At 35.9% G+C, this 68,541-nt stretch overlaps 1 protein-coding gene across 1 annotated transcript; it reads right to left on the bottom strand.

Moving 5' to 3' along the window:
- Positions 1-13,139: 13,139 nt before the first annotated feature.
- Pi15 (peptidase inhibitor 15) lies at positions 13,140-40,890 on the bottom strand. Its single transcript, XM_032890679.1, has 6 exons — positions 40,560-40,890; positions 39,703-40,010; positions 18,022-18,140; positions 16,972-17,104; positions 16,743-16,858; positions 13,140-13,304 (listed from the first exon to the last, which is right to left on the bottom strand). Exons 2-6 carry the CDS (start codon positions 39,973-39,975, stop codon positions 13,169-13,171), a joined length of 777 nt encoding a protein of 258 aa, XP_032746570.1. The 5' UTR covers positions 39,976-40,010; positions 40,560-40,890; the 3' UTR covers positions 13,140-13,168.
- Between the last annotated feature and the right edge of the window lie 27,651 nt (positions 40,891-68,541).

Genomic DNA, 68,541 nt, shown 5'->3' with positions numbered 1-68,541 from the left:
TTGACTATTGTGTGATGGGAGGAGTTTCTTTTCTGGTATAATATGTTTGTAGTTCTATAGGCTTCTTCTATGTTCATGGGCATCTTTTTCCTTAGGAAGCTTTCTTCTATTTTGTTGAAGATTTTTACTGGCCCTTTAATTTGGGAATCTTCACTCTCTTCTATAACTATTATACTTAGGTTTAATGTTCTCATTGTGCCCTGTATTTACTAAATGTTTTGGGTTAGGAGTTTTTTGCATTTTATATTTTGTTGTGTCAATGTTTTCTATGGTATCTTCTGCCCCTGAGATTCTCTCTTCCGTCTCTTGAATTCTGTTGGTGATGCTTGCGTCTATGATTCCTGATCTCTTTCTTAGGTTTTCTATCTCCAGAATTGTCTCCCTTTGTGATTTTTTATTGTTTCTATTTCCAGTTTTTGATCCTGGATGGTTTTGTTCACTTTCTTCACCTGTTTGGTTTTGTATTTTCTTATAGTTCTTTAACTGTTTTTGTTTGTTTGTTTGTTTCCTCTTTAAGGATTTCTACTTGTTTACTTGTATTGTCCTGGATTTCTTTAAAGGAATTATTTATATTCTTCTTAAAGTCCTCCATCCTCATCAGGAGGTAGGAATTGAAATCCAAATATTGCTTCTCCAGTGTGTTTAGATATCCAGTGTTTCCTTTGGTGGGAGAACCGGGCTCTGGTGATGCCAAGTAGTCTTGGTTCCTGTTGCTTAACTTCCTGAACTTGACTCTTGTCTTCAGGTTGTCTCTGGTATTATATGCTCTTTCTCTTTCTACCAGAGTCTTGACCCTCCTGTAAGTCTGTGTATCTGCGCTCCTGTAGACCTATTTTCTTCCCGTAAGATCTGGATACAGAAAGCTGTGGGATGGAGTCAGCTTTTGGTGCAGGCAGATAAGGAAGGGTCTATCCCAGACTGCTCCTTGGGTTGTGTGTCCTGAGGGCTCCAGATGGGTCCCTCTGAGCAGAAGTGGTGATCTTACCTCTGCTCTCAGGTGTGTCAGCTCTCTTAGCAATGGTCTTTAATCTCTCGGCACATGCAGAGACTGGAAGGATCCTCTTCCTGACTGCTTCTAGGTTCCTATGTCCAGACAGCTCTAGGCCAGATTCTTTTGGGCCAGGAATGTGAGCAAAAGTAGTGGTCTACCCTGAAGCTCTAAGGATTGTCTACATTTCTGAGAGTCCAGCTCTCTCCTCTATGGAATTTGGGTACAGAGAGCTGTGGGACCAGGTCAACTCCAGGTGCAGGCAGAAACCAAAAGTTTCCTGTATTTTTAAAAGTGAGTTACTTATGTCCTTCTTAAAGTCCTGTATCATTACCATGAGATGTGCTTTAAATCAGGATCTTGCTTTTATGGTGTATTAGTATATCCAGGACTTGCTGTGGTGGGAGAACTGGGTTCTGATGAAGCCAAGTATTGGTTTCTGTTGCTTAGATTCTTGTGCTTATCTCTGGCTATCTGGTTATCTCTGATGTTATTTGGTCCTGCTGCCTCTGACTGGAGGTTGTCCCTCCTATGAGCCTGTGAGCCTGTGATCTTAGGTGTGTCAGCACTCCTGAGAGACCAGTGCTCTCTGGGAAGAATTTGTGTCTAGAGAGCTATGTCCAGAAGGTTAGCTCTGGGACCTGATGGAAACTGGAAGGATCCTGTCCCTGGCTGCTTCATGTTTCCTGTGCCCTGTGAGCTCCTGGTGGGCCCCTCTTTGTCCAGCTATTGGAGCAAAAGTGATGGTTTTACCTGTGATCTAGGGAATGATAGAACTCCTTGAGTCCCGCTCTCTTAAGGGAGGCATTTGGATACACAGACCTGTGGCACAGTCATAGCTCTGGGATGCAAGTGGACACCAGAAGCTCTCTAGTCTTTTTGATGTCTATATTTCACCATAGATGAGGTAAAATGGTCTCACTGAAAAAAACACATGAATAAAATATCCTCGTGTTTATATTATGAAGTCATATTGAATAAATATTTGATCTCCCCCAAAAAAACTGTTTTAGGTAGATTTAAAAACCCTCAACACCATGAAATTTAAACTATATGCATTTTCTTATTCCATCTTTTGTACACATACTCAGCTACTCATTTGTGTGTATGAATGTGTGTATGTACATGTGCTTATTTATATCTCTCTATATGTGTGCATATACATGGGCTTACCTACTCATTTGTATGTATATATATGTGCATATACATGTGCTAATCTACTCATTCATGTGTATTCATGTATTCATGCACATGTGCTCAGCTACACATTTGTGTGCATACATGTGTGCATGTACATGTAGAAATCAGGTGTCAGACTTGTTTATTTCCACATTATTTACCTTGTTTTTGAAATGTGGTTGGTCTTCCATTGACATGGAACTTACTAATGAGGTAGGCTGACTGGCCAGCGTGCCTCATTGCACTCCTGTCTCCGTATTCCATTGCTAGGGTCACAAGTGTGCACCTCTATACCTGAGTTTCTTACCTTCATTCTGAAGATAAAACTGAGGCTTTCATATTTGCACAGCCAGCTTTTTCATACTTTACTAACTGTGCCATCTGCCTAACACTAGAATTTTTCCTCTCTCTTGACTACTTCCTACAATCAAACACTGAGGCTTCCATTGAATTAATGGCCTAGTCTTAATATCCAGAAAAGAAATAGAAAATAAGAAAAGTAATGAAAAATGAAGGGGAGGTAGATAGGGAGACTAGGAGAATGGAAAGAGTTAGGAAAAAAAAAAATGGAAGTAATAGCTAATATAATCAAGCATAAAGACATTTATTTTTAGATTGCTATCAAACTGAATTAGAATCTAGGGCTCAACAAGAAAAAAATCCAATTAAATACCTAAACTTAATTTTCTTTATCTGTTGAATTACACACCTTTTAGGTTGTTTTGAATATTAAGAAAGCATTGAAGGGCCCCACGGTCCAGACACCGCCCAGACCTGAAGGGACTGATCAACAGTTCTCTGCACCCAAATCCCGTGGGAGGGAGAGCTAAACCTTCAGAGTAGCAAACACGCTTGGGAAGCCAGAAGAGACTACACTCTGCCCACATTTCTGACTCCAGAGGAAAACACCTAACACCACCTGGGACCCCAGTGCACGGGGGACCCGGGAAAAAAGCGGCTCAGGGGATTGCAAACTCAATCAATACTTCCTCTAATTCCCCCCAAGGGGGTCCTGTTCTCAGTTCAGTGGTTTGCTGCTAGAATTGACCTCTATATTAGACATGCTCTGAACGTTCTCTCACGAGAGACCTGTTCTTTTCAGAAGGCATTTTAGTTTCATCAATCTTATCTATTTTTGTTGGCTATGTATGTATGTACATATATATATACATATATATATATATATATATATATATATATATATATATATATATATATATATGCCTCATGTGGGGCAGGCTCTGAATGGGCCATTCTTTGAGTTGCTGCTCTAAACTTTGCTTCCATATCCCCTCCTATAGATTCTTTTTTCTCCTTTTAAGGAGTGGGAGCATCCGCATTTCGGTCATCCTTCTTCTGAAGCTTCCTGTGGTCTGTGGATTGCATCTTAGGTAATTCGAACTTTTTGGCTAATATCTACTTATCAATGAGTGCATACCAAGTATGTTTTTCTATGATTGAGTTACTTCACTCAGGATGACATTTTCTAGTTCATTCCATTTACCTATGTATTTCATGAAGTCATTGTTTTTGATAGCTGAGTAGTACTCCATTGTGTAGCTGTACCACATTTTTGGAATCCATTCCTCTGTTGAAGGGCATCTGGGTTCTTTCCAGTTTCTGGCTACTATAAATAAGGCGGCTATGAACATAGTGGAACATGTGTCTTTGTTGTATGTTGGAGCATCTTTGAGTATATTCCCAGGAGAGGTATAGCTGGGTCTTCAGATAGTGGAATGTCCAATTTTCTGATTTACAGAGTGGTTGTACAAGTTTGCAATCCTACCCACAATGGAGGAGTGTTCCTCTTTCTCTACATCCTCGCCAGCATCTGCTGTCACCTGAGTTTTTTTTTTATCTTAGCCATTCTGACTGGTGTGAGGTGGAATCTCAAGGTTGTTTTCATTTGCATTTCCCCCGATGACTAAGGATGTCGAACATTTCTTTAGGTGCTTTTTTGGCCATTCAATTATTCAATAATCCTCAGCTCAGAATGTTTTGTTTAGCTCTTTACCCCCTTTTTAAATAGAGTTATTTGCCTCTCTGGAATATAACTTCTTGAGTTCTTTTTATATTTTGGATATTAGCCCTTTATCAGATGTAGGATTGATAAAGATCTTTGCCCAATAACCACAGATTTCTAATATCTACTACAATATCCATCCTTAAAAGATTTGAAAAGATTATTTCATTCCTCATATTAAGAAGCTAATCCTCTGTAAGGCAAAAAAGAACCACAAAGCATAACACAGTGATCCTTTTAACTCAAGATGTTCAACTACTGAAAAGAGAATTACACCTTTAAGAGTATAACAAAAGGTGGGAAACAGCAATACAACTGACTATTCATTGATTAAATAAACCAAGTATTTTTTTTGTTTCTTATAGCGTGTTCATTCTGCTTTCTTATATCACCCAGAACCATCATCTGAGAATTGGCACCACCCATAGAAGTTGTCCCCCTAATAGTATTATTGGGTTCAATAGAGCTTGGCCGCTAGGGAAGTTGACCGAACTTACACTACAGTCACTGGGACATTACTCTGGGGGTGGGGAAGCACAGTCTGAGGCATGGGATAGCCAGCAAGAGTTGGCTCTGGTGTCCCCAGGCCTGCAAGGAGGCTGGGGCTGTATGATTCTCAGGTACTCAGATACCAGACAGACGCTACTGGATCCTCTGGAAGAGCTGAGAATGGAATACGGGCACCACAGGCTGGATCTAGCTCAGGGTAGAGGGGGAAAAGAGGGGAGCTCCAGCTGGTCAAGGGAAGTGGGGGTGCCGGGAGTCACGCAAAACACCTACCATCCCTTCAGGTTCACGGGAATTTCTAGCCTTACCTCAACCAGGAACCAGGCTGCCTTTCACAGTCCCACACCAAACCAATTACCAAATAAGAATATGCTACCTAAGATTTTCCACAGGCTAATCTGATGGGAGCAGTTTCTCAACTGAAGTTTCTTCTACCAGAATGACTCTAGCTTAAGTCAGGTTCACATAAAACTATGGGTGTAGTGGGGAAGGAGAAGGTAATCGATGGGAAGAAGGAAGAGGTCAAAAGGTAATAAGGGAATGAATGTGACTAAATTGCATAACGCACATGTATGCAAATATAATAAAGCACAATTTTGTACAATTTGTATGCACTCATTAAAAAACAATGGCTAATCATAACAGTTTATCCGCTCATAGCTCATGCACTATTCATGTGTCAGTGAAGGCATTGTTGTTATTACAAGTAGGGTTAAGATTATTATTTTATTTTTTGGGAATGCTATCCATGTGTACAATGCATTTAATTAAATTCAATCCCCAATCCCTCCCCTCCAATTTCTCCCTATTCTATTTTTTCCAAAGCTCACATATCCTTTTTATAAATCCACTTAGTCTACTTAATTCTGTCCACACGTGCATGAGTATCAGTCTACTGCAGCATGGACATCCTGTTAGGACCCACATGTCTAAAGAAAGTAATGACTTTCCCTCTCCCAGAGGCCATCAATTGCCAGTAGCTCCTCAGCCAACTCCATAGATAAAACTCATGCCTGGTATCATTAACTAGGACAAGGACTAAGAACAGGGACACAGGCCTTGTGAAAATTTAGTACTATTATTCAGCTAAATAATATTAATCTTCCCCCAAGCACTTATCTTCATTCCGTAGATTAGAAAATCATGTAAATACTCATCAGCGATGACTTTTAACAGTGAAATAATTTTTTAATTATTCACCCACTTCTTCAGAGTTAATTAGATTATTATTGTTTCAACCTGATAGTGTGTCAGAAAGTTTATTGTCATTGAAAGGAAATATTTGTCTACTAGGTATTTTAATACTAGCTTGTTCCTTTGCTTATAAATTGTTATAAATTGTTTTTCTTAGTTTTAAATCCTATGACGCACTAAGTACTGTTATGTAGGGAATCCTAAAATGGGACAGACGAGTGAAAGCAACTGTCTTGGACCACTTACTGGTCCTCAGAATTTTCACCTCCAATTCGTATGTTGGTCATTCTACTTAAGGAGTAAATGAGACTAATCACTGTCAATCAATGACCCTATACTTTTGTAATTTCATTAAGTGCATTTAGATTATAACCATCCTCTGCTCCCAAGCTTCAACTCAAATCAGACTTCCTGGGAGGCTTCTCTCTTGCCTTCCCCTTCTCTGGAATGGGGGGAAGGATTTGTATAAGGGAGTACTGGGAGGAGAGGAAGGGCTAATATGGAGTTGTAAAGTGAATAAATAAATAAATTTAATAAAAACTAAGCCCCTCTTAACTCCACATATTCTTCTTTATTTTATAATCCATTAAATCTCATCATTACTCCCTATGTTGGTATGTTTATAGAGCATCATGAACTAAAGCATGTGCAACCTATCATGAGCCACACAGCTGAAGAAAAGAACTTTTCCTCTATCAGTGACCATCAGTTGTCTATGCTCCTAAGCCGAAGCTGAGGTCTAATGAGTCTCTTGTCAATCTATGCTCAATTAATGACTGGCTTGATTTTCAGATCTCATGCTGTCAAACATAGCTTCTGTGAGTTCATAAGTGATGACTGTAGCCTATACCAGAAACTGGAAATGCTGGCACTCTGACATGCTAATTCCCATTATTTTAAGAAGATTTCTGTTGTTCATTTACTATCTAGTCTGTATCATTTTGTTATAACTTGAACAAACTCAAACAATACTATATCTTCACATCAATGTTCTATTTTGTCAATTCCTCTGTGATAGAGCTTAAGTTTTGTCTGACATTTTGCTATTGGAAATAGTGATAATTCAAATAGTTCAAACAACTAACTGTTACGTATATCATTTAATTTTTTGCCACTGTATCTCTTGAAATACTATTGAACAAAGAAAATTTTAAAAGAAAGCATTTATTTTGAGGTCTTAAGAGTCCATGACCTTTGTGAATGGCAGCATGTAGATAGGCAGGCATGGTGCTGGAGGAGTAGCTAGGCAGAAAGAGCTGACTATTCCCAGTTAGCATGGGCTTTTGAAACTTCAAAATCTACCTCCAAGACAAAAGGAGCAAGAGGCTACTCATGCTTTAACAAGGCTACACCTCTTAATTGTTCCTAAACAGTCCCACCACCTGGGAACTATGCATTTCAATACATGAATGAATGGGGGCCACTCTTACTCTAACCACCATATTCCTTCAAATGAGTAAGACTGTCCAGAAAGAAGAACTTCAGATCTCACCTTTTCTAAGTAGAAAGAACTGGAATCAAAGAGATTGAAATCAGATGCCCACCACTTATAGAGTTTGCTCAGACTGCACCAGGCACTCATTTGTTCAATCACACTCAGGATGGAATCGGTGTTCCCTGGCACCATGATGCCAGGACTACTATCACAGGAGGAACTAGGTCAGAATAAGGTGGTAGCAGAAATCGACTACATTGCAGAGCCATTTTCTGCTGTATCCATTAAAGCTGATTTGTGCCTTCTGGAGTTGCAATTAGTTTTTATGAGCTCATGTGGCAAATCTCTCACTTGGTAGAAACAATTGAAAGCATTTATCAGACCCTCACAAACACCCCAAATCTTCATCTTCAGAAACTTTCTCCATCTACAAAACTAGAACAGTATGAGATATTGCTGACATCAATTAACCTCGTCAGTAAGGATAGGATTTGTAGGCATAGACAACAGTCAATCAATTAACATATAAATTATGTTTATTAACTAATAAACAAATGAATTAACATACTCCTTTAGCCTTTTTTGGTGGAGAGAACTTCCCAGAGGTACAGGTTGAAGACTGAAGACTTGAAATAAGAATGAGAGATGAGACAAAGGATGCCTAGCAAGAGGAACAGAGTTAAGAATGAGCTGGGGGGAGTTGGGTTGGAGAACTTCTCTGAAATGATTTAGGGAGGCTTTTTCATAAGTTAAAAAATTAAGAATCAATTTAGCGAATTTCTGGATTATTTTATGTTTCAATGGAATTTGCCTATGAGATCTGCCACTTCCTCAGGGGTGTGACACCCTGGGAATCACAAGCTAGTGACTACCCAGAAGGTTCCTGTGGCCAGGGTTGCCTGTAACATGCAGTGGAGCTTCTGTAAGTGTGGGCATAAAGATATAATGAGTATCTGCTATAATTTTGTGCACACAGAAAATCTTGGTACATTGTTCTAAAAGAGTTATTTTCTATGTATGTTTTACTTTTCTGAATCTTAGCGAGAAAAGAAGAGGATTGGTGAGTATGGAGAGAAATGAAAACAAAGAAAACCAGTTAATGTAATTTAGTGATGTGTTAACATTATATTCATTGATGCTTTAGAAATGGGAATAATTTCTTCTCAAAGTTATATCATCAGATTCTCACAGTATTGGAAAAACAATCAGACGTCAAATCAAAATAATGAATAATATTTTATTGGAGGAAAGAATACAGTCAGGTTAAAAAGCTACATTTGCTATGTTCTGTAAGGACAGAGGTTAATACATACATTCAGAACAACGTTTCACTACATAACAAGCACCTGTTTAACATTGCAGCTCTATATAATGAATTACACCCATCATATTTATGCTTAAAATTTCTGAAGTGATACATTAAATTTTAGGACTATATAAATACTTGAAATATGAACATATCTTCAAAAAGCATACTCTTCATATATGCACCCATCTTTAATTCAATATCCAGCTTAAAAATTTAAAAAGCACAAATGCTATAATAAGCAGCCAGAGACAAACTGAGCCCAGTGTTGATTTCCTTTAGAACTAGTAGGTTGCCAGCACATTCAGAGTGAAAGATATATAAAAGAACTCCAGAAATACTTTAGGCTTTCAAATTTTGTTCTTTCATTAACTGATTGTTTCAGAGAAAATCGGGGGAACTGGCTAACTTAGCTGAATGTTGCTTAATGAAATGGTATTCTGTGGCCCAGAGAATAAAGTTTCTGGGCACTAGGTCTAGAAGGGTCCATATTATGTTTCTTGTATTTTGAAACTTTGTGTGTGATTTAGATCCTAAAAGAGGTTCCCTTACTTGAGCAAATTTGAAAATAACCTAGGTTATCTGATACTTTAAGATAGTTTATGAAATCTATCAACACATGAGCATCATAAGTTAAACTTTTATTGGGATAATAAAAAGTTAGTGTTACTTCTATAGTATGACACATCATATCAAATGTTAGATGTGCAATCAACATGGATCACTTTGTTATGTATGTAACCATTTTAGATGATCTTCTATTATGGTATGTCCTGAGCTGTGTAAAACAATAACTCTTAAAAATGAGACACAATGATAAATCATTTCCTAAAAACAAACAAAACCCAAACTAAGTACCTTAGAGTGGACATTTTTTTAAAAAGTGAATGAAGTGCTGAGTTCTTCACCTCTTAGGAAGGCAATGTCAATAGACTCAAGCTTGTCAATAGAGTCAAGCTTGTCAATAGACTCAAGCTTGTCAATAGACTCAAGCTTGTCTTGTGCTTTTAATAGTGGGAGGGAGATCAAGGGTGAAAAGTTCCAGGACAGAGCAAAATAAATTTTCACTAAGCACAAATAGCTTTTTATTAAACGTACAAATTTGTCTTTCGGAACACCAGAGGGCGCCAGGGCCTGCAGCATGGTTAACACAGGGGTACTTTAACCTTTCTGGTCATAGAAACCACACACACACACACACACACACACACCAATATCCACTATATCCACTTAAAGAATGATCATTTCTAACAAATATATTTACATGTAATAACATTGTATTGGTAAAAAAAGAGAAAACAGATTCAACTGTTATGTATTGGTTAAGATTAGAAAGTTTTGCTACTACTTCTGAATCAAGAATTGAGTGACTAAAACGAGTAATTTTAAAACCATTAACACCAACAATTCATTTAGCACCATATGTTTAGCACCAGGATAGATAACTATTGGTCATTTACACCTAATGGTAACAACCGTAAGTTTCAAAGAAAACTCAAAAATTGTAACAATATGGTGATTGTAGTTTTTCAGCACCATTAACCATTGATTTTTTAACTTTCTATTTTAATCAACATTTTACAATTCCAAGTTAAGCTGTGCCACAATTTTTAAAAGACCTTTTCATGGGTTTAAATGTCTTCACCCACACAAAAAATACAAAATGCCTATAAAAACAAAAAACAATATTAACTGTTACTAGAAATATAATTTTATCTTCTAAATACTTCAGTAGGTAAATCTTTCTACCGATATTAGCATTCACATTCCATGATATTGTGAAATCTGAATACTAAGGGGAAAGACAGCCCAGGTTTCAGTATTGCCTTCCTTTAGGAAAACATTCAGGTCATCCATTCATATTTGCATCATTTACCAAGCAAGGAATGAACCTGAAACACTTAAAGTGTATAAATATGCACTGGATTTATAGTATAGACCTTATGAGTTTGTTTAATACAAAAATAAGGGAAATATATTGTTTTGTTTAAAATATTCAGAGTAAACTGTACTAGACTGCATAAAATTAGAAATAAAATTTTCATGAACCTCTCAAGTACAGATAACAGCAGAGCTGGACAAAAGTTCTTCGGCAGCTTTGATGGGTCACAGACATGACGATGTCAAAAGCAAAAATAATAGTACTAATCACCTCGATTCCTGTGTTATCAAAGCAAGCATGTCTATCATTACAAGAATGCTAAGACCACACCTTCACAGTTTACACACGTTTCTAGGAAGTAGTGCATCAATTTCATAGTGAAAATCACGGACTTATTTAGTTGTTTTTCCTACCTGAAGTTTTAAAAAAATATATTGTGGCATCATGTTACTTTTCCACTAAGTAAACAGTATTGGGGGTATATCAATACTGTCAGATATATTATTGTTAATGAAAGTTTTCAAAATAAAATCTTTTACGTTGACTATTTAAAGCTGCCTGTATGATACAGTTTATGGTTGGGCCTGTTCTGTGTCTGAGAATTACAGTGCAAACCTAAAACCTAGCACCCCCATGGATTTGTAAGACACTGTAGTGATATAAGCAAAGTATCATTTGCAATGGCCCAGGAAAGCAAGTATTTCACATAGCCATTTTACATAGCAATGTTAAAAAGTACAGACAGATAACAATTATACCCATTGTGGTTTTGGCTTAGTTGTAAGTTAAAAATAAGCTAATGGTTCTAGTTGTAGCTTTAAAAGAGTTGTTTTGTATGCCTGGAGACTCTGGGTTCAATTCCATGCCATGCATGACTTGTTTGGACATTTATTATATTCAAATATTTATGTTTTAGAGAATTTTTAGTCTTCAAAAGTTATAAAAGGGCAAGCTTCTTTTTAACGTTTATAGTTTTAGACTGTTAAGCTAGTTCTGAAAAATCCCACTGAATTAAACATTTATTACACTATAGTCAGTATGTAACATGCTGTGATAAATGCAATTAATTACAAGAGTTCATGCCAAGGAGCTCTGTGAGTGATTGTTTTAATATTCATAAATTTCTGTTAATATGGTGGATTAACTTTTCTGAGGAAGTCTGGCGACTACATAACAAATATTATATATTTTTGAACTGAGAAACCTACTACACATAAAAGCTAGAAAGTATCCTGGAAATGAGAATTATAAACTATTGTTTATATTTTTTTTCCTTTGATAACCTTAAGGAAGTAAACATTCTTAGGTAAGTCAAGCAGTTGTCGTCAAAATGGAATTCCTTCCTATAGCTAGGTGGTAAATATCTAAGAGCGTCAGGAGTCAGGTCATCCTTGACTAAGTTAGCGTCAAACTGGATTATATGAGACTGTCTCAAGGGAAATAAAAGAAAGAAAGGAAATTAGATCAACTTTATATTGTATAATACTATTTCTCTATTGTATTCCTGAAATACTTATTTAAATAAGGTCCATAAATGTTTCCACAAAAGGAGGGTAACAATAACAAAACATTTGCTTCCAATATTCAGTGTTTAAAAGTAATTAGACAAATGGTCTATTTGTCTTCAAGAAGGCCCAGTATCCAGATTGTGGATACTTCTCCTATTGAATTGAATCAAATTAACTATCATCCTTCAATTCATCCACCTAAGGAACTGCAGCTGGCCCAGAAAAGAGAATATTTCACATAGCCATTTTACATATCAATGTAAAAAGTACTGACAAAGTAACGAATATACCTGTTGTGTTTTTGGGTTAGTTGTAAAGTTATAAATAAGCTGTAGTTTTGAAAGAGTTGTTTTGTATGTCTGGGATTTAAATATGTAGCTTTTTTTCTTGTTTGCCCTCTGAAAGGACATCAGAAGGCAATTCAAAGGCAAGAATTAAATGTAATTATCTTTGCATCATCAGACCATAACCAGCAAAGTAAATTAGTCAAAGTAAACACTAAACATGTTTACTAATTCAAAACCAAAATGAAACCAAACAAAATGTGAGTTATGGAAACTTAACATAAATCGAGCATTCAATTTTAGGCTGAAATAAAATAAAGTATCTCCAGAATGAATTCTACAATTGCTTAATTATTTCCAAATATCACTGAGTTGCAGCCTATACATTCATGGGAAATATAGAAGTGGTTCTGAAAATGTCTTATAATCTCAAATATATTATTAATTTTCCCCTGTTAACTACCATATCATGTTATTACCTATGTGTCACATCATACATCATACATGTGAGCATATCTATACATGTGTATACATATAATATACATATATTATAGCTCGAATATACATTGCATTCTTTGGGGTCATAATAACATAATTCTCTGTATTGTAGGTCCTGGGATTGGATGCAACAACTGTGTCATCACTACAAATACAGTAATTAATTTAAATTGAAGGTCAAAAGTAGAAAATGATGTTTTGCTTGAATCTAAGAATTAACACTCTAGACAAACACTAGTAAATTGATAATTAATATGAAAACAGGATTACACTAAAGCAAATATAACATGTTCAAACTCACTATATATATATACACTATATATATATATACCAATGTATCCCCTCTGAGGGGAAAAAGAAAAGCTTATTTAAACCAGTACAGGTAGTTTGTTGTTAACCCTGGAAAGCACAGATTGTCAGTACAGGCTCCACCATAACTCGGGGGACAAGATGAACATGGCACTCCAACTTTGTACGGTGCTTCTCCAATCCAGTTGCCCCTAGGATGGAAAAGTCAAAGATGATATTAGTGTTGCTTACTCACCCCAAGAACAGATTCCTTTTATATGTACACTTACACACTATTGACACAGGATGGTATTTTTGAGGAACATACTTTTATAAGACACTAAAAATTGCATTCTTTTTTCCCCAAAGCAGTTATTCTACATTTATTGCTATTAAAATTCTCTCTCTCTCTCTCTCTCTCTCTCTCTCTCTCTCTCTCTCTCTCTCTCTCTCTCTCAAGTTAACAGATTCTTAACTGACAGGTAAATAATAAGACCTATCTACAATGTCTGGTAGTATTATAGATTGTGGATACTAGGCTTATTCTATAACATTTGTCATCTGCTCTAGCAGTGTTCTGGAGCACAAGGTCACCTGTACACATAATGCTTCTCTTTTTGTGCTGATTGCTTCTCAGTGCTGCTTTAAAATAGCTAGGATTTTAACTCACTCACACAGGATCTACACAAGTTTGGATCTGCTCACATTCTGCCATAGATGGAGGAGGGGGTCCTGAGGCTCCAAAGCCCCCTCCCCCCTGAGAAGCTAATTGGTTGCTAAAGGAGAAAAAATATTTTCTTCAGTGCTATATCCATGGGTAAAAGTGCCCATGAACCTAAAAGTAACAGTAATTAAACTCATTAGGCCATAGGTCATCATCAACAGAAAAGATGTGAAAACAGAACGAGAAGGCTGGGAAGAAAAATGTGGCCATCAGATTAGGGGAAGGGACGGAGAAGGAATGGGACAGGATGTGATCAGAATCTGTTATATACATCCATAAAATGCTGCACAAGAATAAATTATATATGATAATGTAAGTTAACCAAAAAAAAAACCAGCCAAGTAGTTTATTGCAGGGTAGTTATGAAATGGATAATAAATAGCTATACACAAAGTATTTGGTTTCAAATTGTCCTAAGGTTTATTTTTATAGTGATGAAAATTTTAGCATTTTAATATTTATAAGAATCAAGGGAAACTATTCTTATAGTGATTCTCTCACTGGCTCAAAGTAGCTAAAATGATTTACAAACCTTTTTATACAGAAAGCCAAATTTATTCAGTTTTGCTTTTTCATGGTTATAAGCACAGACAACCACTCCCTATCACTGCACACCATGATTATAATAATGGAGCAAGTTTACTATTTAGACTAGCTAAACAAGGCTATGATGCTTCTGGAGTTTTGCTCTTTAAATTATAATAAAAGATGACAATAAATTTATTTTTAGTATTAGACTATTAATGCAAATAGCAAAGTAAAATAAGTTAAATGAAGAAAGAAGATCAGCTATGAGTCCTAAAGTCAGGGTTGAGCATAGGATAGCACAGACCCTAATATGAATTCAACCTGAACAAGACTCAACGAAGGCCATGGAGCACATATACAGGATATGAAATTATCTAGTCAACAGGTCAGTTAAAACTCAGACCATTTCAACAAAAGAAAGTGTACATATTAGTAATTTACTAATTAACTATTTATATTACAAACTGAAATAGAGTTTTAGGACTTCCTCCTTCCACTTAATGAATTCTGTTTGCCTAGAAGATAAGATTCCTGAGGGTCATTATGGTGGCATCACATGCTAATCTAGAAGCACTCTAAACCTATATCCTATCATGTTACCCATATGTTCTAATCTTCTCTCGACTCCTCCTACCCTGTAATAAAAATATTATCTACTACTACATATTTATTCAATGCTATATGGGAACGATATGTGGAATCAGCCTATATTATATAATTTCACATTTTCTACTTATTTTTAAATTTTTTTAAACCATCAGGCACATGTTTTAGGAAGAAGAACAGAGAACTAAGATGGATGGGAGAGGGTCTATGGGGGAAGGGACTAGGAGGACAGAGAGGAGCTGTAATTGGGATGTAAAGTGGATGAATGGATGAATGTATGAATACATAAATAAATAGGGAAGTTGAAAAAAGTTTATTACATATAATGTTTTCTTGTTACCTACTTTTACAAAAACATCATACTTTGTTGAATAGATAATATAATAGAATACAACAGTAAATCAGTCAATTCACATGTTACCCATTCTTTCATTTTTGTTTCTAATCCAGGTATTTACATATTCTTTCTCTTTTCTTTCTTCATTTACTTTCTCCTTTTTCCACTGAAAGGATTAGCCTACAGAAAACTTAATGCTGAAGTTGGTAGAATTATATTTACCTCCCAGCCTAGATTTTAAGTCTTAGTCATCTATGATCCAAAACATATGTTTCTATTAAGGGTATAATACATTAATGCTAATGCAATGGCTTGTTTGGGAGCCTATAAATTGATTAATACTGTTATTGTTTTATTCTATTATTTGCCCAAAAATCAAATACCCAAATGAATTTTTAAAATCTATCTTTAGTCATTTTGTTACAAACTGGCCAATTTATTACAGGGAGGAAGGGTAAAGTACTTAAGAGGATGATAAAAGGCATGGAAATAAAAAATATCAAACATATGCAGGACTTAGATGAATTTTTGAAAAATTATATTTTTAGACTATTATCATTATGATAGTTCTGAATTTTCTATTTTTTCAGAAGAATTGGTTCAGTCATATCAATGAATTACAACCACTTATGACACATTGTCTACTCCCTCCTTGTGCTAGAAACACTGAGACAATTTTTGTTTCAGCCTCACTTTGGAAGACACCAGGAGTGACATAAATCCTTTGCACATTTGATCCTTATTCCGAATGGGAAGAGAACTCCGTGTAAATATTGGAACACTTTATCATTCTCAGTCACTGTTATCAAGAATGCATTTTATCATGTGTTACAAATGTTTATTGATATTTATAAGGAATATTCAAGCATGACTAGGTTTTATATTCTTTGATCAATTCATAGTATATTTGTGTAGGTTATAGGATGATAAAACTGAGTATATTTTTTTACTGAAAAAAAAATGAGAGAAGGAAGAGAAGATGCTTTCCTAATATGATGCTTTCCTAGTAAAAAAGGTAGGACAGGATTCAAATACTGATAATCCAGGATAATGGGGTGCTGATTATTTCCCTAGAGGATGTCTTCTAATTCCATTGATACAGGTATCAGTGTTTGAGGATACTTTTAATGCCTTTGGTAAAGGTGCTAATGTACAGTGTTTACATGTATCATGACCAAGCAGTTACAGTAAAGAGAACTTAGCTAGTTTAGGTGGCTCAATGTATGTTCCTTACAATTTTAGCCCAGAATCATCGTTCCTGCTACTTTGTCTTTTTCTCCAGCAGTGTGGGGATGTCAATGAGGCTGGAAATGAAGAGCGGGTGAGGAGGCAAAAGTTCATTAGAGTACTTTGACTTTTGAAACTATCAAAAATGCCATCTGACTGCCAATCTGATCTCTCACTTCACATATCATGTCCACTCAGGAACTCAAAGGAACTCAACTTAGTACTTACTTTGGAGCATAGTTGCAGACCAAATACACTGCTCGTTGCCACACAGATCCCCAGACATTCATGTTTTGGCAGGTGTGAATTGCACATCCTATTCGATTAGAAGTGGCCCAAACCATCTGAAAAATAAATCAGTATCTTCTAATATTGCTTAACAATGCCAACAGTAACCAAAACAAGAAGAACATTTTTAAAGACATGAAACAAAAGTGAACAGACAAGTTGAAATAACCTGTGTATAATGAGTGCACATGGGCCCAAAGCAGCGCATAGGACACCGAGGGTTGCAGTCCTGAGGGTAAGGAAAGGCATAATCTTTCACTTCATCATACCATGGTTTGACCAACTGGAGAATAGAGCGATATCTAGATGTCAAGAGAAAGCAAAAACGAACTCAGTACAGGAGGGAGCTATTGAGTGTAATCCCTTTACACCATAAATAATTGTTATAAAATTCTTCATTATAACTCAAGCTCATGTCTTTGCCTGACAATTACAATCACAATCTTAATTTCTCTGGAAAGAGCAATGCAAGAAATGGCCAAAGAGCCTTCATTGTCTGAGTTCATGTCAGGTTACTCCAAAAACAGAAAAACACAAATAATTTGGGAACAATAAAATCCTACTTAATTTACACATAAAATTTACTCTATGGAATTTTATAATTGACCTAATTTGGCACATAGAAGTAGTTAAAACAATATATCTGTATTTAAAGTACCAATAAAAATGGAGTTAAAACAATATTGGACCTGATGTTTTTAGCAGAAAAAAAGAAAGAAAGAAAAAAAACCCTGTCAATGAGAACAGTTTTCTCATAGTTACATGTACATAAATGCTTGTGTGCATACATAAGTGAATGCAGATTTTTCTATCTTACCAACTTGCCTACTTAGTAATTTCACTGTTTATATGTACATGTATACAACAATGGAAATCCTGTACACAAACACACATAGATGGCTTCTTGGCTTCTACAAGAAGATAAGCTTTGGGTATGTGGGGTTGGAAAGCAAGACACAACATGCACATCAATTCTAAGATTCTGTGGAGGTCAATCAAAAGTACAAGTAAAGGTAGCAGGTTTTAAAGGTAAAAGAGAAAGCTGACTTTATGAACTAGGTATATAATTTTTTGAAAAATATTGTTTATGCATAAGTCAAACATCATTTTCAGTCTTGTAGAAATCAGTAGAAAATGTTTGATACTACTTAAAAATCCATACCATACTCTGTAGGGTGAATAATCACTGAGGTCTAAGCATATGGTTACTGCTTCCTACCTTCCAGTTCGTACAGACAAATTCTGACCCAAAAATCTCAGCAAGTAAGAAGGTCCATGGTCCCAAATGCAAGTTGCTGCCCATGCCTCAGCTGATTTTGCAAGATTTTCATCCCAGACCTATAGAAGTAAAACAGTCCTTCATTTTTGCTGAATTTGTTATGCTAAACAAAAAGAAAGGAAAGAAACAGTGTTTCTATTTTCAGGGTTTTTTTTTTCAATTCTGGATCTTTAGATTATTTTACCTAAAACAAAGCAAATTTAGACCAATTCACTTAAAATTAATGCAATATGGATACCAGTTTTGGGTAGCAATAGGTTAAAAGAAAAAAAAATCACATCTAATAGTAACATGGAAACATTACAAAATTACCTATAAAATCTGAATATATTAAAATGAATTGATATAGCAAAGTCCTTTTTACAGAGACAAGGAACTTTGCCAACCACATGTTTTCCCAAGTAATTAGGACCAGTTTTATTCATATTGATTTGCCTTAATCAACAATGCCAATATATTGTAACTTCCAGAGGTCAAATTGTGCTATAGAATATTCAAGTTCATGAAATGGTCACATTTGATAGCATTAGAGTCTTTCTCATCAATGAAATAACATGAAATTTACTATTTTAGTTGTTTGTAATAAACATAATTATAATAAAATTATTTCAAATACTACATAAGGGTGTCATACAAATACATTATGTTTGAATCAAATTAAGAAAAATATAGTTTCCCTTGAGAGAGGAAGTTAGTAGAAAATTGCTTATAAATATATCACACATTATGTTGGTTAAAAAGTATAGAGTAAAAACTCTTTGATTACATAAATGTTAATATTAGTCATCTGAAGGCCTGCATACAGAGTTCAAGCCAAATATTATGGACCCATCAATACCTCTGCAATGATAGTCAACTTTCTATTAAAGTATGAAGACACAAATACAGAGTATGAATCATTCCTATACACAAAAGTTATCTTCTATAAATTCACATAGGACTTTAAAATAGAAATTTGATGTAAAACAATTTTATCTTATTACTTAAGTGAACATTTATAAAATAGTTTGTTTGGATGATAATTTGTCTTATCAAACATTTGTTATATCATCAAAAATTACTAAAATATGAATTTCTGAAGTATTGACTGTAGTTCATTAAAATGCAAAACTGTACAATTAAATCACGAAAGGATGGCATCTTCAACCTACTCAACTCTTGAAATGTTAAATAATCTCAGTAACATAAGAAAAATATATACACATTATATATCATTAGGTACTCCATTTTCAGTTTTAAAAATACTTTATTATAATCAATTAAATATGCTAACACAGCATGGTACAAAGCAGGAATCTGAAACACAGTGATCTTATATATATCCTTAATTTTGCTACTGAGATCACCGATGACTGGGGCCTCTCCTTTATGATCTGCCTACCAGGTAATCTATAAAACAAGAAGATTAGAGGTCATATCATCTGTAGTTTTCCTTGAGATTCAGTGTATCATGATTTAGATATACACAAGTAGCCCCCTAATCAGTGCCACTGTAAACATGTACTTTATACAGAATAAATTGAAATATTTACCATGTATTCCCTTCATCATGTGTGTGTGTGTGTGTGTGTGTGTGTGTATGTGTGTGTGTGTGTGTGTTGTACATATATGTTTGTTTGTATTTAGGGGTTGGGCATACACTTGTGGAGGTCAGCTGTCTTTCTTAGTCATGCTTTACCTATTTATTTACTTACACATAGCATCTCCCTAAACCTGGAGCTGACCCATTAGCAAGAGTGGATGGCTAGCAAGCCCAGGGATCCTCTATTTTCACTTTCAGAGCTCTGAGTTACAAGCTTGTGTCAATGCACCTGGCATTTTTATGGGAGTTCTGGGAGATTTAACTAAGGTCAAAGTCTTGATGCCTGTATGTAACCTCTCTAGATTATTTGCATCCTCTGGATGAGAAAAAGAGAGGAAAAAGAGAGCATATGGCATATATTAAGTATATTAAAGAAAAACTTCAGGAATTTAACAATTTTAATAATATATAATACTATCTTTATGCTCCTAAACATATGTGCATGCTAAATATTGGATATAGAACAACATAAACCAAGCAGTTCATATAATTGAAAAATATTTTATAAGAATATGCTTTATATACTATTATAAGGAATTTTAATAAGAAGAAAATGTATTTAGCATTTCTGAGGACCAAATACTTAGATGTTTAAATGTAAAATTATAATTAATAGTATTATGGAGAAGAAAGTTACAGGTCAAATGAGTATAACTGCTTTCTTTTTCTGTCAATGTTGGATCTTAAGGAATTGATATGACAGATTCTTCTTTTTCCATGTCCCTGAAACAAGAGTCAAGAAAGCCAATTCCCTCACAGAGGGAGGTGATTCCCTCTATGTAGGAGATATTATTGACAGTCCCTCTGATATCTTCTGGAGGGTGGAGCAAAGAGGTTGTATTGTCTCTTTGTATCCAAACCTGACCCTCATCCATCTTCTAAAAGGCAAATGCTAACTTTGTATCGATCGGGAGTTCTAAAATTGAGAGACTATAACACATTGTCATAATGTTGACCTACATACTTGCTATCTCTCTATTGGCTACAATTCCCCCAAAATAGATATATAATTGATGAATTTAATGTCTTCTGATAAATTCATGGATATGATGAGGTTTGTTGAATCTTAAAATTTTATAACATCATTCATAAATTTAATGAGGCACACAGAGCTGGGGCTTTGCCACAGCCCTTGGACACAAAACCTGCCCTCAGAAAGGCAGTATGCCAGGAGCACTTTCCCACATAAGCCCACAGCCAGCAGGTAGGACCCCACTTTATCTGCATTAATTGTCCAAGGAGAGACACTTCAGGAGTCAAATCCTTTGCTGAGAGAGCTGGTCTCCAAGAAGTCTTCTCACTCCTAAGATTATAGACTCACAGGCCAACAGGAGGGACAAGCTTCAGTCAGAGACAGCAAAACCAATGAACATCAGAGATGACCAGATGGAGAGAAGCAAGCACAAGAAGCTAAGCAACAGAAACCAAGGTTATTGGGCATCATCAGAGTACAGTTCTCCTACCAAGCAAATAATGGATATCCCAACACACTGGAAAAGCAAGATTTAGATTTAAAATCACATCTCATGATGATGATACAGGACTTTAAGATGGACATACATAACTCCCTTAAATAAATACAGGACAACGAAGGTAAACAAGTACAAGTCCTTAAAGAAGAAAAACAAAAATTCCTTAAAGAATTATAGGAAAACACAACCAAACAGGTGAAGAAATTAAACAAAACCATTTGGGATCTAAAAATGAAAAGAGAAACAATAAACAAATCACAAAGGGAGACAACCCTGGAGATAGAAAACCTAGGAAAGAGATCAGGAGTCATAGATGCAATCATCACCAACAGAATACAAGAGATAGAAAAGAGAATCACAGGAGCAGAAGATTGAATAGAAAACATTGACACAATAGTCAAAGAAAATGGAAAAGGCAAAAAGTTCCTAATCCAAAACATCCAAGAATCCAGAACACAATTTGAAGACAAAACCCTAAAATTAATAAGTAATCAAGAAAACTACGAATCCCAAATTAAAGTGCCAATAAATATCTTCAACAAAAATCATAGAAGAAAATTTCCAAAACCTAAAGAAAGAGATGCCCATGAACAAACAGGAAGTCTATAGAACTCCAAAAAGATGAGACCAGAAAAGAAATTCATCGCATCACATAGTTGTCAAAACACCAAATGCGCAAAACAAAAAAAGAATATTAAAAGCTGTAAGATAAAAGGGTCAAGTAACATCTAAAGGTAGACCTATCAGAGTTACACTAGACTTCTCAATAGAGATGATAAAAGCTAGAAGATCCTGGACAGATGTCATTACAGATTCTAAGAGAACACAAAAGCCAGCAGAGGCTATTGTATTCAGCAAAAACTTTCAATTACCATAGATAGAGAAATCAAGATATTTCATGACAAAACCAAATTTACATAATATCGTTCCACGTATCCAGTCCTACGAAGGATAATAGATAGAAAACTCTAAGACAAGGAGGGAAACTACAACCTAAAAAAAATACAAGAAAGTAATCTTCTTTTAACTAACCTAAAAGAATATAGCACAAAAACATAACTCCATGCTAACGACAAAAATAACAGGAAACAATCACTATTCCTTAATGTCATGTAACATCAATGAACTCAATTCCAATAAAATGACATAGATATGAAAACAGGACCAGCATTTTGCTGCATAAAGGAAAGATACTTCAGTGCCAAAGACAGAAAAAGTAGTAAAAGGCTGAAAAAATATTTCCAAGAAAATCATCCCAAGAAACAAGAGTAGCCATTCTAATATCAAATAAAATCAACTTTCAAGCAAAAGTTATCAAAAAAGATAGGGAAGGATACTTCATACTCATCAAAGGAAAAATCTACCAAGATGAACTCCCAATTCTTGACATCTATGCTCCAAATTCAAGAGCACCCACATTCATAAAAGAAACTTTACTAAAGCTCAAAGCTTACACTGCACCACACACAATAATAGCAGAAGACTTCAACACACCATGAGTACCAATGTACAGATCATGGAAAAAGAGATGCAGTGAAACTAACAGAAATTATGAACCAAATGGATTTAACAGATACCTATAGAGAATTTCCATCCTAAAATAAAAGAATATATCTTCTTCTCAGCACCTCATGGTAAATTCTCAAATATTGACCATTTAATTGGTCACAAAAAAGGCCTTAATAGATACAAGAAGATTGAAATAATCCCATACATCCTCTCTGGTCACCATGGACTAAGGTTTCTTCTGTTCAATAACAACAAAAAACGCAGAAAGATCACATACATATGGAGGTTGAACAATGCTCTATTCAATGACAACTTGGTCAAGGAAGATATAAAGAAAGAAATTAAAGACTTTTAAGAACTTAATGAAAATGAAGGTACAACATGCTCAAACTTATGGAATACAATGAAGGCAGTGCTAAGAGGAAAACTCATAGCTCTGAGTGCCTGCAAAAAGAAATTAGAGACAGCATCCACTAACAGTTTGACAGCCCACCTGAAAGATCTAGAGCAAAAATGAGCAAATTCACCTAAAAGGAGTAGACAGCAGAAAATACTTAAACTCAGATATGAAATCAACCAAGTAGAAACACAAGCAACTATACAAAAAAAAATCAACAAAACCAGGAGCTGGTTCTTTGAGAAAATGAATAAGGTAAATAAACCCTTAGCCAGATTAACCAGAGGGCAGAGCAACAGTATCCCAATTAACAAAATCAGAAATAAAAAGGGAGTCACAACAACAGAAACTTTGGAAATTAAAAAAAATTATCAGATCCTACTACAAAAGCCTATACTCAACAAAAACTGAAAAATCTGCATGATATGGACAATTTTCTAGACAGATAACAGATACCAAAGTTAAGTCAGGATCAGATAAACCATCTTGACAGTCCCATAACCCCTAAAGAAATAGAGGCAGTCATTAAAAATCTCCCAACCAAAAAAAAAAAAAAGGCCCAGGAGTAGATTGTTTTAGTGCAGAATTCTACTGAACCTTCAATGAAGACCTAAAACCAATACTCTTCAAACTATTCCACAAAAAAGAGACAGAAGGAACACTACCGAATTTGTCCTTTGAAGCCACAATTACACTTATACCTAAACCACACAAAAACCCTCAAAAGAAAGAGAACTTCAAACCAATTTCGCTTATGAATATGATGCAAAACTACTCAATAAAATTCTCAAATATCAAATCCAAGAACACATCATAATGATTATTCACCATGAACAAGTCAGCTTCATCCTAGTGATGCAGGGATGGTTCAACATATGGAAATCCATGAACGCAATCTGCTATATAAACAAATTCAAGGAAAAAAACACAAGATCATCTCATTAAAAGATGAGAAAGTATTTGACTAAATTCAACACCTCTTCATGATAAACCTTTTGGAAAGATTATGAATTTAAGGCCAATGACTAAACACAGTAAAAGCAATATACAGCAAACCAGTAGTGAACATCAAACTAAATAGAAATTTGAAGAAGTCTCAATAAAATCAGGGACAAGGCTGCCCACTCTCTCCCTACTGATTTCAAATAGTATTCGAAGTCCTAGAGAGAGCAATTACACTGCAAAAAGAGGTCAAAGGGATACAATTTGGAAAGGAAATAATTAAAACATCACTATTTGCAGATGATACGATGATATAGTTCAGTGACTGCAAAAATTCTACCAGAGAACTTCTAAACCTGATAAACAACTTCAGCAAAGTGGCTGCTTATAAAATTAACTCAAACAAATTAGTAGCCCTCCTCTACTCAAAGGATAAACAGACTGAGAAAGAAATTAGGAAAATGATACCCTTCATAATAGTCCAAAAATAATATAAAATACCTTGTTGTGACTCTAACCAAGCAAGTGAAAGATATGTATGACAAGAACTTCAGGTCTCTGAAGAAAGAAATCAAAGAAGATCTCAGAAAATGGAAAGATCTCTCATGCTCATAGATTGGCAGAATTAATATAGAAAAAATGTCTGTCTTGCTGAAAGCAATTTACAGATTCAATGCAATCCCCATCAAAATTCCAACTCAGTTCTTCATAGAATTAGAAAGAGTTTGCAATTTGCAAATTCATTTGGAAAAGCAAAAAACTCAGGATAGCAAAAACTATTCTCAATGAGAAAAGAACTTCTGGGGGAATCACCATCCATGACCAAAAGCTGTATTACAGAGCAATCATGATAAAAACGGCATAGTATTGGTACAGAGGCAGGCAGGTAGATCAATGGAATGGAAATGAAGTCCTAGACATGAACCCACATACCTATGGTCACTTGATCTTTGACAAAGCAGCTGAAACTATACAAAGGTAAAAAGATAGCATTTTCAACAAATGGTGCTGGTTCAACTGGAGGTCAGCATGTAGAAGAATGCAAATTGACCCATTCTTATCTCCTTGTACAAAGCTTAAGTCCAAGTGGATCAAAGATCTCCACATAAAACCAGATATACTGAAACTAATAGAAGAGTAAATGGAGAAGAGCCTTGAACACATAGGCACAGGGGAAATTTTCCTTAACAGAACACCAATGGCTTATGCTCTAAGGTCAAGAATCGGCAAATGGGACCTCATAAAATTGCAAAGTTTCCATAAGGCAATGGACACTTTCAATAGGATAAAATGGTAACCAACAGATTGGGAAAAGGTCTTTACCAACCCTACATCTGATAGAAGGCTGATATCTAATATGTACAAAGAACTCAAGCAACTAGACTCCAGAGAATCAAATAATATTATTAAAAAATGGAATGGAATACAGAGCTAAACAAAGAATTCTCAACTGAGGAATACCAAATGGCTAAGATGCAGCTAAAGAAATGTTCAGCATCCTTAGTCATCAGGGAAATGAAAATCAAAACAACCCTGAGATACTACCTCACGCCACTCAGAATGGCTTAGATCAAATAGTCAGGTAACAACAGATTCTGGCAAGGATGTAGAGAAAGAGGAACACTCCTTTATTGTTAGTGGGATTGCAAGCTGGTACAACCATTCTAGAATCAGTCTGGTGCTTCTTCAGAAAATTAGATGTAGGACCTGAGGACCCAGCTATACCATTCCTGGGCATATACCCAAAGATACCCCAACATATAACAAGGACACATGCTCCACTATGTTCATAGCAGCCTTATTTATAATAGCCAGATGCTGGAAAGAACCCAGATGTCCTTCAACAGAGGAATGGATAAATATAATGTGGTACATTAATACAATGACTGAATGAAATTCTTAGGCAAATGGATAGAACTAGAAAATATGCTGAATGATGTAACCCGGTCACAAAAGAATATACATGCTATGCACTCACTGATAAGTAGATATTAGCCCAAACCTTGGAATACCCAAGATGTAATTCACAAACTACATGAAGCTCATGAAGAAGAAAAACCAAAGTGTTGATTATTTATTCCCTCTTAGAAACAAGAAAAATTACTCATGGGAGGAAACACAGGGACTAAGACTGGAGCTGGAAATAGTGATATTTTGACTTCTTCTTTTCTAATCTGTATCCCTTTGATCTCCTTTTGTTGTCTGATTGCTCTGGCTAAGACTTTAAGAACTATATTGAATAAGTAGGGAGAGAGTGGGCAGCCTTGCCTAGCCCCTGATTTTAGTGGGATTGCTTCAAGTTTTTCTATTTAGTTTAATATTAGCTACTGGTTTGCTGTATATGGCTTTTACTATGTTTAGGTATGGGCTTTGAATTCCTATTTTTTCCAGGACTTTTATCATGAAGGGGAGTTGAATTTTGTCAAATGCTTTCTCAGCATCTAATGAAATGATAATGTGGTTTTTATCTTTCAAGTTGTTTATAAAGTGGATTACGTTGATGGTTTTCTGTATATTAAACCATCTCTGCATGCCTGGGATGAAACCTACTTGATCATGCTGGAGGATTGTTTTGATGTGCTTTTGGATTCGGTTTGCAAGAATTTAATTTAGTATTTTTGTGTCGATATTCATAAGGGAAATTGGTCTGAAGTTCTCTTTCTTTGTTGGGTCTTTGTGTGGTTTAGGTATAAGAGTAATTGTGGCTTCATAGAAGGAATTCGGTAGTGCTTCATCTGTTTCAATTTTGTGGAATAGTTTGGATAGTATTGGTATGAAGTCTTCTATTAAGGTCTGATATAATTCTGCACTGAACCCATCTGGACCTGGGCTCTTTTTGGTTGAGTGAGGTAACCCAATCACAGAAAAATACACATGGTATGCACTCATTGATAAGTGGATATTAGCCTAAATGCTCGAATTACCCTAGATGCACAGAACACATGAAACTCAAGAAGGATGACCAAAATGCGAATGCTTCATTCCTTCTTTAAAAGGGGAACAAGAATACCCTTGGGAGGGAATAGGGAAGCAAAGTTTAAAACAGAGGCAGAAGGAACACCCATTCAGAGGCTGCCCCACATGTGGCCCATACATATACAGCCACCAAAATAGATAAGATGGATGAAGCAAAGAAGTGCAGGCTGACAGGAAGCTGATATGGATCTCTCCTGAGAGACACAACCAGAATAGAGCACATACATAGGCGAATGCCATTATTAAACCACTGAACTGAGAACAGGACCCCCGTTGAAGGAATCAGAGTTAGGACTGAAAGAATTTGAAGGGGCTTGAGACACCATATGAACAACAAAGCCAACCAACAAGAGCTTCCAGGGACTAAGCCACTACCCAAAGACTATACATGGACTGACCCTGGACTGCAACTGTATACATAGCAATGAATAGCCTAGTAAGAGCACCAGTGGAAGGGGAAGCCCTTAGTCCTGCCAAGACTGAACCCCCAGAGAACGTGATTGTTGGGGGGGAGGCCGGTAATGTGGTGAGGATTGGAAGGAGAACACCCATAGAGAAGGGGAGGGGGAGGGTTTAGGGGGATGTTGGCCTGGAAACCAGGAAAGGGAATAACAATCAAAATGTAAATAAGAAATACCCAAGTCAATAAAGATGAAAAAAAGAAAAAAAAAAAAAAGAGTGGAGCTGGAACTGAAGAAAATGTCATCCAGAGACTGCCCCACCTGGCGATCCACTCCATATGCAGCCAAACCCAGTCACTATTGCTGCTACCCAGAAGTGCTTGCTGTCAGGAGCCAGATATGGGTGTCCCCTGAGAGGTTATGCCAGAGCCCTAATGAGGATACTTGTAGCTAAACATTGTACCAAGCAAGGGGACCCCAATCGAGGAATTGAATACTGTAGGAGCTGAAGGGGTTTCAGCACATAAGAAAAACAACAGTATCAACCAGCCAGACCCTACAAGAGCTCCCAAAGAGCTCCCCCAATCAATGAGTACATAGGGTGGGGACTCATGACTCCAGCCACATATGTAGCAGTGGATGGCCTTGTCCAGCATCAATAGAAGGAAAAGCTCTTGATCCTGTGAGCGCTCATTTCCCCATTGTAGGCAACTGCCAGTGCATTGAAATAGGAGTGAATGGGTGGGAGTGGGGCATTCTCATATAAGCAGGGGGAGAGCTTATGGGGTATAGGAGAGGGGAGAAAGGAGATAACATTTGAAATGTAAATACATAAAATATCCAAGAAAAGTAAAATTAAAAAAACAAAGAAAATAATGAAATTTTAACAAAATTTTATAGCCTGTAAGGAATGGTCCTATGTGATCTTTCTTCCAATATGGATGCTCTATGTTAGAATGTATGGTGCCAGGTTAACCTCATGAACGAACTTAATAGCTTACAGCAGTTATAAGAAAGGGGTTCCAAATTCCGTAGGCATGTGGTTTAAGATTCTGGATTGGCAATATACCTAGTATTTCTGGTATATATTTTAGAATATAATAACAGAATTATATTATGACCTGCTATATACTATAATATAATATAATAGTACATTAAATTGTAAATATATAATTTAGAATAGGTTTAATTATTCCCCATTGCTATATCAATAGAAGAAACAAATGCAAGCACAGACATGTCCTTGTTTCCATCACATCAGTATCAATATGCCAAATAGCATCTTTTATTAGAAAAACATTTTTTCAAATATCCTGACCATCTGATTAGACACTGTCACAGTTAACCTACTTGTAAACCCTTCAATATTGCTTTATGATTGAGATAAAAATTAAGAGCATTGTGAATGTTTATACAAAAAGTTATAGAAAACTGGAAATAGAAATTATATGATTAATTAGATCATTTATAAACTTAAAATAGCTTACAGTGGTGTAAATCATGTATACATGTGTAGGTCTGCCCTATGGTTACAAGTGTTTATTTTTTTCTAGTCTAGTTAATAGCTATTGAGTTAAACATAAGTAAATAATGAGCTTTGAATTAGAATAATTACCACTGGTTTTCTGTTTATCAATAAATTTAGTGATAGCTTGGGCTAAGCTGTATTGATTATAAATCACATGTAACTGAAATATTGAGCCTAAGACACAAAACAGACCTAGCGTTCAAACTCAGGTCATCTTATCTGGCAGAGTTTTGGCCCTGAGGAAAATGAGAAGAATGCAGGATCTTCACCAAGTTCAGAAATCTTTTGAGCTTGACCCAGAGACACAAATGGACTTAAAAAATGTTGCTTCATGGGAGAAAATTTTCATCTTATATAGCCCAGCAGAAAAATTAGATAGTATTAATACAATACAAATAAGACTCTGTCATACCAAGGGTCCTGTTTTGAGATCTTTAGTATGCTAACAGACATGATCATGGGACAAAATGTCACAAGTGACTGTCTACTTATGTCCCAGCCAGAATTTCTGGCTAATAAGAAACAATGGAATTTGGGAAGGTAACTCTAAACTTGATATTATAGTTAGAGTTGTTTGAAAATATTTTCTTTAAATTTTGAAATAATAAAGTATGTAAATATGTACAAGGACAAAATTTGAAGGATGAATAATTTCAGGTAAAGAACCCGTGCTTACAGCTTTTGCTAATGTTTGCAGTAATTAGAAGACTATGACTTTTCACAATAATATATAGTCTTGTATTTTGGTGTAAGTGTAAAGTATATAGAAAAATCATTACTGCTATTTGTGATTTTAAGTTGAAAATTAAAAAATGTCTGGTAAATTAAAAAGGTATGTAAAATTTGGTTTTGTTTCTATAACATTTTTTCTCTCATTTTTCTAGTATTGTAAAATTTAAGATGATATTAAATCTTTATTTCTTGACTTATATTAGTTTCTTAAATATATAGGAAGGATAATTACCAAGTCAAGTGAAACACAAACAAAAAAATAAATGTATTACGTTTAGAAATAGAACTTAAATATTAACTTTCAAGAAGTAGACATTAAGTAAATATGCTCTTTTTAAATATGCTACATTCATAAAAAGACCTCTCTGTAAAAATAAAGCAATAAATTAAAGTGCAAATTAAGGTAGAAATAAGAATAGTTTAGAACATTATAGTCAACTGTGGAAAAGCTATTATGTACATTGCAATCATCTTAAAAGACAAAGTGCTAGAAATAATAATATCACATTAACATTTTAGAGATAGATTTATGAGCTGGATATTGACATGGGTACCATCATAGCAAGAATATAGAAGACATGCATGGACTATTTTGTTGATCTTTATTTTTTGGATATTAACATGGGCATTTCATACATACTCAAGTTTTTTGACATTTCATACATGAGATGTTTTACTTTTGATTTTAATAATTAAGGTGATCTTTTCTGTTAGATTCGGGAAAGAAGACTGATTTGCAGAAGTCCTAAACAAATTAAGGAATGACAAAAAAAATAATTGCCTGGAGGGCAACCAAAACATCAACACACTTCATGGGCATTAGCAAATGAATTTTTGTCTTAAAATTGTTGGGCTTACTTTTACTAAATAGGAATGGTTATGAAATGGCCATTGAAGGATACTGAAATAAGCAGGTAAGATATATTGCTAAACTATCCAGGAGATCAGCAATGAGCCCTGGTTAAGCTGGGGAGGGGAATAAGTGGGAACAGAGGAAAAAACAGGCCCTCAGAAGGATAATTCAGGTTATTGACTAGATTAATTAAACTATATCCAAGTGATGCTTTCTTGTAAAAATAGAAGGAAGCAGGTAAAGTAAATGGATTACAAGAGCACCCCCAGTCCTAAAAATAAGCCACACTATGCATTGTATATTAAACTATTTAGAGAGACAGGACTGTAAGGATACAGTACATGAAGACAATAGGAATTGGTGGCCATTGACTTATAGAGATTGCTTTATTTCTTGAGGCGGGATCTCACTATGGAACTCAGGATGTACGTTTTAGCCACCAATTCCTGTAAGCTGAATTACAAGTGTGCACCATCACAATGGGATTTGCATTTGGGGGATGGGAACTTGGTCATTCCCAGCACTTATGATTCATAAAATACATGGTTATTATTATTTCCACTATGTTAAACAGATATATTTTTCTTCATATCCATTTCAAAATCTTAAAGATAATAAATTGAAAAAATCATGGCAGTCTGTTTTAATCAAACATTCTTTTAAAACACATAGTTGATCTTCATTCAACTCTGATTATGAAAATGCGCATCAGCAGAATGTGTCTATAAAACCTGCCATTCATACTAAGAACGTTAATATAGCACCCTTATCCTTCATTGGTCAAGGCAGGTCATTGGGAAGCATCTCACTTACAATAGAACACACCCTTTTAGAACCCAATTTTACAAAGGACAAACAGGAAGTGCCATTTTTTTCTACATAGTTTCAAGTTCTCAAGATAGCATAATGACTGTTCTTGTGCACGCTTGTGCCTTGGCAAGGAGTGCACCTTGATTTTGAATTTTCTGAATCACATACTTGGTTTTCCATGTTTCTAAAAAAAAAACAAATATCTTAGTAGAACCTTTTTTCAGAGTCTGTGTTGGCAACCGTAGAAAGGGCAACAAATTTATGCATCCATGTATCATTTAAAGGGCTGATTGTTAAAGAAAAAGCTTGATGTCTGGGATACCAGGGTTAATGTCCTAGTTATGTATTTTATCTTAGCAGATATTCAAAGATGTTTAACAGTATTATAAGGCACTTTGCCTATATTATATTTCAAGCATAGAGAGTAAAAGAATAATTTTATTCACCACTTTTAAATTTGTTTTTTATCTTCTCTGACATTCTAAGATGAAGAGCATTTAGGGAAACTTGCTCTGCAGATGAGCCCAAGAACAGGAGAGATGAACAGAGGAAGGGAAACATGTAACTGAACTATACTGTAATGTGCTGTACTGCACTGATGTTTGAAACATATTTGCTGCCAAATAAGTAATTTTGATCAACATGTTCAAAGACTCAGAGAATTTATGCTCTTCGTGTATTGTGTATATATCTCTAATGTCACAATATGCTAAAATGGATCTCTTGGTTGTAAAGTTATTCTGAGGTAAGAACACAAATCTCACATTGCATTGCCCACTCCTCAGAATTTAGCTGTTTGACTCCCTGATGCCTTCTGAAAAAGATTTCTAAAGGATGTGAAAGGATGTGCACAGGCATAGTTGGTGAAACGTTCATGTTTTAAAAATCAAGTACGATTTTTTAGTGGAAACTATTGTGTCCTTAAGTAAAATCTTTGATGGCATTGATTACTGTGGAATTTAAGAGACTTCATGATAAGCTATTTCTAAAATCAACATATAGGAAATTCTACCACATTTCTGTTAAAATGTTTGTTATCTGATTTGTAATGCTATGAGTAATATAGCATGTTAGTACTCACAACTCAGATCCCAGCTACCAGACATTAGTTCAGGATGCATCTATTCCATTTTTTTTCTTCACTTTTTAAGATCTTAGTTTTTATCTTGCTCACCCCTCCCCCAATACCTCCTTCAAAACTTCTCAGAGACAATCAAGTTCATAAACATTGACTGCCAGAGGCTGTTTCTGATACAGTTTTCACATATATTGCATTCAAGATACCAGATAGGCAGACTAGAGGTTTGTTTATTTTCAGGAGGCCTTTAATTTTTGTCCAGAAAAATGCCTTATCTCAAGTGAGCAGAATAACTTCACCCTATCTAAGTCCTTCAGCAGACTAGGTTTAGGGTGGTATATTCTTGCAAACATTTTCTATAGACAAAATCTTCAATTCAGTCTCATGTCACTGCTCCTCCTGACTTTGGGAGAAAGTTCTCTTTTAACAGACAAAGCATATTCACAAACCAGCTTTTCTTCAGTGAAAGAGTTCACCTTCCCACATACTATTTTCTTTTCAATCTCTATAGCCATATTCACTAGACAATAATCCCCTGCCACTTCTTGGCTTCCTAAATTTTGCTTTTCCTTTTATGTTCTCATACTTGAAGTGACTCACCAGTCCCCGTCAAAGACAGAGACAAAGTTCTGAATGTTCCATTCATTAAGTCCTTCATATGAATCATTTTTCTATACCTTCTTACACATATTTCAAATTTCACTTATCTCTTATTCAGACTGTCATGACAGCCACTGACTGGGCATCCTGTCTCCACCCTTGCTTCTTTCCAGGCCCTCATCCTGTGACCAAAGTAACCTTTCTAAAATTCAAATATGACTGAAAATTTCCCAGCTAACACTTCTAAAACTTCTCCTGATCTTAATACAAAATTCAATCAAATTTCTTCCAATTTCAACCTTGTAATATTTTACTCTAAACATTAAATCTAATCAGAGTTTCTATGTCTTCAACGTGCCACCCTGTGTCTTATGGAAGCCTTCTATACTGACCTGTTTGTCCCCCTGTCCTTATCTCTCATCTGTATAGCATATATGGGCTAATATCTAGTATGATCACTTTTGGAAACTTGCACCATTCTGTACTTCAGGCTATGCCTGGGATAGGTCTTCTCCTGTGATCTCAAAGTGTTCTGTAGTTCCTCTGCTTCAGCATGTAGCAGAGTGCCTTGTCCAGCTAAGAGACTGGCTAATGAATCAGCACTGTGAAGTGAGAAACTGAATATTAAAAGACGTGCCCATCTCCTCATCATAGTCACATACTCTAGGCAAAAACCCACTTATGTCTTAAATATTAACTTTGAGATAAGATGTGACACTAGGTTCTATATCCCTCAACAGAAACCCAAAGTTATTTTTACTTAAAAGTATGGGGCCAAATATAGTTTGCCACCAAGATTGCAGCACTCACTAGCTGACCCATATGTGACCCATACGTATTCTTCCTGTTCCCTAATGATATTATTCTGAATCATGTAACGTAAACATTTTTATCGTGAGTCCTGGCAGTGGTGATGCACTTCTTTAGTCCCAGCACTCAGGAGGCAGAAGCAGGTAGATCTTTTTGTTTGAGGCCAACCTGGCCTACAGAGTGAGTTCCAGGGCAGCTAGGGCTCCACAAAGAAATCCTGTTTCATAAAGCTAGTATGTGTGCATGTGTGCAAGTGTACATGTTTGTGTGTTTCTGTGTACTTGTTATAATCTTTAACTTTATAATCTCTTATGAGAAAATGTTCTTGTCTTGAAATGTGAAAAAGTAGAACAGAAGAAGGACATACAGTTCCAGGGATGAGTACCTTCATCTGTGTACAAGTAACCCACAGCACAGTGTATCTGCAAAGAAAGCACCTACAAAATGTGTCTGGTCTCCACTAGAAGCCAAAGCACTCAAGCACCCATGCAGAAGAGCAGGATTGCCAAGTGCTTTTCTGTCAGTCAGCTTGCTCAGTCCATTATGTCCTAGCAGCAGTTTTCACAGTCATAAAAATGCATATCGAAGAGTTAGATAAGACACAGCAAATTTGCTGTATTTCCAATAAAATCAATTGTTGTCCTTTCCAAACAAGAAATGTGTCTTTGGGCATAAAACCTGACTTCATTAACAAAGAATGGCAATGATAGATCCTATAATGTTTTTGAGAAAGAATGTTTTGTGTATCTCTGGTTGGTCTAAATTCCATGGCAGTGCCCAGGTTATCCTTGAATTCAGCAATTTTTCAGCCTCAGAACTGAAAATAATGTTTAGTCAAGTGCCAAAGAAAGAAAAAAATAGTAATTCAAATTGCCCACATTCTCTTTTACATATAGCCCAGATAAACTAAATTAGCATTTTCTTTATTCTTAAGTCACAAATAATCATTTGAGGCCAAAATTGTGGCCTCACCCTAACTAAGGATGGATTAATTACCTCATTCATTCACTGAGTCATGCTGTTACTTTATTACCTACTACTATTTGTTAATAGGTATCTTTTCTTTTTTAAGAAGAACACAGAAAACCTTGTATGTTGACACAGAGAACATCATACGCGCTGGCACCAAACAAATATAATAATTCATATGATGAATAAAGTGATTGGGATTTCCAGAGATACCATTATTTCTCCAGCTCATTTCTAGAATTGCTATCATGTCGTCCTTTACCTGTTTGTCTGCGTGATTGTCATTCTTTGAAGATGCCTACTGAGTAGGCAGCAATTCAGCTATTTCCTTCCGCTTCTCCCTGGGTACACAGGAGCTGCAAATGTTCTTTACCTTTTCTTTAAAAATCTAGTACTATTCCCCAGCAGTCACTGCATAGTGGCAACCTCCTCATATGTGCTAAAGACACATCCTAAGGTCCCCTTCTGCCCTTGATCTCAAATGTCACAATCTTCCAGATTCCTTTCTTATCAGGTGTTTTCTGAACCTCCTGGCAAGCCTGTCTGGAGGATAGCTGATCACTGCTCATTGTCCAGGACTTCCTTTGCTTTGCATTCTATCACAGCCATTATGTGTCTCTTGCAGAGTATCAGTGTCACATGTTCCTCCTCTACAGAGGTCTTCATCATGTATGAGATTTCCACTTCTATCTCCAACTGTGGCCTGTTTTGCATTTATTACATCAACCACATATGGCAGAGCATTATAATGAGTTATATTACTGGTTTTACCCCCTATTTGTTTTGTTTTTACTGCACTGTTTATACTTTAAAGACAACAATTTCTATCTTTGAATTTCTTCCTCCCATGAAGAGCTTCAATTCTTTTAAAATTAATTTATTCCATTGCTCTGAGTCAAAGAACATCCTACAAACTGAATTTGTTTGAAGTTTTGCAAATTCATTCTTTGAAGGATAATTTTTATTCTAAGACACTAATGTGCTTTGTGGTTTAGAGTCATGGTTTAAACTACCCTTAGGAAGAATGAAAAGCAGCTGGTGTCCAAAGCACCCTGGAAGTTAGTCAAGAATCTAATTAGAGTGGGAGCCAGCAGTGCTTAGGCCTCACCTGCCCATTTTATACTCTATCTGTACTGTTACTTATGTGAAAAGATCCTGTTTTAGGAAACTAAGTATTGCACACAATGTATGTTTTATTTAAGTCACATATATTATATAAAATACTATGTAACCATTTTATTAAAACTTTATAAAAAAAAACCCTGGTGCTCAAATTTCTCATTTCCTTTGATTTAATACTTTCTAGAGTAAGTACTTGAAGAATATAACATTCTAAAGAATGTCTTAAATATTTCAAGTGAGTGGGATGAAATATCATGATGGTATCAAAATTGGTGCTGTATAAAAACATGACAATTCATTAGGGTTTTGTCTAAATGCAATAAGTAATAGGTGCTCACTGTCTAGTCACAAAGACTTTCAAGAAATATAGAGACAAAAATGAATAACAAATATCTTAGCAGCCTGTAGCCCTACAGTTAGAGAGTTAACAATAAGTGCACAGATGACTATTTGTCAAGTTTGGTTGTGATGAGAACAATGCAATAGACATGAAAGGAATGGAGAGCATAGAAGTTCAATGAAGGATGGGTGCACATGACTGCATATGAAAAATGTTTTTAAAGGAACTGCTATTCCAATACAAGAATCTTGAAGGTTAGGATAAATGAATTGGTTAAGGAGAAGATCATGCATGGGGGGTTGGGGTGGGGGTAGGGGTAGGGACTACACAAAAGGCTCAGAGCATTGTAGACTAGTGGAACTACAAGGCAGTCTAGTACAATTAGAGAAAGTCCTTGACCTTAATTCATGTTCTATGAAGCTCTCCAGAGTAGCAGAAAACAGGAGAGGATAATTTAAACATACAGTTCATGACTCAGAGCCTAAGTATGTGTTAAGTAGTGTAATAAGCATGCCCGGAATTTCTGGGGTGCAGGTTAGGAACTGTACAGGTTAAGAAGTGACCTAGCACTCAAACTGATGCCAATTCAAATCAGTGTTGAGTCTGTTACAATAAAGATAACACTGTCCCACTGAGATCCCTAATTTTCATAGAACTTCAAACATAGAGTCACTCAGTGTACCTGCTCTAGCCCATAAGCTGCTTGTTAATGTATGCCTGCCACTGAGGGCCATCACAGGAGGCTCACTCAAAGCATTTCTAATAATGAATTGAACTATAGAATCAAAAAAAGTGAGGATTATTTCTCTCTTAACTTGTTAGTTTTTTCTTTCTCTGGCCCTTTGTCCTTCTCTTTTCTCCAGATCTCCCTCATTTTTAGTAGGAATTCACTTCCATCTGTCCCTGTCCTCAGGCCAAACTCTCCAACAACCCCAGTGTGTGCTGAATCCTCACCCCAAGCATTAGCTTCATGACCTCACCAATTTCTAGCCTGCTCTAATTGATCTATTTATTTGATTCACTGCTTGAGGGGTTGATGTCTGTTGGTTTTGTTCATGATATATCTTAGATGCTCAGAATAGTATCTGGATATAGTAGATGTTAAGTAAATGGTGACTATTTAGATTTTTCAGATTTTCAAATATCCTGGTTTTGCTTTTAAAGTATACTGTCTTGGCTATGAATTTTCATTACTTTTTTTAATTAAAGAAGATTTGTAAATATATACCATATAATTAACACTCTTCATGGTTGTTACAAAAATAAATTAGATAGAGGGATTTGATACCTGAACAGAAAACAATGATAGAATCATAGACAGAATGAGAATAATTTATGATCTCTTCTGGAATTCTTATGGAGGTGATTAATATATATGGATATCCTCAGAAGTTTCCTTCAGAGAACATATGATAAATATAAGAAATAAAGAGATGCCACCCACTGTTAATCTGGACAATACAATTTTGGGGGCACAGTGTTTTAGTTTAATTGTCAATACCCCTAGGTATATGTGATTTCATTTGGAAAATTTTGATCAAAATCTCAACTTCAGATGGAGAATGTCGGCTATCAAATGAGGTCATCAGTGGAAACAATTAGCAAGGCTCTGGCACATAGCGGCAAATAAATAAATGCACATGGAGTGACTTAATCCTTGATAAAGGCTGATGTAATAAGAAAACAAGTGAAAGTTTTCTACTGATTTCTACAGTTTTGTACCTATTTATGCTTGCACTCTTGGTAGCCTCTTTGCCCTCAATATCATTATCATAGTGAATCGCATTATTCCATTCTTTTTTCTTTGATTGATTATTGTGTACATTGTTATTCCCAACATAAGGAAAGGCATAGGCAATTGTGTCTTAGAGCCACCAAGTAACTTGTCTGACTCCATAATGAGTGGCACAGTCATGATCTAAACCAAGATGAACTTACTACCAAAGCTGGCTCAGCAGTTTGGCCTTTGTCTGAAATTTTGTATCAGTGTGGTCATAGTCAGAAAGTCCTCCCTGGCCTTGTATTCTAGGTATTACACTTTCTTCTTTCACAACCACAGTAGATTTTGAAATATATTTGCTCCTCCATGTATAACTGTATCTCTCCTGCATGTAAGCAACTGTCTGTGTTTTTAGATCTTGAGTAAGTTCTTACTGGGTCCATTTCAAGTAAGTTCAATGCTTAGTGAGTGATTATATATTGTGAGTTTTGGACTTATTTCTCTATCCCTTAATTCATATATTTCTTACAACAATCTCTTATAACAGACACTAACTTTATCCTTATCACAGAGAACATAAGAATGGAACACATTAGGTAAAAAGCTCATGCCACTTAAAAGGACAGACTAGAGTTTGAACACATTTGGGTTCCAGTATCTACAATCTTAACGATGGCATTATAACAACCATGACTTAGAGTATGACCCATTTAGATTAATGTAATTAATCTATTTTCCACGTGATGTTAACACCTGCAATTAGTCAAGAACAAAAAGCCTATTTAGAAAAGGTAGATGATTCTAGAAGCTGATATACATTGGTGATCTTCATTGCATCAAACATACTCAACATTGTGATCTCGTTAAGTGCAGAACATTAAACCATAACTTCGTATGATTTCTAAACCAAAAATAGAGTTTAGCAAGACTTGTTCCTTTTAATACCAATTTAATACTTTTGCTTTCTCAGTGAAATGATTTGAATATAGTCTATTTTTAAGAGCAAGCAAAGAACATGTTCATGATAAATTGGAACCATGTGTAAGTGCACTAGCTTCACTCTTTTTTTTTTTAAAGATTTATTTATTTACTATAGATGAGTACACTGTCACTGTCTTCAGACACACCAGGAGAGGGCATCGGATCCCATTACAGATGGTTGTGAGCCACCATGTGGTTGCTGGGGAATTGAACTCAGGACCTCTGGAAGAGCAGTCGGTGCTCTTAACGGCTGAGCCATCTCTCCAGCCCCTAGCTTCACTCTTATCTGAACAACATAGCCTTAAATCACAAGAGTCAGCATGTCCTCTCATGATACAGATAGATTAGTGTGGGTGACAGCTTTATGCAAGAAAGGGGAAAGATACCTAGCCAGGAATAAATCATGCACATGAAACCTTTAATTTAAAAAATTATTCTCAAGAACCATTTTAGTTGATAAATATGACTTTTAGGTTCAGAAAACAAACAAACAAACAAACAAAAAATACCTCATGAATTCTGCTCTGAAAGATGACTTTCCAAATGTGAGCAGTCAGCATTATGGATATGAAACTCACAGAAGAAAATCTATATAGATCCTCCTACCCTGTCTGTTTCACGTACATTAGTCCATGAAAGAACATGATTTAACATTATAAGATACATTAAAAACCTTTCCTAGGTTGTTCAAACACGTACACTGTATCCCTTGGCAAACAGACTCTGTGGTCCATTTAGATCTTTCTAGCATGCAAAGAAAATCTCACTCAGAATTCAAGAAAGGAAGAATTCCTCTTACCATATATTCCATGTTTGCTGCTGGTGGGAACACTTTGCCCCGAACTTGATTATGGTAATCAAGAATGGCGATCATGTCATTCTGAGAAATGTAGCGCTTCCGCCTGGCTTTGGGGATATCCACAGACAGTACTGGTACGCTGAGGGTGGCTTCAATATCAGAGAAGTTATTGGCTGGCAGAGATGAGTCAGTGAAATTTAGTAAGACGATAGTGCGTGCTTCACAGAGAAGGGACAAAAGGATCACAAGGTTGACTGCAGAGATCATTACCATTTTCAGGGATGGAGAAGTCCTCCAGGTTTGCTTTGCTTTAAAGCAGAACAGTATAGAGTTAGTCTTTACAAAAGCAACCAAACAATAAACATATAAACAATCAGAAAAGAGCCATAGGGTATGAATTTACAATGTCAACTCAGGAGAATTGTATGGATGGGCATTCTGCCCAAATCCACAAAATCGTTGCCTGAAAGAGGACCCAATGTAGTTTCTACTCATCTGGGTGTACTATGAGTCACACCTTTTAAAAGGAACTTTCTAGAGTTAAAAGGAAAGAAAGAACATGAACATTCAGCCTGTAATGAATGGGAAACCTTTACCCCAAATGCCCGAACTGTAAGACACATTACTACAATGCCTGTTTCTAGCCAGGAATCTTTAGCAACCCAAACTGACCCTGAGAATGAAGACAAATACAGGTAGCCATGGCAAATATGCTGATAATCTTTCCCAGACCTTCTGTATACCGAGTGACAACACATTGGGTAGTGCAGTAATCCAGTCTCACTGCTAAGGAAAAAAGACATAAAGTGCTTTAAAATAATTCATGCAATAAAATCTAGTTGATCCAAGTAGCTTACCTCTGCACAATGCCAAAATGAATACACTGCTCCTCCAACAAGGTAAGTTTCTTTGTTATGTTGTAGCATGAACTCTTCTAAGAGGAGTATGATTGTTACAAGCTCTGAGAGCGCAAAAGCCTGTAAGATTTGAATGCTGCTGGTTACAGGAGCAACTAACAGCTTTTATATGTCAGTTTGCAAAGTCCAGAAAGGGCAGGCTCTCCTAGGGTCTCTCAGCCAAAGTCCAAGGGGAGGGGTTTGGGACAGAAAGAAATAAACAGTGATTGGGTGGCAACCTTTTTATGTGGCTGTGAGGAAATTGAGTCACACCCACAGCTTACAAAGCACAAACTGTGAGACACCCCAACCCTTTTCTCTGAGCTTCTACCTTCTCTGTGAGTGCTTGATTTTTTCTTTCTTACTGTGCTTTAGCTTCTGGCTACCATTCCAAAAAGGCAAGGGAAAGAAAGAAGCAAAAGACAATTAAAAGACTGTGGATTCTTGAAAACACAGATGCCAGAGTAACAAGCAGTACATTTTTAGATGGCAGCAAATGACATAGGAGCTGAAAAAAGCAGGCTGATACTAAATCAAGAGATCGACTCACACAGTTAATCTGGGTAGCCACAAATATGATTCAGGAGAATGCCAGGCAAGTCAGTAGTAACCAAATGATAGCATATGATGTTAGGATAATATATGTTCTAGTGGCTGTGCTCCCTGTCTTCATGTGTTTCTATTCCTATAATATATATTTTTATTCTCTTCTCATTCCATCTTCACTCACTTTTTCTTTCTCTAAAGCAATATAGTCAGCAAATTACCTGCTTTCTACCTACCTTGTATAAAATTTGAAATGAAACTCACAGGAAATGACAGAAGCCAAGATACCATCTGTTTCAGGTTTAGTAGCATATAGATGAAATTTTAAGCAAGGAACAGCTGAATTTCCCCATCAGAATATTACACAGTACAATGGAGACCGTTAAGGATCATGCAGTAGCAGCAGCAGCCAAAAAAAACTTATTGAGAAGATGCCACTGAAACAAAATGCACATCTGGCATAGGCAGAAAAAGAGTGCAAATACTACTGTAATCTGTAATGAAAAGATCCCCTGAAATGTTATGGGTCATTTTCTCATTAAGAAAATCTGGACCATTTGTAACCAGTCAGAATAAGTATTCTTTGTGTTCTGGAAAACATTAACAGAATATGTTCAGCCTGCTAATGGAACTGTCCTCTGCATGTTTCTGCAGGATGAGCATCGTGTGAATTCACAGCCATCAAACCAATGGGCATGTGGCATACTGGACTGGAAAGTAAATCTCCTAGGTTTTGTTCCCAGTCAGATCACTCTCAATTTGCGTGGCCCAGTGCAAACCTTTAACTCTTTGTGGGTAAATTTTTTTCTCTTTTTTAAATTGATATTCTATTTTTTTACATTTCTTTTTTATTGGGTTTTTATTTACATTTCAAATGTTATCCCCTTTGGGAAAACATATGCACCCTTTGTTGAGGCAGCCTTAAGGAGATTCCTGAGGAGGGAGGTTAATGATCTGAGTCTGAAGTGCATCTAAGTGAACGGTGATGAGGCAGCAAGGGTAAGTATCAGCGTTCAGGTTTTGTTGAAGGTTGAAGTCATAACTAAAGTGAAGTCATTTTAGCAGACTTGAAACTAAAAAGTCAATAATAGCACATCAAGTACAGAAGGTGAGTGGTTGGTAGCAGCAGGAAACAGTAGACCAAGTGGAGAGCATTCATGAGTTTGGTTGCTTCAAGATTTCAGCTGGAGCTATCCAGTAAGGCTATCCCTCTGAAAGTCCTGATGGTACCTGAATGGATCTCAAGTATGTGATAGCAAAGATTCCTGAATCTCTGTTTCTCAACCATTTGAAGAAATTAATGCCAACCAATGTTTCTCTAGGTTTTCTACATAGCAAAGCTAAGCTAAGCTTAGCCCCAGTATGGAGAGCAAAAGGGATTTCAGTGCCTAGACAGCAAACATGAGCCTCTCTTTCGCCAGGACAGCTGGCGTTTTATTCTTAAAGTTTCACAATAACCAACCACCCAATGCACTCGCAATTATCTTACTTGCCATGTATACAAAGAGGTATTGTCTATATCTTGGAGTTTGGCTTGGGAAAGTTCCAGAAAGATGAAAATATGAACTCTGTGAAATGTTTCCAAACCATAAATGGATTTCCTCTCAGATGGAACTAAAGGATGGAGGAGGAGAAAAGAAAGGATTATTTTAACTGAACCTAAATAGTGGAAGATTACTGATTAGAGCCCAGTTGCACAGAGGTAAAGCTGATAATTGCTTCATGCTGAGACCCTGAGGAATGTCGATGATTTCAAATGTCTTTCAACACACATGGATTTTACTATGGAATTTTTGACTATTAAGGAACCCACAAGCCTACAGAATTATAAGAGAAAAGACCTGTGGGAGGAGAGTTGCGAATTCTGCTTCCAAGCAGACATTTTGCCAGAAGTACTTGAAATACTTTGGAAGTGATTTTAATTTTAAAATACTTGCAAAATTAAGAGGCATGCATCCAAGTTGTCAGTAAGAGAACTATTAATGAACAGCTAACATTGAGGTGGTTCGTTACTGAGCTCTTATTAAAAAGGACCAGTGATGTGTTCTGAAGCCTTTAGAAAACTGTTTGCCAACAGAGACAGAAGTGGAATGAACTTACACACTGACAAGAAATACATAGATAATCAGAAGCATGTTGGAACCTGGGAGAAAATAGTTGGAATTCTAAAAATAAAATTGGTGGACCCGATTGGCACAGTTACTTGATAAAAGGTGTATATGAATGTATCTGTGCACCCAGTACACGACTTTATCCACTTTCTTTCTGTTTCCCTATTCAAAATCTGTTTTATAACCTCATGACATTGACCTTCCCCAGGGAGCAAATTAGAAATGCAGGATTTAAGGCATCATCTAAAACCTTCTAAATGTGGACCTTACAATTTCCAGGCTTTTCAGTTGGTTGACATGCACATTAAAATGTGGGAAGTACTAGCTAGACTCCTTTGTTTATAAAACTGTAAAGACTCAGCCATATGCATACTCACTGAGCAAATAATGGAAAGATGCATTTACCTGCTCATAAAGACATTCTCAAAGACAATCTAAGTGTGCACATAAGTTTTTTAAGATAATAAAACAAGTTAACTGCTATTATATAACATGTGATGAATCAGGAAGTAGCATGTTACATAGAAATCAGAAGATTTCTAATTGCTATATAAACCCCATTCACTCACAAATCCATTAGAGCATGCCATACAAATTAGTACCCTTTTTTTGTATTAGTTCAGCCAGTTTATAGCTGATATTTCTGACTCTGGTCTTCCTCATTCCATGCTGTCTTTGATAGTTACCTTGGGCTTCAAACTGACTTATTTAAGAATTAAGAAGATATACTTATTCTCAATCAACCAATTAATTATTTTCAATATTTAAGAATTAAGAAGATATACTTATTCTCAATCAACCAATTAATTATTTTCAATATTTTAGTGGCACTAAGGCCACATGGTCCATATGTAATTAGAAGGATCAAGCCTTGTGCTATGTGAATGATGGTATGTTCATATGTTATTTGTATGTGAGCTGGAGGCTGAGTGAGGAAATTTCACTCTCAGAGTAAGTGGCGGGTCACCATTCAATCTGCTAAAACATGCACAGTATTCTTCTATTACACACATTTCAGAACTACTGTTGCTCCAGCCTTTGTGTTTTAGTACTCCTAATTCACTCTCTCCTCCATGTCCTTGCACCTTCAACTGTGGACTGAAAATTATACCATCCCCTTCCATGTTTTACAGGTTTAAAGTCATGTAATTGAATATCCCCCTCCAGCTTGCAGTCAGGAGACATCTTGGTCAATAAGTCAGTTGACTGATCAACCCCTTCATATATCTTATGAATTCTATCTCTCTAGAGAATATTGACTAAAGATCTTTTTTTAAAAACTAAATATTTCATTCATCTACATGTAACTTGCTATTGGGTCTCTATTGCCCACAGAGTTAAATTTAAGTATCTTACCTGCCTTAAAAAGACCCCTGAAAATGAAAACCAAGACATTCTTAATCTAATTTTCTATGATCATCATTTTTTATTTCTCTAGCTCACCATATTTTATGCCACAATTACACATAACCATTTTCCTTTTCTGTTAAAGCTAGTGAGTTAATAAACCCAGGTGTAGCTATGAATTAGATACACAGCCTTCCTGACTGTTGTTTATAACTACAGACTTTATAGAAGTTCAGTTAACAATAAGATGCCATTGTATTATTCTCAATGCTAGTTAATACATTAATTTCTTATCTATTAAAAACCACATACCATCTACACTCATCAGCATGTACTTGTAACTTATTAATATTTTTCACTATACTAGCTATTAATCTTTACAAAAAAATTAAGGTTATATGTTGGGAATAATTTGGTAGAAAGCAAAGGCTTTTTGAATGGCAAAATATTTTGATGCTTAATGTATTAGACATTTCTATTTTTAGTGTTAACTTTATTGGATTCAGTCATATGTAAAGTAAACTTAGAACATATTGTCCAATTTTAAGTCCTTTTGTTCATCATGTATAATACAAGATATAATAAATAATACCTACATTTTATATTTAGAATATATTTTATGAACTCGTCATTGATATAATAAACATGCAATCATAATAAAACAAAAATGAAGTCTTAAAAATAGTTCAGTCAATAAAATGTATATAAAATTATTTATTCCTATACATTACTGACAAGATTCTAGAATCAAGTATCTATATTTTAAGTTAGCATTCTCATTTATATATATTTATATTTTATGTACATTATATATAAAAATATATATATTATATTTTATATATTTATATATATAAATATATAGTGATTAGGTATTAAATATCTCATAATGATATTTGTGTAATCCTTCCAAATTTTTCATGTTATTATTCCCTCCAATAAATACAGTTATGTTTCCTACAGTGAAAGATAAGTGAAGCATAAGAAACTAATAATTTTAAGTGTGCTTGCGTATAAAGTCCTGAAAATATGGTTGTAAATCATCCTTTTTAGTTCCAAGATATAACTTGATTGATTCTAAACTAAAAATTCCTAATATGAAATAATAAATGACAGTTTTTTGATGAAATATTGAGAATGATAAAATTGTGTGACAAAGAGGGAAAGAAGGTCTATTAAAGGAATACTTGGGGGAGCTGTCTGGTAGCACAGAGAGCAATCACTCAAGATTGGAAGAAGTTCAAGAACTTCAACTTAGTGTTTTCAAGGAGAAAAAGTCAAATTGATAGATTTTTTTATAACATTTATAAGATACTAGTAGTGGTATTAAAGATAATGAAAGCATTATCACTGAATTGTATGTGGCCCTACTATCTATCTATCTAAAATTTAATATATTACTATTATTAATATTAAATAATAGTAAAATATGTCACAAATTACTAATATTATACTAGTAATTATTAGTTGCAGTACACTAACATAATTATAATATACAAAATATTATTAATAATATACTGTTAATCACTAATATTAACATACATTGGTATTATATATTATATACAAAATGCTATTATTAATACAACCTAAATATAAGAGAGTATTATTTTGGAAAGAATCAGTATAAATTTGTATGTTTATTAGGAAGTGAGTGGGGCTTGAGAGAAAGTCAAATTCCCTCACCTTTATCAGATTCTATATGCTATTGACTACTAGGTAACAAGGTATACCAACAAAAAGTACTTATTACCTTACACCATTTTTTTCATGAGATGACTTTGGGAACAAGATGTGTCATAAACGGTGAAGTTAAAAGAATATCCAGGAATTAAAAGGCCATAAAATTAATTTTAAGCATCTTATCCACAAGGATAACCAGGACAAACTTTTTAATTTCTATTTCATTAGTGTAGCTATCCATAAAATAGCCGATATGTGTCCTACTCTTCAACAAAAGTATTGTAGGTGCATGTACCACTCCATAGAGCTGCTTGCTTAGTCTTATAGCATTGAAGCTGCCTTCTTCCAGAATAATGGGCCAGAAGAAAACAGAGGAGATAAGTGTGCTCTGTAGCCTAGGTGTAATCATTACCAGAACATTCTATCAAGTACATGTCATTGTTAGGCAATCTGAGAGGAAACTGTACAAGGTTAACCAGTATTGGGAATCACTGTGGCTATTTTAAAAGATAACTAATACTATACAAAAGTTTGCGTAAATATTCTCTTTTGATTGTTAGTTAATAAACACTTAACTTACTTAACAGAGTGTTAACTGATAAAAAGAACATTTCTTTCAGTGGTGGGGAGGGAATATTGTAGATGAGAGTAAATGCTGAATTTTCAATCTTAATTTGGTAGAACTACTGATTTTAAATTACATGTATTTTCAACTTACTCAAAAAGAATCTGATAAAATTAAAGTTTAAATAATATAAGATGAAAATGTGTGCAACAGAAATCAGATGCTATACCTTCAGATAAAGATGAAACTAATGGCATATTTGTTCTTCTGCAGTGCTTTTGCTTATGCCACAGGCTTCTAACTAAAACTTTCTTCAAATATTTATTTAATGTGTGCATTCCTGTATGTATATGAGCACAAGTGTACAAATGTCTGTAGAAGCCAAAGCGGGCATCAGATAACTTGGTGCTGAAGTTACAGCTGGTTATGAGCCCCCTCATGTGCGTACTAGGAGCTGAATTCAAGTCTTCTGCAAGAGAATCAAGTGATTTTATCCATTGAACTATCTCCCAGGTCCCCCTGACTGAACTCTTTAAGTTCCAGAAGTCTTATATCTAGAATAAACTTTATGTATTTTAAATTAACCTCATCTCTCTTCCTTGACCAAGTTGTCTTGGAACCATTTTCATCTTCAAGTTCAGTCATCTAAATGGGGTTCTGTTACTTTGAAGCCCATAACAAAGTTAGGCTGCTTTAATTCCTCAATTTTCTAACACACTTTACAACTGCACATATACTTTCTGTGTCTGAAAAACAAACTAAATGATTTTAAATATCCAAAACATCTAATAAGTCAAGCAGAGCCCCCAAAAGAGGACTAGCTTTCTAGATCCATGAACTGTGTTAATCTTGAAGAAACACAAACATGGAGACTCTTCAAACAGCTAACACATTGGTGATACTACAAACAAATAGCAATAAAACAGCTAGTTGGTGAGCTGTGTTGGATTTTACTAGCAAGTCTGTGCATATAGTGGGTGTATGTACTTGAAATAGTATATGACTTAATTATTATCATCTGTTTCTGAGGAATATGCCTAGTTACACTCATAGTAGAAAATCAATTTGGATTTATAATATACTAGTTATAGTTAATAAAATACATGTTAAAGCATAGATGCTTTAAAACTAAAAAGTCAGAGTTAGGTGATGCTTTGGGGTATACAATGTAGGAAAAAAAAACTGCTGTCAAGACTGCTTAGGTACACAGTAGACCTATAGAAATAGGGAACCTTGAAGTTCTTCTCTAGTTAATGTAAGATAAAGGCAATGTCAGAAAGGAATAATAACACAAGCTTGACAGGGTAGATTTATTCTCTTTGTGCCAAGGACCTATCACAATGGCCTTAATAGAGCAACTATCTATGTAGTGGTCTGGGAGACAGATTGTTAACATACTAACTTGTGGGGTTATTTCAGACTTTGTCTATAGTAGGTATCCAAAATATGTTTTTTAAATTTGATAAGTAAGCAAACATTATGTCAAGATAGCCCTTTTCTAATCTAGGACCTGGGCACACATCCAGAATAAACTTGGGCTCTCCAAAAGCCATCTGCACTCTGGCCAGAGTCATCAATTCTCTCAAGTCCTTTCTCTGTGAATAAGATTTGGACAAACTTTGTGGGAAAATCTGATTAACTGCCCAACAAAACTTAGAAATGCACACACAGTAGAGTGGTTTCAGATGTACATTATATAACACAAAATCCATTACCTACTACCCACAGATGCCAAGACTAGAGGTGTGCAACCTGGTGGTTGTGGTAGAGTGATGGACAAACATTGAAATGCCAGTAAAATATTTCAATCCATATATTTGATTGTAAGATTTCTTGTAACTGGCATGTATGAAAAAGTCTATCAAAATAAAATTACATATAATGGGTTAATATTTTGAGAATAATAAGCTAAAATGATGGTTATTGTGATGGAAAATAACTCTCTCACAAAGCCTTTCTGCCATAATAGCTTCAAGGAAAACCATTGGTACTGTATTAAATGATACCACTTTAGGTAGGAGGATGGAAGAGAAATTCCAGATAAATGAGTGTTGAATGAAAAGAGATTGGATTAACCTGTGAAGATGTGAAGATATTCTATTCTTTCTTTTGGTAATAATCAAACTTTTGTTTTCTCCTTCCTTGACTACATAGCAGGATATAAGAGAAAGCTTAGGATATAGGAGAAAGCTTAGGGATTGCCAGGTTTGTGAATAACCATGTGAATATTTTCAAATATGTGATAGAGACTTACAAAAGATTAAACTGTAAGATTAAAGTGTAAACTGTCTAGGAGTTTTCTCTAGATAACAAAAAGCCCTATATTTGGACTTTATTTGTCTTAGCCTCTTTACATATTTCTGTCAGTGACTTGTGTTGGCTTTATGCAGTGGGTGTGAGGTCATAACTGATAAGGGAATGGTGCCATTTTAATTATTCTGGAGATATTATTAAAGCTGTGGTCAAGGTTAATATTTGCTGTTTTCCACCATCTGTCTCAGCATGAAGAGTTTATTTCCTAAAGAATATAGAAGGAACTTCCATTCTCCTCAAAAATACTAGATTGTTTTTCTGTTATAACATTGGAAACCTTGAAAACAGAACTCCTTTTCTACTTCAGTCAACAGGACCCTACAGCCATGACTAATGAAGCCATCTTTCCTTTAACATTGCATCTTAGACACCACACTTAAATATCTTTAGTGTTTTATATGTTTTATTATTTGTGATTTGAGTTTCCATGATTTTTTAAACTATTGCTTTTTATAAATAGTACTCTTATTTACTTTTACATATTACCAAGTATTCTTAACACTAATAAATAATGGCAGAAATAAGAGTTCCTGTGGCATATTGAGACTTCCTATAGTGAGAATTAGATCTAAGATAAAATTTCATCATGACATATACTCTTATGGCTTTTTATATCTGTACAGTATTGCTTTAAAACTCTTGGTATTTAGGGAAATGACTATATGTATCCAGGTTTGCAAGCATAGAAGATTTCAGCATAGAATTCATAGCTCCATTTGTTAGAGGATTCATAGTATCCTGTTAATTTGATGCAAAGTGAAGTTTTCACAGGTAAATATCATCAGCTACTTAATAATTAGTATATGAAAACTTGGTCTTCAGTCCTTCCAAGAATACGAAAGATGACAACAGCATTTAAAAAATATTGTATTATCTTCTCTTTAACTTTTGTTTATAGTCTCCTTTTTTTCTTTTTTGATAAATTGGATTTTTTATTTACATTTCAAATATCATCGCCTTTCCCAATTTCCCATCCATAAACCCCCTATCACATGTCCCATGTCCCAACTTCTATGAGGGTGTTCCTCCCACCTATCCATCCACCCCTTACCACCTACTAGCTCTGTCGTTCCCCTACACTGGGGGTCCAGCCTTGGCAGGGCTAAGGGCTTCTCCTCCCTTTGGCGCCCAACAAGGCCATCCTCTGCTACATTTGCAGGTGGAGACATGGGTCTGTCCATGTGGACTCTTTGGGTGGTGGTTTAGTTCCTGGGAGCTCTGGTTGATTGACATTGTTCTTCTTATAGGGTTGTAAACCCCTTCAGCTCCCTCAATCCTTTCTCTAACTCCTCCCATAAGAATCCCATTCTCAGTTCAATGGTTGGCTTCGAGCATCCACCTCTGTATTTGTCATGCTCTGGCACAGCCTCTTCGGAGACAGCAATATCAGGACTCTATCAGCATGTCCTTCTTGACATCAGCAATATTGTCAGGGTTTTGTGGATGTATGTATATGGGCTGGATCCCCAGGTGGGGCAGGCTCTGAATGGCCATTCCTTCAGTCTCTGCTCTAAACTTTGTCTCCATATCTTCTCCTACAAATATATATTATTCCCCCTTCTAAGAAGAACTAAAGCCTCCAAACTTTTGTTGTCGTTCCTTTTGAGCTTCATGTGGTCTATGGATTGTATCTTGGATAATCAAACTCAAGGTATCAAGCTTTGCAGTACAAAGATTTACCTACTAAGCCATCTCTCAGGCCTAAGATCATTTTCTAAGTTATTCATATGATGAGTGCAGGAATAAAAAATAAAAAGTGAACACTTGAAAAATTGAACAAGGTAATTCACAATTAAATATGATATCATTAAGTACTATAAGAAATCATGTATAATTTTTAAATAGAAGAAAATCAACAAATATTAAAAATAACTAGCGATTTTCTTCCCATAAAATAAAATCAATCATAATAAAAGTGAAATTAAGTAGAGTTTCAAAATAGGAGTTCTCCAAAAATCACATAGAAAATAAGCAGGAACAAAATAAAAGCTAGTATTTTTATGGGACAGGAGTAGGTATGGCCAAGAAATGGAGTTTATCATGAAGATTGAACATGAAAATTAAATGTTGTCAAAGTAAGGAGCTCAATTTGTAAGTGTTGAGTTTGAAATGATTTCTAATTGGAAGTGTCAAGTTGGAGAGTTGGAGGCATTGTTCTGGGAATTGAGTAATGGTCAGGATTTTTTTTTCATCAGTGCAGATGTGGGGAGAACAGAGAATAAACTGTAGGTTCAGTTCTATCCAACAATCAATCAACACCAGAGAATAAGTTAATATGAATAAGTTAGTATATCTTTTTAGGCTGAGCAAGGAGTCAAGCATGAAATTAAGACTGCACTGATGGAAGGAAAGATTTGACTTAACTATGAGAAGAGGGGCAAAACCAGACTGGACTCTGTCACTTGAGGTGGTTGTTGCCACGTCTATATGAGCAGTTAGAGAAAAATATTGACAGTAACAAACATGCCATCCTATAGGATTTAGTATGCTATGATTACAGCAAAGAATACCAAGCTTCCAAACATATTCTTAGAAGACTATAAATACAGATCTTTAAAATAGAAGTGCTAGTAAAATCCTTGAAACTGTACAGATTCAAAAGGGGCAGTGAAGAGTGTTCTATACAGAAAAAGTTAGTGATAAAGGAAAAGTCAGGGGAAAAAAAAGGAAAACCCATGAATAGTCATGTGAGAAGAAACAAGAAAGCATTTAACTTGATGGGACTGCATAGCTCATTAAATTTCATCTTATTTGCATTTGAAGATCTTATCAAGTGTTTCAATATAGCATAGAGAGCTCAAGTACATCAATATAACATAGTGAGCTTGGTGTGGCTGGTCTATTTTATGTCAGTCTGGTGTTTTAAAGCTATAGATCAGGCTTGAATCTTGAAGAAACATCAAGATTCTGCTCACTACTTATCTTCCCCTTTCTACTATGCTGATGCAAATTCTTAAAGTTAATATCCTATTAAAATAGAAAAGAAATATAAGTCAAATACATACAAATGACCAATGTTAAGAAGCATTTATGCTGGCTCCTCTTTACCTGTCCAGTCTGTTAGTCTGTCTTTTTATTGGGGAATTGAGTCCATTGATGTTAAGAGATATTAAGGAATAGTGATTGCTGTTTCCTGTTATTTTTGTTATTAGAAGTGGAACTGTGTGTGCATGCTTCTCTTCTTTTGGATTTGTTGCACGTCTTTTTCAAGGGTATAATTTCCCTCTTTGTGTTGGAATTTTCTATATATTATCCTTTGCAGGGATGGATTTGTGGAAAGATATTGTGTAAATTTGGTTTTGTTATGGAATATCTTGGTTTCTTCATCTATGTTGTTTGAGAGTTTTGCTTGCTAGTGTATCCTGAGCTAGAATTTGTGTTCTCTTAGGATCTGTATGATATTTACCCAGGATCTTCTAGATTTCATAGTCTCTGTTTAGCAGAGGATGGCTTTGTTGGACACCAATGGGAGGAGAAGACCTTAGTCCTGCCAAGGCTGGACCACTCCCCCACAATGTAGGGGAATGTCAGGGTGGGAAGGTGGGAAGGAGTGGGTGGATGAGGAGGGGGACACCCTCATAGAAGAAGGAGGAGAAGGTATTGGATAGGGGTTTATGGACAGGAAATCAGGAAAGGGGATAACATTTGAAATGTAAATAAAAAAAATCCAATAAAAAAAAGCCAAGGCCACAATAAAAAAAGAAGCATTTGTGATGCCTAAATCAGCATCTTATTTATTTTCACTAATAAAACTGATATTATGACTCTATTTAGTTACATTATTATTATTATTATTATTATTATTATTATTATTATTATTATTTTACAATCTGACCATTGCCCCCTTTCCAGTCTCTCTTTCACAGTTCCTCATCACATTCCTCTTCCCCTTTGTCTCCAAGAGGATGCCCCCCCACCTCTAGGCCTCTTTGCTTTCTGTTGCCTCAATTCTCAAGGATCAGGTGCATCTTTCTTCCACTGAGGCCAGACCAGGCAATGCGCAGCTATATATGTGTCAAGGGCCTCAGACCATCTCCTGTATGTTGCTTCTTTGGTGGCTTAGTGTCTGGGGTACCATTTAGTTGAGACTGCTGGTCTTCCTATGGGTAAACCTCCTCTTCTGTGTCTTTCATCCTTATCCTAATTCAACCACTGGGATGCCCAACTTCATTCCAATTGTTGGATGTAAGTATCTGCATCTGTCTCAGTCAAGTGATGGTTGAGTCTCTAAGAGGACAGCCATCCTAGGCTTCTGTCTGTAAGCACACCATAGCACCAGTGATAGTGTCAGGGTTTGGTGTATCCATGAGATAGATCCCAAGTGGAGCCAGTCATAGGAACAACTTTCTCCCATTTCTTCTCCATTTTTGTTCCTGCACTTCCTTTAAGACAGGATCACACTGTGCCAAAAATTTTGACTGGGTTGGTAATACCATTCCTCTCTTAAAGCCCTGTTTATCTACTGGAGGTGGACTCTATCCCTCTTTCTACTGTTGAGTATTTCATCTAAGGTCACTCCCATTGAGTCCTGAGAGTCTTTCATATCCTAAGTCTCTGGTACTTTCTAGGGGGTCTCCCCCTACCTCCCAGCTTCTGAGGCTGCATATTTCCATTCATTCTTCTGGCCCTCTGGTCTTCTCTCCTGTCCACCCTCCATAATGAATCCTGTTCTCCTTTTGCCCTCCTCCTGCCCTCTTCCACCTAAGTTCCTCCCTCCCTCTGCCTCCTGTGATTATTTTCTTCGCTCTTCTAGGTGGGATTGTAGCATGCTCACTTGTTCTTTCTGCATGTTAAAATTCTTAAATTCTGTGTGTTGGTATCCTAGGTATTCTGTACTTTCACTTCATACTCATCAAAGGAAACATCCACCAAGACAAAATCCCAATTCTGAACATCTATGCCCCAAATGCAAGGGCACCCACTTTCATAAAAGAAACTTTACTAAAGCTCAAAACACACATTGAACCCCACACAATAATAGTGGGAAACATTACCACCTCACTGTCACCAACTGATAGATCATTGAAGCAGAGACTAAACAGAGACACAGTAAAACTAATAGAGGTTATGAATCAAATGAATTTAACAGAACATAGTATCCTAAAATAAAAGAATATACCTTATTCTGAGCCCCTCATGGTACATTCTCCAAAATTGATCATATAATCAGTCACAAAATAGGCCGCAACAAATACAAAAAGATTGAAATAATCCGTTGCATCCTATCAGATCAGCATGGACTAAGACCAGATCTCAATGACAAAAACAGAAAGCCCACATACCCATGGAAACTGAACAACTCTCTTAACTTGATAAGGGAAGAAATAAAGAAATAAAAGACTTTCTAGAATTCAATTAAAACAAAGGGACAGCATATCTAAATTTATAGGACACAATGAAAGCAGCATTAAGAGGAAAATTCATAGCACTAAATGCCCTCATAAAGAAACTGGAGAGATCCTACACTAACAACTTCACACACACAAAAACCCAAAGAGGAGTAGACAACAGGAAATAATCAAACCAGAGCAGAAATCAACCAGTTAGAAACAAAGAAAATGATACAACGATCAACAAAGTCAAAAGTTGGTTATTTGATGAAATCAGCAGGATAGATAAACCCTTAGCCAAACTAATTCAAGGACACAGAAACAATATCCAAATTAAAAAAATCAGAAATGACAAAGGAGACATAACAACAGAAACTGAGGAAATTCAAAAGAAATCATCAGATCTTATTACAAAAACCTTCACTCAACAAAACTGGAAAATCTAGATGGAATGGGTGACTTTTTTTGACAGATACCATGTACCAAAGTTAAATCAAGGACAGGTAAACTATCTAAATAGCTCCATATCTCCAAAGGAAATAGAAGTCAGTAAAACCCTCCCAACCAGAAAAAGATCAAGACCAGATGGCTTTAATGCAGAATTCTACCAGAATTCAAAGAAAAGCTAATACCAACACTCCTCATACTATGCTGCTATATAATAAAAGCAGAAGGAACACTACCTAACTTATTCTGTCAAACCAATTTCTCTGATACCTAAACTACACAAAGACCCAACAAAGAAAGAGAACTTCAGGCCAATTTCACTTATTAACATCAATGCAAAAATAGTTACACCTTCAATGCTAAGATAATCTTCCCTCAAGGGTCTCTCACTTTTCACCCTACCTCAGCTTGAGCTCACTTTCTCCCACAATTCCCTTTAAGCAGAGGAACTGAGGGCTTAAGCACTTGCAGAATCATCAAGAATGATTAGCACATTACTGGTTCAGACCTGTTGTTGTTGGGTGGTGGTGTTTTGACAGCCCTTTAGTAGATTCTGGGACTCCATTTTATTACTTTTGTAGATGCTAGTGATCCAGTTGACCTAGGGACTAGGAGAACAACTATAAACTTTTATAAAGTTTATAAACTTTGTATAGTCATACCCATTGATTCCATGCTTGTTTTGTGTGCTAAGTAATAAGGTCAGGACAGTCTTGTCCACCTCTCAGTGAAAGGACATACTATTTGGTACAATAATAAAACTATGATGGATAAATGAAGTAGTTACCTTCATTTTATCTTGACTGTTTTTATTTAACTATGAGGCTATGTGTATGTATGTGGCTATGTGTAAGTTTCTGTGCCTCTCAGTGTATGTGTGTAGGTGTGTATATGTATGTGCACACAAATATGTGTGCATGAACCTGTATGGATGTAAATATCAGTATGTGTGTGTGCATGTGTATATGTGTTTCAGTATATGTCTGACCGTGTATGTGTATGTATGTCAGGATGTGAATGTACATGTATATGTGTATATATGACTTTGATGTGTGTGTGAAAAAAATGAGAGAATTAATATTTCTCCCTCTTTATGCTGAGAAGTGCTGCTTATTATTTTATTTAAAAACCCATATTCAAACTTACAATGTTGACATTTGCATACCTTGAAGACATACTTGGAGATTTGTGACACTGAATTATTTCCACATTCTTCTACTCTAGTTTCTAGAAACTAAAGTTTATACATTGCACTAGTTACTTTTCTGTTTCTATAATAAACATTACTACCAAACTGATAGAAGAAAGTATTTAGTTGGACTAATGGTTCTGAAATAACACGAGTTCACCATGGCAGGGAAGCATGACAACAGGCAACAGACATTGTGATAGGAACAGGAAGCTAAGAGTGCATATCTTCAAATGCAAGAAGAAAGCATGAAGAGGAAATGGGGTGTGAGTAGAAATACCCAAAGCCTGTTCCCAGTGACATACTTTTCTCAACAAGGACCTACCAGACAAGCATTCCCTAACTTTCCCAAATAGCACCCATAACTAGGGACCTGGTGAGTATCTCCACACACATCTCCTCTTGTTGGAACAGTTTTCAAAGACTGTTTCCTAACACCTTGAACTTTATCTGTGCCTTAAATCTCTGCCTTTGGGTATCTCAATGTTTCCTTTGTTATGAATTTCTCACTCAGTTCACAAGCTCATAAGCCACACTGTAGGATATATTATTTGAATAACTAACTTCAAAAATAAGATCACATGAATTATCTGTTCTATACTTAACAAAATACTTTCTTTCAATATCTATATCATTGTTGGTTTCCTATTCATTCTTGACTACAGCACATACCAAACCTACCAACTTCTCCACAAAAAAAAACTACTTATCCCTCAAACTGAACTTTCTTCACGTCCTCATGGGTACTTATGATGATGTGGATGATCATGTAAGTGCATAACAAATGAACACTGTGACTTCAACTTTTCTAATGCTTGTGTAACCAACAGACATGAACAGAATCTCTAAAATGACTTTCTAGCTTCTTTCTTCTCTAAAATTTCAAGAGATTCCCCACTCCATGGATGGATATCCTTTGTTATTAATAATGTTATCAACTAGTTTTCACTGATATTCACATCACGTTAACATGAACTGAAGCTCAATTTTCACTGCAATCTCAGCACCTCTGCTAGTTACGCGATGTCAGTGTCATGATCTCTCTCTCCTCTGTGCTGATCCTGTTTTCAGGCTTCTAAAACACTGTGATATATGGTCCAAGATGAGCCAGTGCACACCTATATTTATCTAAGTGATCTCACATCATTTTAGTTTATATTTGGTTAAACATTTTGTTCCCTATGGAGCACTTTTTGGGTTGCTTCTAGAAATTTGGAAAAAACTTGTCACAGTAATCAGGGAAGTAGGCTCAGATAAGAGTATGCACATTTGGGCTAATACAAAGCTCAATATAAACTCAGCCTAGGAATGCAGTGGCATTCCTTTTATCTTAGTCATCCTGTTAATCCCATAGAAACAGCAACCAGGGGGCTTTGTTTACTGCTTTGTGTGACCTTTTTGTTTATTACCTTGTTTTATTACACTGTCTTTGATCTAAGAACTGGTTCTGCTTTGTGCAAGTAACTAGAAAGGTATAAAAGCTGACTGAGAAAAAATAGACACTGCTCCCACTCCGGCCCCCACTTCAGCCTCAGCACTAGCCAGAGTCATGTTATAGTGTAGTCTCTTTTTTTTTTAAATTTTTCCATTTTTTATTGGATATTTCTTTATTTACATTTCAAATGTTATCCCCTTTCCCGGTTTTCTGTCCATAAGCCCCCATTCCTTCTCCCTCCCCTTCTTCTATCAGGGTTGTTACCCTTCCCATCCACCTCCCTTACTGCTGCCCCCCACATTCCCTTACACTGGGTGTCCAACCTTTGCAGGACCAAGGGCTTCTCTTTCCATTGGTGCCCAACAAGGCTATACTCTTCTACATATGTAACTGGAGCCATGGCTAAGTCCATGTATAGTCTTTGGGTAGTGGTCTAGTCCCTGGAAGATCTGGTTGTTTGACATTGTTGTTCTTATGGGGTTACAAGCCCCTTCAGCTCTTTGAATCCTTTCTCTAATTCCTCCAACAGGGATCCCATTCTCAGTTCAGTGGTTTGCTGCTAGCATTCACCTCTGTATCTGTCATGTTCTGACTGTGTCTCTCAGGATAGATCTATATCCGATTCCTGTCAGCATGCACTTCTTAGCTTCAACCATCTTATCTAGTTTTGGTGGCTGTATATATAGGGGCCACATGTGGATGCGGGCTCTGAATGGCTATTCCTTCAGTCTATGCTCCAAACTTTGCCTCCATATCCTCTCCTAAAAATAATTTTGTTCCCCCTTTTAAGAAGGACTGAAACATCCTCAATTTGGTCATTCTTCTTCCTGAGCTTCATGTGGTCCATGGATTGCATCTTGGGTAATTCAAGCTTTTGGTCTAATATCCACTTATCGGTGAGTGCATACCATGTATGGTTTTCTGTGATTGAGTTACCTCACTCAGGATTATATTTTCTAGGGCTAAAGAGATGGCTCAGACATTAAAGTCTAAGCTCACAACCAAAAATAGTGTTGTCTGATTGTCTTTTTTTTCTTCAATCCTCACTCCCTCCCTTGAGACCCTATTGACTGACTAAGCAGGATTGGTCAGATGGCACCTCAATGTTGGAGTTCAAGTACAAGGAGTATAATGAAGGACACCACAGGAGAAGGAGTGCACACAAAGGAAAATAAATGGCAAAGGAAAATAAAGATTTGCGCCAGCAGCGAATAAACTTTGTAAAGGGGGATAAGGTAATGGTAGAATGTTTTTGTGTGTGTGCTTAGAGTTACGCTAAAATCTAGAGGAGCAAAGATAATTCACATAGATGGTTTTAGTCTTTGGACCTTGATTAGAGATAGTTTAAGCTATGGACAGGAGAGAGAGAATGGATTTCAGAAAAACAGTTGTTCCCCTTGTCCAGGATGTTTTGGCAAAAGAGAAGAAAGATGTGTAAGATGTGTGTGGCCACTTACATCTGATTGGTCTTAAATGTATAAATATGTTTTGCATATCTTGGTTATAGATTATTGGTTTATAAGTTATTGGGTATGATTAAAATTTTGTAACATTGGTAACAGAAAGTTGGCCTAAAACTGGTAACAGGGTTGGAGCCATTCTAGCAACAACGCATGGCATGAACCAACCTAGGAAAATAAGTCTCTATAACTACCTCTAAAATGGGGTAGTATTTTATGTAATTCTTGTCCTAGAAGCTAGACTTATAAAAGATAAGATTTAAAACAATGTCTCTTTTATGAGGTATTAAAAACTCCACCATCATGCTGGCAGTCAAGCTTTGTAACATGAAAATAATACACTTGGTATTGATTTTAGAGAGAATAGATTGCTTATACTGTTAAAAATTGCTTTTGCTTTCCAAAATTATGGTTATGCTCTAATATTGAAGAAAAAACCTTAAAAATTATAGTTAAACTGTCAATGTTTCATCAGCTGCAGTTTACAGTTCAATCACAAGCCCAAGATTTTAATTCACTCAAATTTGTAATTAAGAAAAAATCAAATGGAAATTATTGCAAGATTTATGAAACTATGGAATTTATAGGTGCATTACAACCTGGCTTACCTATTCCAGCTGCCATTGTTTTTATGCTATTCCTTTGCATCTTGATGATTGTAAAAGGTTTGTATTTAGTGTGCTTCCTTGTAATTTTAAAGAGCCCATGAAGTGATATTATTGGAAAGTTTTGCCTCAGGGAATAGCTAATATCCCTACAGTATGTCAAAATTTGTCACTGCTTCAAGACGAGTAAGGATTTTGTACTCTTCTATGTATATAATTCGTTAATTTTATTAGCTGATCTCTCTGAAGGAGTTTTACTACAGCTTTTTCCTCTTAAACAAGCTTTAAAATCTTTAGGATTAGTTTTAGCTCTAGAAAAGTTTCAAAGGCAATATCCTTTCCAATATTTGGGACATCAGTTATATCCTGAACAAATTGTGGCAAAGAAAATTCAAATAAGATAGTTTATTTATTTTAAATTATTTTCAAAAGTTGTTAGATGTTAATTGGCTAAGACCTCACCTTAAGCTCACCACAGGAGGTCTCAAGGGGATGCAAATCCTGGTTCCCCTTAACAATGAACTGCTAAGGAAAGAATAGATTTGCAGGAAATAGAGGAGGCTATTAGTCAGCAACAGATATATTATATAGACTATGACCATATGACCAGGTGGCTGTTTGCATTCAGCCTCAGCACTGGCTGGAATCATGTTATAATGTTGACTAATTGTCTTTTTCTTTTCAATCCTCACTCATTCCCTTGAGATCCTGTTGACTGACTGAGCTGGCTTGATCAGTTCCCCATCTGTACAATATATGTGTGAATCTTCTATGCCATAACCATACATCATGTGTGCCCAATGATTGTAAACTTTTCCATCTGCATAATACCCAGAAAAGCAATTTGTACACAGTATACATTCAACTTTAGTTAAGGAGGTATTCATTCACTAAAAGTTAGCAAGAATGCTTCTTGATAAGAATGAGTAATTACATATTGTTATGGAGGGATAATAGTGAGGGGGTGAGATCAATATTAGCGAATAAAGTAGTTTGCACAATAGGAGATGGAATACCCTACTCACTAAGCTTCATAATAGAGCATGTACTAAAAAGGTGGGTGCTTTACAAATCCCAGGAATCCAGACTACTAACACATAGGCCACTGAGTTTCCAACCAACCTTGATTCGAATTCTGCTCCATTCTTCTCTTGGAAGTGGACTCTGTCTTCATAAACTGTTCCTATAGTTATCTATATTCGTCAAGTTCTGATGTCTGCCTACAACACCTGGAACAGAAAAACACTTCTATAAAATCTTTGAACCATTAAAACCTATTATTTGTAGTTCTGAGAATCAAGCTCATGCCCTCACCCATTCCAGGCAAGCAGTAACCACTGACCTTCATCCTCAGCCCTATTATAAAAGTCACAGGAACATTTGAAGTCAAATAGGCCTACTCAAAACAAGATGGAAAATGTCTATGTGCGGTTGAAACAAAGAGAACAATTTCTCATTATTGTAATGGAAAATCTGTCCAATATAACTACGTTTTCTTGCAAGTTTCAGCTGTTCATTAGGCACTGTGTTTTAAAATTTAATTTGTACATACACCCATTACACTGTATAATCCTTTAACTCTTCCAGAATTATGTGCTTAGCTGTAAGGCTATATCTTCAGGCCAACTTGTCAAGGATCAGAAAAATAATAAATGGGTACTCAAAAATTGAAAACACTTATAACAAAAAGTTTTTCTTTCTAGAAGATAATAATAAATAATCTACAAGACCAGTTGTAGCTCTTTCTTTATTATTGGATGTAAGATGTCTTCAGTTTGCTCAAGAACTAGGCTTGTTTTTAGAATAATGATCCCTACTATCTTGGGAAGAATTGATGGGATCACCTGAAACACACAATCACACTATGGTGTGAGTCTAACTCATAGGCATCCCAGATCCTGCTATATCTGCAAATTATCTGCTTTCATTAAGCCAGTCCTTTTATTCTGATAAACAAGGAATAGTAATATTTCACCTGGCTACTGTGAGAATCAAAAGAAGTAATCTCCTGAAAGCATTTACCAGTTAAATATATGGAGAAAGAGATGAGGAGAGAAATGAAGAATATCCATTTTTATGAGACAAAAAAGCTATGTATTCTTAAATTTTTAAAATTTATAAACTGTGCACAGTTGAAGAGAAAATCATAAAGATCATAATAGAAATGAACTTTTTGAAAAGTATAAATGACATATGATAAAAGGGAGATGAATGGGGGCCAAAAGGAAATGACTATCTATAATAGGAACATAGTCTTCTATAGCTTCCATAAATGGTATTCTCAGCCTGAGTATGAAGGACCAGTCCAGTTTCCATTTTAAATATGGAAAACCTGAAAAAAAGGTACAGATTTGTGAACTAATTCAAAGTAATGAGTAACAATGTGATTCAACTGTAACATTTGTGAAATCCAAGATGCTAGACACATCAATGAAGAGATGACATCATACTGTCCCAGCACACCGAGTAACATTTGGAACTGGACAATCCCAAATGTCCTTTGGTCTTTCCCTTGCTCTTTTTTCCCACCCATAGTAAGTTCCTGTCTGCTTCCAGAATATCCTTGCATCATTTTTGCTGCATTAGTCCCTCAAATGATGCACTTGTTCAGAAAGATACATGTGACTTTCCAAATGTTCCAGAGAACATCAAAGAGCACCAAGCAAGATCCACTTCAACAGATCATAATTTATCCTGGCAGCTGGACAAACAAGAGCAGAATGACGCATGAACTAGCTTAAGAAAATTGCCAATCCTCAGCAACTGCTTGTTCTATTACTCTTAAACATTTCTAAATAGGTCAGTTAGAACAACATCCTGGCTATCATGAGGCAGAAGAAAATAAATGTCTCTGTAGCAAGTTGAATTCTTCCTGTAAATGCCTTCACTTAGCTTCATTTAGGTTCTTTTACTTAAATGAGGGTTAAAAAAAAAAGAAAGAAAAACGAAATTGTCATGGTTTCCTAGTAGTCAGCAATTTCAATGGTTCACACTTTCACCTAGCTCTGGGACAATTGTGGGTCTTTTCTAGGTGGTTTTTGGCACTGTCTACATGGCTGCTCACACCATGGATTTTGTCTTGGAGACTGGAAGAATAAAAAAAAATGAACCCATCTCCATGGGAATCAAAACTTCACTCTGCCAGAGGTTCTCAGGCAAATGCCCAGAGTGTCTGAGCTTTAGGATGATAAGGAGTTCCCAGGCCCAAGGTCATCCAGCAATTTCCCCCCAGTATTCAATTACAAGATAATCCACAAATTTGCTAAAGCCGGGCCTGACACAAGAAGTGATCTCTAATAATATTTAAGCTACACATTGTTGTATAGAGAGCTTTACCATCTGGAAGCACATTCAGTTGACAATACTGCTGATACTGGTTGATAACAAGTGAATTTTTATGCTTGTATATAATGTTCTACCTCTGATGTTTTCAAAAAAAGTAATTTACCTACTTCTATGTTTAAGGCAAAGAAAATGGAAGACAACCCAAAAGAGCATTTTTCTTTTGATATATCAAGATATGCATAATTTCCTTCTTCTGATATGGGAAAAACATCTCTAAATATTAACAATTAAGATATAATAACAAAGAAGACTTTATATGAATGGTAAAATAAATACATGCTGTAAACAGAGAGTGGGTATGAATTCATAGCAGAAAGAATGGAAAAGTACTTGTGGAAGCTGATGCTGCATCATAAAGAAAGCAAAATGATCTTATTTAAAGCTAATGTATACAGAGGGAGAAAGAGAGTTGAGGCTGAAAGGTTATTATCAGGCCCAAATTATAAAAGAATGGTGTTTGTCCTGAGAAACCTGACCTTTATTTTCTACCACATGAGCAGGGACAGAAGTCCTAATTAGGTAAAGTACACATCATCCATGTTCCAGAAGATAATTACTGGTAACATAAGCAATTGGTTGACAGAAGAAGAAAACCTTAAAGTGATGTTGCAATGATCCCAATTGTGAACTCATGAATAATAGAACCTGAATCAAGGAAAGACAGGCAGGTGCTATTTCAGTCAACAGCAAGGATACAAGGTTAATGTTTGTAAATAAGATGAAACAGGAAAGCTGTTTTGAATTTAACATAGATCATGTTGAAAGATGTTTGAAAAGAGACAATCATACCTCTAAAAACAATTTCTTTTACAATCTTCTGAAAACAGCATTAGTTAATTAGTGGAACCAAATCCAGTTCCCAGAATAGTCAAGAATGCAGGATGTAAAAGCAGTAGATGGATGTGGCTGATGAGAGATTTATATCCTACTAGGCTAGTCATGAATTCTTGGACAGGTCAAAGATACTTTTTTATCTTCTTTTGCCTTAAAGAGAAACATTCTTATCAGCAAAGTTTATATTCAAAATATATCATAATAGTGTGTGAGGTTACATGGAGAAGTTAAAGGCAAAGCGAAGTGTAGAAAGCACTAAGTATAAGAAGGCAGTAATAGCTAGCTGCTGTTGTTGAGCCTTTTCAGTTGCTAACACCAACACCTTATTGTATTTTCAAAGGGAATGAAGAGGCAGGCTACTTTCCATTCATCTTAAATAATTGTATGTTAGCAACATGGACTATCTTTGTGACTCTTTCTTCATCTTAATTATCTTGTGAAAACTCAGACTGACAAACATTACCAAATGAAGTTTTAATTTCTCTTTGTGATAGTTTCCACTGACTGCATGTTCTACAACTGTCAATAACTAGAAAAAGTAATGGCAACTGCTCCTGAAGCAGTTGTATTTGACTGCTTTTGTATCCTTGGATGGCATATTAATGAGAAAAAGGCAATTATACATACCATATAAGAGAAAAAATTGAAATCTAAGACTCAGAGTCAAACCACTCATATCAAAGAGAGCAGCTTCAAGAAAAACAGGAGTGTGAGGAAGGGGACAGTAGGGTGATAGGAAATGGGAATAAATTAAATAACAAGAATTTATTTTGCTATGATAGGTTGTGAGTTTTAAATATAGAAAAAAATTGAAATAGTATTAATTCACATACACAGACGAAAGATCTGCAGTAGTGGGACACATGTCTTTAATCCCAGCTCTTTTTTTTTTTTGAACAGGAAGGAAATATATTTTCCGATTAGCAAAGTAACAGAATTTTCAGTCATCTGCATGAAATCAAGGTTACAGAGTCTTGGCTGAACAACATATAAAAATAGGCCAGGATAAGCTGCAGAGACAAGTGACTGATATCTCAGAGACCAATGCATAGCTTTGTCTCACACTATGATCATGATTTTTTTTCCTCCATCTTAATTAACTTGGGTATTTCTTATTTACATTTCAATTGTTATTCCCTTTCCCGGTTTCCAGGCCAATCTCCCCCTAAGCCCTCCCCTCCCCCTACTCTATGGGTGTTTCCCTCCCCATCCTCCGCTCATTACCGCCCTCCCCCCAACAATCACATTCACTGGGGGTTCAGTCTTGGCAGGACCAAGGGCTTCTGCTTCCAGTGGTGCTCTTTCTAGGCTATTCATTGCTACGCATGAGGTTGGAGCCCAGGGTCAGTCCATGTATAATCTTTGGGTAGTGGCTTAGTCCCTGGAAACTCTGGTTGGTTGACATTATTGTTCATATGGGTTCTCAAGTCCCTTCAAGCTCTTTCGGTCCTTTCTCTGATTCCTTCAATGGGGGTCCCGTTCTCAGTTCGTTGGTTTGCTGCTGGCATTCACCTATGAACTTGCTGTATTCTGGCTGTGTCTCTCAGGAGAGATCTACATCTGGTTCCTGTCAGCCTGCACATCTTTGCTTCATCCATCTTATCTAGTTTGGTGGCTGTATATGTATGGACCACATGTGGGGCAGGCTCTGAATGGGTGTTCCTACTGCCTTTGTTCTAAACTTTGCCTCCCTATTCCCTCCCATGGGTATTCTTGTTCCCTTTTAAAGAAGGAGTGAAGCATTCCCATTTTGGTCATCCTTCTTGAGTTTCATATGTTTTGTGCATTTAGGTTAATTAGAGCATTTGGGCTAATATCCACTTCTCAATGAGTACATACCATGTGTGTTTTTCTCAGATTGGGTTACCTCACTCAGGATGATATTTTCCAGTTCTTTCCATTTGCCTATGAATTTCATAAAGTCATTGATTCTGATAGCTGAGTAATATTCCATTGTGTAGATGTACCACATTTTCTGTATCCATTCCTCTGTTGAAGGGCATCTGGGTTCTTTCCAGCTTCTGGCTATTATAAATAAGGCTGCTATGAACATAGTGTAGCACGTGTCTTTGTTACATGTTAGAGCATCTTTTGGGTATATGCTCAAGAGAGGTATAGCTGGGTCCTCAGGTAGTTCAATGTCCAATTTTCTGAAGAACCTCCAGATTAATTTCCAGAATGGTTGTACCAGTCTGCAATCCCACTAACAATGGAGGAGTGTTCCTCTTTCTCAACATCCTCACCAGCATTTGCTGTCACCTGAGTTTTTAATCTTAGCCATTCTCACTGGTGGGAGGTGAATTCTCAGGGTTGTTTTGATTTGCATTTCCCTATGACTAAAGATGTTGAACATTTCTTTAGGTGTTTCTCAGTCATTCAGCATTCCTCAACTGTGAATTCTTTGTTTATCTCTGAACCCCATTTTTAATAGGGTTATTTGTCTCCCTGCAGTGTAACTTCTTGAGTTCTTTGTATATTTTGGATATAAGCCCTCTATCTGTTGTAGGATTGGTAAAGATCTTTTCCCAATCTGTTGGTTGCCATTTTGTTCTAACAACAGTGTCCTTTGCCTACAGAAGCTTTGCAGTTGTATGAGATCCCATTTGTTGATTCTTGATCTTAGAGCATAAGCCATTGGTTTTTTGTTCAGGAAATTTTCTCCAGTACCCATATGTTCAAGGTTCTTCCCCACTTTTTCTTCTATTAGTTTGAGTGTATCTGGTTTGATGTGGAGGTCCTTGATCCAGTTGGACTTAAGCTTTGTACAGGGTGATAAGCATGGATCGATCTGCATTCTTCTACATGCTGACCTCCAGTTGAACCAGCACCATTTGCTGAAAATGCTATCTTTTTTCCATTGGATGGTTTTGGCTCCTTTGTCAAAAATCAAGTGACTATAGGTGTGTGGGTCCATTTCTGGGTCTTCCTTTTATTGTTGAGGATACTTTTAGCTATCCTGTTTTTTTTTTTTTATTCCAGATGAATTTGCAAATTGTTCTGTCTAACTCTATGAAGAATTGCGTTGGAATTTAATGGGGATTGCATTGAAGCTGTAGATCGCTTTGGTAAAATGGCCATTTTTACTATATTAATCCTACCAATCCATGAGCATGTGAGATCTTTCCATCTTCTGAGATCTTCTTCAATTTCTTTCTTCAGAGTCTTGAAATTCTTATCATACACATCTTTCACTTGCTTGGTTAAAGTCACACCAAGATATTTTATATCATTTGGGACTATTATGAAGGGTGTCGTTTCCCTAATTTCTTTCTTGGCTTGTTTCTCTTTTGTGTAGAGGAAAGCTACAGATTTATTTGAGTTAATTTTATGAGTCAGAAGCTGGCAGTTCTTTAAGTTCAAGGACAGTCCATTACACACAATGAGTTCTAGGACAGTTAGGACTACATAGAGAAATCCTGTCTCAAAAAAAACAAAATAGATGGATAGTTAAATGATAGGTAGGCAGGTAGGTAAGTAGGTAGGTAGGTGGGTACGTAGAAAGAGAGAGAGAGAGAGAGAGAGAGAGAGAGAGAGAGAGAGATTAAGATTTAAGAAATAGTGAAGCTTTCATGACAGATTAAAATGACACTTCACACATAGAAGTAGCATAAATATGACTCAAAAGGTTAGAAAACATTAATAGTAAATAAGTCACCAAAGTTTGTTCTACCTTAAATGCACAATTAATATTTTGTTACATGAAAAGAGATTGTTGCTGTACAGTCTTGGTGTACACAAAGATATAATAGAGATTATGGGTTAAAATTGCTAGAAATGTTACCATCTATGTTAAGTAGAAACATATTTTACTTTCTCCTCTTGCTATGATGAAAAATCATGACAAAGGCAACTTCAGGAAAAAAGGATTTATTTTAGCTCATAGCTCCAAGATACTGTCCATCATGAGAGGTAAGTCAAGATGTTAAAGGCTTCAAAAGTAAGCACTGAGAGCATGCTTGCTTGTGTTTAGCTCTCTTCACTATACAGCCCAGATAACCCTTAAAATTATGATTTATCTTTCCATGTCAATAAACTCAATTAAGAAAGATATACCACAAGCATTCCTAGAAGTTTATTTATGAGGCAATTCTAGATTTTGTCAAGTTGTCAGTTAATACTAAACATAAGGCATGCTGTCTAATATAAACCCTTTTTTGAAAACTCTTATGTATATAAATTTAAAACAATCATACTAAAATCTAATGGTCTATAGACAGAGTCAGGTCCACTCAGAGAATCTTTCCCCAGAATTCTGAGTAACAAAATTATTAAAACTATCGAGAACATTTATTTTATTTAAAAAAAAGAACAAGGATTTTATACTTCATCTTCCTACATATCTATAATGGTTTGACATGGTAAGTCACTCTCTACTACTGAGAAATTGAAATACTGTCTATTTACATTCAGCTCTCTTACACTATCTTAACGAGAGCCTGTCATTGTATTAATGAAGGTTATTTAAAGATAAGAATGAATACCGAAATCTGTCAACATTTGATCAATCATCCGTGAATATATATTTTATCATTACAAAATGGTTTATTAGAATGTGAATGGAGGCTCTGCAGTCCAACAGGGATGCTTCACAGGCTGCATATCCAGAGCATGTAGGAGCTGCTCTGTCTAAAAAACTGGAACCTCATAACAAGCAATGTCCAAGGCTAAAGGCATGGGTCAGTCTGGACAGTAACTCCTTTAAGTTCATATGGAAAAGGCTGCAGAAGCTGGAGTCTGAA

This window comes from Rattus rattus, chromosome 1, assembly GCF_011064425.1.
Source record: "Rattus rattus isolate New Zealand chromosome 1, Rrattus_CSIRO_v1, whole genome shotgun sequence".
Lineage (NCBI taxonomy): Eukaryota > Metazoa > Chordata > Mammalia > Rodentia > Muridae > Rattus > Rattus rattus.
The sequence above is the reverse complement of the archived record's forward strand: the minus strand, read 5'-3'. Positions and strand labels throughout refer to the sequence as shown.

Coding starts and splice junctions, on each gene's coding strand:
- Pi15 (XM_032890679.1), bottom strand. CDS start 39,975: ATGGTAATGATCTCTGCAGTCAACCTTGTGATCCTTTTGTCCCTTCTC. Junction 18,141..39,702: donor CAGCAAACATGGAATATATG/GTAAGAGGAATT, acceptor TTACTTCTATAG/GTCTGGGATGAAAATCTTGC. Junction 13,305..16,742: donor GTCTGCAACTATGCTCCAAA/GTAAGTACTAAG, acceptor TTTCCATCCTAG/GGGCAACTGGATTGGAGAAG.